The sequence below is a fragment of the Anabrus simplex genome, chromosome 12 (assembly GCF_040414725.1).
Source record: "Anabrus simplex isolate iqAnaSimp1 chromosome 12, ASM4041472v1, whole genome shotgun sequence".
NCBI lineage: Eukaryota > Metazoa > Arthropoda > Insecta > Orthoptera > Tettigoniidae > Anabrus > Anabrus simplex.
Genome location: NC_090276.1, coordinates 19,185,451 through 19,257,539, shown reverse-complemented (window position 1 = coordinate 19,257,539; position 72,089 = coordinate 19,185,451). Strand labels below are relative to the sequence as shown.

General features: G+C 39.6%; 1 protein-coding gene across 1 annotated transcript; it reads right to left on the bottom strand.

Annotated features, from left to right (window-relative positions):
• Nucleotides 1–13,523: 13,523 nt before the first annotated feature.
• Nucleotides 13,524–45,594, bottom strand: LOC136884371 (phosphoglycerate mutase 2). The gene is made up of 4 exons (XM_067156517.2): nt 45,363–45,594; nt 44,951–45,183; nt 39,401–39,665; nt 13,524–13,907 (listed from the first exon to the last, which is right to left on the bottom strand). The coding sequence occupies exons 1-4, from the start codon at nt 45,460–45,462 to the stop codon at nt 13,741–13,743; spliced, it is 765 nt and encodes a 254-aa protein (XP_067012618.2). The 5' UTR covers nt 45,463–45,594; the 3' UTR covers nt 13,524–13,740.
• Between the last annotated feature and the right edge of the window lie 26,495 nt (nt 45,595–72,089).

Sequence of the window (72,089 nt, the reverse complement as noted above, 5' to 3'; positions counted from 1 at the left end):
GGTGCTGCTTCTGCAACTACCTTGAGATGTTCTGCCCTTAGTTTAGTTTTCTCTGCGGCAGAATATTGTGCTCCTGTGTGGATCAACAGCTGCCATGTGAAACTTGTGGACACTCAACTCAACAACACAATGAGAATTATTTCAGGCGTAATAAGATCAACTCCTACCCACTGGCGGCTTGAGCAACATCATGCCTCCTTCATTCCGTAGAGCACAAGCACTGTTGAGAGAATACTCCGAGATAAACAAGAACCCTGACTTGCCCATCCACTCCAATATTCCTGACTTTCAGAGGAACCGGTTGAAATCTAGACATCCACCAGTTAAGTTCACTCAGAAGTTCACAGAAGACAATTTCAACCCCTATGCTCAGTGGAAGGAAGATTGGATCTCAAAAACAGGTGAACATCTCTGGCCTTTCTTCCCACCTAATTCAAGGTCTGATCTCCCAAGAACAACTTGGACCATCCTTAATAGGATTTGATGTGGTCATGGTGTCTGTGTTGCGTCCCTGTACAAATGGGGAAAGATACAATCCCCCGAGTGTGACTGTGGTGCTCCTTTTCAAACCATTGAACACAGTGTAAAGGAGTGTAGCAGAAGAGCCTACCCTGGAGATTGGTTTGATTTTCTAGAGGCCAATACAGAGGCTCTAGAATGGATAACATCTTTGGACATTAAAATATAATGTACTTGCTTTCTTGTTTCTGTATGTATATATATATACCATAAAATAAATAAATAAATAAATAAATAAATAAATAAATAAATAAATAAATAAATGCATTCATGTGTGTTGGAATTGCAACACTTGGAACATCAAGAAAAAGGAATGTAGAGAGTGTTGTTGAGCTCCATGAAGTAAGGACAATGTAAAGACAGGTCACTGCATTTAAAATATTACAAATGGTCCTCAGAGTTTAGCTCCTGTGGCATCAACAGTCACAAAGAAGAAACGATGGTACCTATGTGAAAACAGGCAAGGAAGAATGCAGAAAACTGCATGTAGCAAATGTGGCAGAAATATATGTGGTGAACATTCAGAATACACTACAAAGTGTGTACAATTCTTACTATAATGTCTAAAGGATTGTGTACCAGGTGTGCAGAAAAATCTATACAATTTTCTTAGGCCAGGAATTGTTCAATTACTGTAGGTAGGTTAGATCACATTTTCTCATTCTGGTAACGTATTTTAATATTGATAATGCTGAAATAGAATGAATTTGCATAAATTGTGTTTGTGAAGAAACCACTCTTCAGTTATACTACTGCTTTTACGGTAAAACTGGATTGTGAAATAGTTTTACGGTAAAAGTGAATTTTATCCACCTTGAAACAATACGAGTCCAAGAGACTCATCTTAGGAGTTAACTATTACTAAGATGCTTAGGTGTTCTATGGGTAATCTGCCTTGTCAATATTCAATATACTGAAATAAAATAAAAATAAAGTAGTAATTTGTTATTTAAATAAAATACGCCTTTACTAGTGAGACCTAGTGTTGACAGTGCACTATGTCTTATGGTATGGGTTTTTTATTTTTTTTTTATTTTAATGATATTTGTTTGTGGCGTTGACCTCTTTAGATCTTTTGCCACCACTATCACCATATGATAGGAACCTGCGTGTAGGTGTAATCGCGGAAGTGTAGTGTGTTGAATGCGAGGAAAGGAACGTTAAGGATGGCACAAACACCCAGTCCCCAGGCCAGGGAGATTAATCATTACAATTTATAAACCCCGACCCAGCCGAGAATTGAACCAGGGGCCGCCGGATGACAGGCGAATGCGTTGCCCCCTACACCACGGGGCCGGACATGGTATGGGTTAGAACAACTTCGTTACTTTCATTGGTCTGTCTGTCTTAGTCTTATCCTTGTCTTCGACAATATAAAAGTGACTGAGGTATGAGTGATGCAACCAGTCCCTCCTATTAATGGTGTGAAAATGTTGCTCACAGTGTCCATTGTTACATGCATTCCAGCAGGTCTGGCAGACTGATATGTAATAGCAATTTCTGGCTCAGTGAAGAAAGTAACGGGAAACTACCTCACTCCTCATTTTCCTAGTATGCCTCTTCAGTGATGCCTAGGCTATCTATGAGAGCTGATGGTGAAGCTGTTGAGGACCCAACCAGCCTTCGGGTTGAGGACTTAACATACATACAATCAAATCATTAGATTTTGGAAAATATATCGCTGAAGAAGAAAATTACATTCCTTGAAACGTATGATGTGAAATAAATATTATATTTATTACGTTAGCAAGGCATTTCATGGTCACACTTGTTCCGAGGTATGTTTTGACAAGTTTTGGTGGTGAGAAGCTTTACTTTGTGGTAAGTGGAAGAGCTAACGTAATCCACACATAAAAATCATCAAATGGTGTTCCACTCTTCACATCATTCACCAATGTTATTCTCATCCCTCCTTTTTACTTTTCTCTTCTTACTGTACCTTTGAGAGTTATTGTTAGGAGCACTTTCACTCTCATAACATAGCCTATCCAGTTGGCTGTTTTCTTTAAAACAGTTTGCAGGAGAGTTCTGTGTTCTTTTTAGAACTACTTTGTTTTCAAACTAACTCTCCACTTTATTCCTTCTATTCTCTGCTGAACCCACATTTCAAAAGCTTCTAATCTTACCTCCCTTGTTCAGGGTCCATGATTCACAACTGCATTTTTTTTTTTTAAACATTCTATACAAAACATTTCACAAGTCTTTTCCTGAGTTCAAACTCCATTCCACTTCCATTAATAGCCATAGCTATTGTTTTTATCTCTATTACTTGTCCAATTTTCATTTACCATATTCCCAAATATCAATACTGTGTAAGCTGTACAATTTTGTCTTCTGATGTCATCACTAGGAAGCAGATTTTTATGTGCTAAAAATGTGAAAAATATTTATTTTTATGTGCTGAAAAACTTTAAAATGTGTGATAAAAAATTGAAATTATTTTCCTTTAAATATCACATAACTACTCGCACTCAAGAAGTAAATAATTATGTTTTGTATTAGAATATGGTGCTACCAAATGTGCTCCTTAAGGCAAAATGATGTCTGTGTATGGAAACGTGCTGTATGGTATATTAATTTTTGATATTCCAGAGTAGATATTATGAATGGTTATTTTTTTTAAGGTAATGATTTGCTGAAATATGGCAAAAGCAACCATAATAATAATAATAATAATAATAATAATTTCGTGTGGCTATTTCTAACCGAGTGCAGCCCTTGTAAGGCAGACCCTCCGGTGAGGGTGGGCGGCATCTGCCATTTGTAGGTAACTGCCTATCATCTTTGAAAAAATAGTACCAGTTCGTACTCACCCATCACACGCTGGAATATTAGTTGCTAGAAGTAGTCTCAGAATTGCAGTGAACAACAAAGGTCATCTCCAAATTGTCCATCACAAATGCATGCCAATTATCTCTAAAGAACGCCTTATACTGCGAAAAAGATCACTCCACATCACAGGAAGTCAGACGAGCATAGTTAAAGAGAGGAATGTCACCAACAATAACGCCATCAATTTCGCCAACATGAGCCCTCTAATACATTAGAAATTTGGTACATTGTTTGAAATCCTCTGTTTTTCCTGAACAAATTTTGATATTTGACCTTTAACAGTCCCTGTACCTGCGAAGCCGGGAGTGATAGTTTTTCCTTAATGTGGATTCGTCTGGAGGCTCAAAATTAATGTACTTTGTTAGGAAACTTCTCAGTCCCGGATTATTTATTTTACTAAGAGGAATGTCGGCGCAAACAAATGCTCTGCACACATCTAAATAATACTGGGAATATTTAGATGGGCCTGCATCTGAAGTAGCTGGTTCAGCTGTTAGTAATTGTCGCGAACGCACACGCGAAGCAGCCGCAGTATGCTTATTTACAGACCAATGCTGGATTACTTGAGAATGTTGATCTGCACGTACTGTTTTACCACACGGTTGGCAAAATAATACTTTTCCATCGGTAGCGAAAATACTTTTAAATTCCACTACATATTGTTGAAGACGCGACCTTGTACTCGACTTCTCGTTTGGCATTATTTTGCAGGTTACGACACACGCACTTACAGTGAATCGCTTTTCAATAAAAAGAATAGCAGCGGACACTGAAGGAAATAGTTCTTATAAATCCATACAAAAATCACACGACCACGGGAATGATATGTGGACCCGAACAGCTAACCTTACTCTTAGGAGTGATGAAATTCCACTACCTAATGGTGGGGCAATATTCTTCCGAGTCTCCCATGTCGTAACGGAATTACATCACCTTATCTCTCCGTGATTGCCTTTCGCTGATATTCTACAAACAAAACCCGAGAGGGCTGACTCAAAGAGTTGGAATGACATCATGCAAGGAAACATCTTGTGTAACAAATCAAATTGCTGTCTAAATGTAACGATGTAGCCAGTGATCAGCAAATTTTAGAACTTATGGAGGGAAGTCCATAAATAGCCGAAACAGATACATTATGTTAAATACACTGTTAAAAACAATACCGTAATCGTAAAATGAAAATATGAGCATTGTTTTATAACACAGAAGCATTTTAAATTTTATTTATCAACAAATATTGGCGATTTATGTGCTTGTTATAGATTTTCTTAAAATATGTATTTACATAAAAAAATAGTGAAAATATGTGTTTTTATGTGAAATAAGATTCGGTTTTTACACTTGGGGATGCACAATAGGAATAATGAACTTAGTAACTTGCGTTAAAACGTACGCAAAAAAAATATGTAATTACATAAAAATCCGCTCCCTAGTCATCACCTCCGTACCTCCTAGATAATATATTCTCATGAGATTAGTTTATCATTTATTCATTTATTTTCATTCCATACCCTTCCATTCCTTCTTCAGGCTCTGAAGAGATAACATTTCATTGGCAAGTAATGCCATGCTATCTGGAAATATGATACAAGTTGTCTTCCTTGAGTGCTGGTTCTCTTAGGGCATAATCATTATCACACTCTTCTTCTAATCACGCCCAGAACTGTCACTTTCACCACTTCCATACAAACGACTAGAAACTTTAGCATGCATTAAGGGCATGGCATGGTCATTGAAAATTCTTGGGATTCCCTTTATAAGATCAGGAACTTACCCATACTACAGTAAATGGGAGTAGCCGACTATGGTGTATTTTTATATTTAGAGTATCAGAAGGAAAATCATCTTGATTTGGGGTAGGATAAAATACCTGCCCCCAACAATGAACACTTAGGGAGATGCTGGCAAAAGCTCTAAAATGTTCGATGCCAGACTATCTTACAAATTCAGCACCAAGGCTAACCCCCCACCAGTAGGCGATGTGTGTGGACAGGGCCTGATCAGTGTGAAAAGTATGCAGACATGTTAACCGCAGAATAAAGGATCGTGCAGTCCAAGGTGGACCTGGTTTCAGGGAAACAAACTATTATGGCCAACAAATTCTCAATTATACAAATCATACTTGTTTCTCCCATTTTCCTGTGCATTTCCATGTTGCTGATTTGCTGCCCTGGTAACATATCATTGCATGTCGATAGTTAACCCTTTTAGAGCCAGAGTCGCTGTGAGCAATCCTAAAAAATATTAACAAAACTTACCAGTGTCAGTCCGAGAGATGCAAGCCGCTTTACGTCGCACCGACACAGATGGGTCTTATGGCGACGATGGGACAGGAAAGGGCTCGGAGTGGAAAGGAAGCAGCCGTGGCCTTAATTAAGGTACAGCCAAAGCATTTGCCTGGTGTGAAAATGGGAAACCACGGAAAACCATCTTCAGGGCTGCCGACAGTGGGGTTCGAACTCTGAGAGATGCTTCGCTTCATTATTCTTTGAGAGGATTTTAGACCGAAAATGGCACCTAATCTTGGCACGACCATTAAAGACAGTTCAAGCTACCATGTTCTGACAACATTCATGTGTTTTCTATCATGTGGAGCGTGGCATTGTATGGAAGTGAAACATGGTGATAACTAGCTCAGAAAGAAAGAGAATAAAAGCTTTTGAAATGTGGTGTTACAGAAGAATGCTGAAGGTGAGATGGATATATCAGATTACGAATGAAGAGATACTGAATCGAATTGGCGAGAGATCGATTTGGCTAAATTTGATGAGAAGAAGAGATAGAATGATAGGACACATCTTAAGATACCCAGGACTTGTTCAGTTGTTGTTTTTTTGCATCACACCGACACAGATAGGGCTGCCGAGAGTGGGATTCGAACCTACTATCTCCCGAATACTAGATACTGGCCGCACTTAAGCGACTGCAGCTATAGAGCTCGGTTTGAGCATTGTTTAAAGATTCTTGACTTGTTTATGCACGACTCATAAAAGCCTGGCGTCCAAGTGTAAGAGAGGAGAAAATTAGGGAACTAATGAGACCAAGAACTGTTGTGGATCCTGTGCAGGATTGTCCTGTCAACATTCCTTTCTTCCCAGTCACTATTAGCATCAACATCATCACTATCACTTGCTTGGTTATGTTCAGTCACATTCTACGTGGGTAATTAATTGCCTGCGTTGAAATCGGCACTTGATTCGTCACCAAGATCGGAATCACAGTCCACGAAGTCCGAGATGTCTCCAATTTACTCGCCAGTCATCAGCTATATGGCTGTTTATTTTCACTGTCGTCATTTAACAATCTTTATTTGTGTGATTGCCATTGTTAGTGTATTCGTCAAAACGCTAGATTTTAGCATTTTGGTTTTTTGACACCCCTGCAGGTAGTTTTAGAACAAATAAAATATGTATCTTGGTTCTTGTATTATGTATGTATGCCCTCCAGTGTTCATTTTTACTCCATTTGTAAGCATGTGGTAATACAAATTACCAAATTTTCCAACTTTTATTTTCTTTAATAAACTATTTTAAGTAATTAATAACATGAGCAATAAATTTCATCATGATCTGAAAGTTATCCTGAATTTATATGACTACGTTTTGCACTACCTGATTAAGTTTCGCCTTCATATCTTGAAAAATAGTGGAGTTTCATTCATTTTTCCAAAAGCCTACATTTTCCATTAAAACAGCCTCTCACGTTTAGACCTCATCTTTATATTTTCGCCTGGTACTAAAAGGGTTAATGATTATGAGCGTGTCTTTTTCGTATCAGGTGACAAGACTGGTCGAGTCTTGAGAATATTCGTATAATCTTTTGTGTCAGTTTGTTTTTGTGGGTTTTTTGTTATCCTACATGCTTACTATTAATGTTATGAACACCTGGTTCAAAAAACATGACTCACATTTAATTACATACTACATTGGCACAAAGGCAATGCAGACTAAGTACATCACCGTCAGATATCAAGACATGAAAGACATATTTGTGCCATACGAAACTTTTTCTTTTCCTGTTAAAAATGGAAGCCATGCTTCCCAGTGTCGACTCAGTTAATGTACCTTCAATGCTTTTCAGTCTGTTGAACCGGGCGAGTTGGCCGTGCGCGTAGAGGCGCGCGGCTGTGAGCTTGCATCCGGGAGATAGTAGGTTCGAATCCCACTGTCGGCAGCCCTGAAGATGGTTTTCCGTGGTTTCCCATTTTCACACCAGGCAAATGCTGGGGCTGTACCTTAATTAAGGCCACGGCCGCTTCCTTCGAACTCCTAGGCCTTTCCTATCCCATCGTCGCCATAAGACCTATCTGTGTCGGTGCGACGTAAAGCCCCTAGCAAAAAAAAAAAAAAAGTCTGTTGAACACTAATTACAACACTGTAACACTTGTTAAAAACACTATTAAGCAAAAAAAAATATTTTTTAATTTTTTTTCCCTACAATTTGCCTTACATTGCACCGACATAGGTCTTACGGCTATGATGGGATAGGAAAGGCCTGGGAGCGGGAAGGTATCGGCCATGGTCATAATTAAGGTACAGCCCCAGCATTTGTCTGGTATGAAAATGGGAAACCGCGAAAACCCATTTTCAGGGCAAGTGTTTTGTTCTTGAAAGAACATCAGATTCTATCAAATCACATTTTAAAAAAATTTATTTTATTATAAATTGACAAAAATTGTTTAGAAATTTAGAAATATTTGTGTTTAAATTTTGTTTGTACCCTTCAATACATGAGAGTTATGTTATATCTTAGTGAAGTGCTCAGTGGTGCATCCTATCACCTTGTTAGACGCTGAAGGAGGTTGCTCACGATATTGTATGCCCCGTTCATGGAACAACAAAGCCAAGACAGCAATGAATGTTAAGACAGGTAAGGAGAGAGAATGCAAGGATGCACCACCGAGCACTTCACTAAGGTACGTGAAGTAACTCAAGTATTAAAGGATGTAAACAAAATTTAAACATAAATGTTTTGTAAATTTCTAAACAATTTTCATCAATTTATAATAAAATTAAAAAGAAAAGTGTGATTTGATAGAATCTGATGATATTCATTCAAGAACGAAATATGTCACTCTTTGTTTAATAGTGCTTTTAACAAATATGTTATAGTGTTGTAGGTGTTGTATTTTTTTTTTTTTTTTTTTTTTTTTTGCTAGGCGCTTTACGTCGCACCGACACAGATAGGTCTTATGGCAACGATGGGATAGGAAAGGCCTAGAAGTTGGAAGGAAGCGGCCGTGGCCTTAATTAAGGTACAGCCCCGGCATTTGCCTGGTGTGAAAATGGGAAACCACGGAAAACCATTTTCAGGGCTGCCGATAGTGGGATTCGAACCTACTATCTCCCGGATGCAAGCTCACAGCCGTGCGTCTCTACACGCATGGCCAACTCGCCCGGTATAGGTGTTGTAATTAGTGTTCGAGAGACTGAAAAGCAATAAAGTTACACCATATTGTGACACATCACCAACCAGTCAGCTGCAAGTTACGTATCAAATCGCCAAATTCCAAATACGTCCTTTGAATAGGATCAGCAAGAATCAAAAAATGGTGGCATTTCAAAGAGAAAGAGGCTGATTAGTCACGTATAGCTTGGAAAAGACTACATTGAGACAAGAAAACTCAAAACTCTAAGCTGCAGAAATGAAGTTCCTACACACTATGATACAGAAAACCAGGAAGGACAAGATCAGGAATGACAGTCCGACAGAAGGTGGGATTAGGAAACTCCCTACTACAGAGGATCCAGAAAGCAAGACTGAAGTGATTTGGTCATGTTAGAGGGATGAATGCAAGCAGGGCTGCAAGAAGAGAATATGAAAGAGAAGTAAAAGGAAAAAGACCAGTGGGCAGACTCAGAGGAAAATGTACCGACCGATCTGGTGAAGCAAGATGTCGAGGAGAGAGGGCAAGATTACGAGAGAACAGTGGTTCATGGATAGACAAAGACAGAGGGGATTTGTACACCACACCCGGCCAAATGGAGATGGTAAATGATGATGATGAAGAATAAAACTAAAGCAGGATGCTCATGATACTGCATGCACCATTCATGGAACAACAAAGCCAGGACAACAACGAGCTGACCAATGTGGAAGTCAGAAAAGAGATAGGGATAGAAAATCTGAGTGAAAGGATGGAAAAGAACAAATTGAGATGGTTTGGACACGTTATGAGGATGGAGGGAAGGATGCCAAAACAAATGTTGAAGGTTGACAAAGGGGCATTCCCTACTCGTCACCACCAATTTCACTCAAATTTATAGAACACGCAGGTCTTGGCTAGAAATGAACGTACCAAGTGGGAACTCCAGATGGCCAAGCGCATAGAAAATAAACATTAAAATAAAAATGTTGACGCGGCTCTCGCACCGTATAAGCCACTTACGTTAGTGCACGCGCCAAGCTGTTGTTGGCGTAGCGGTAAGAGCTTGGGCTAATAATTTGATGGCCGAGGGTTCGACTCCCCGAGTAGAGAATATTTTTCTCAATTTTTATATTATTCATTTTATTTATTTATATTTATTTATAGGCATACAGAAGTCAATTTTTTAAAGAGTGCACAATTGTAGAAAATTTGGAGTTGCGAACTTTCCCGACGTGTTCAAACAGAAATTCTTTTTTCTCCTTTATTGGCTATCACCCCTCCTTGGGGAATGTGCCATAAACGTGAAGCCGTTTCGCTGTAAGATTCATTTTCATCTGACAAGTGAAGGTTGCTCCTGGTGGCTGTACACAAACAATAGATTCTTGGCGCAGGTAGAAAAAAAGTCTGACGATGAAATCCCAAATTTTTACCTTTTCTATGCCTTTTGCAGATAAATAAATAAAATGAATTATTCACCTCTTTGCGTAATTGGAAAATGAATAATATAAAAGTTGACAGAAAAAAACCAGTCTCCACACGGGGAGTCGAACCCACGACCATCGAATTATTAGCCCAAGCTCTTACCGCTAGGCCAACAACTGCTTGGCGTGCGTGCTAACGTAAGTGGCTTATACGGTGCGAGAGCCGCGTCAACATTTGTATTTATTTTTCTATACGCTTGGCCATCTGGAGTTCCCACTTCGGTTACTTTCATTTCTAGTCAAGCCCTGCATATTCTATAAATTTGAGCGAAATCGGTGGTGACGGGTAGGCATACCTGCCAACTTTTAGAACCCAAAAATAGGAAGATTTTTTAATTCTTGGATTTCATCACGCATATTTCACCACAGTCTACGTGAAAATAGCTCAGGATAAAAGGCATACATACCTACAGTTACAATGCGAATTGATCATTAAATTTAAAATCTTAAACTAAGAAAACATAAAAATGGTTACAAGAAAATGTACCTAATCACTCTCATTTATGACACATACGAATAATAATATTTATGTCACACCGACACACACAACAAAATCCATAATACCATATTTTCTCGCGTAATTAACGCCCTTTTTTGACGAAAAATACAGGCGAAAACTACGGATGCGTAAATTATTCACAGAATTCAGATCTTTACAAATTATTTATAATTCATTTACGTTTAAAAGATACATCAAATATAATATAAAGACAATTGGTTCAACTCATTTGCGATTATCGTCATACAGCGTAAAATTCCTGCGTGAGATTTTTTCTGAAAAGTCAAATAGGGTACATCAGGTAAGTTAGACACGTGGGTTTCAAGTACCGACACTAGAAAATATTCTTCTCATTACGAGCTGAAAATACGACCTGAATGGCATACCGAAAAAAAAAAAAGAAAAAAGAAAACTATCCAACACGAGAAGGGACGGGCATCGAAGAAGGGACCCTGCTACATTACCCCAAACCGTTCATATCTAATCTTGTACGAGTGACGTGTCCATCCATCCTTTCTGTTGAATACGAACGTGGATCACTCGCGGAAATTTTGCTTTAGGCATTGTTTTTCGTTTTAGAGCAATGTAAAGTGTAACCTTTCTGCCATCAGCAAGCATTGCAGTACATCGTTGTTGTTTTTGGCTTTCGATAGCGCGTACGATAACACTATATGTTCCTTTCTCATCGATTCTTCGACTTTGTGGCGTACGGAAACTGATTGGCGTCTGACGTGCGGTTCCTATAAAGGGAGATCAAATATTCCTTCATTTCACGCTTCTCAATCACAAAGTGATGACAATGGTTGAAATCATTCATCATTTTTTGGCATAATGTTGTTCTTCGTCGAAGAGAAAGTTCATTTCTCTTCAGAAAATTAATCAAGCCTCGGCTAACCTTCAAATCCGAGACACTGATTCCATGTGCCGCGGCTATTTCTCATTCTTTAAAATACAGCATTTCGTGAGAAACGGCTTATCCAACATTGCCCGACAAAATCATATATTTAAGCAGATAATCCTCTACTAGCAGAAACTTGCCGCTTTTTGGTCCGCGAAATGCTTTGGGAGACTTGTTGGCCGCTTGAAGTGCACCTCTGTTACCGCGGTAGCGTACGTTTCATTTGGACACTGAATACTTGCTGCCTGCTGCTCTATTCCCGTATGTTTCGACGTAAATGATCACCGTGAGTTTGTATGATGCAGTATTACTGGAATACTGTGCACTGACAAACAATTTTGAGATCACAGAAGGTCCCGTACCCGAAACACTCGTAAAACTAGTGCAGTGGGATTTCCTGACGGCTAATAACAGCAAGTTATGTGTGGAATGCCTGCTTCGTGATAGGAAGCCTGCTACTTGAGTAGTTGGCATCTTTATTTCGAAACGCATCCGGAGCTGAGTGATGGATGTTCGAAGTTGTGGGTGCGTCAAATACGTGAACATTTCTTTTTCTCCACTTTGGACCCAAAATTATTGGGATGCATAAATTATGCAAGGGCGTTAATTACGCAAAAAATACGGTAGTTTCCCTTAGACGGTAAAATGAACGGAAATTTATAGGTATCTCTGAACACTTGGAGATAACGCTTGTTATATTTTTTGGCCATAACAAGAAAAGAAAATGCCAGAAACTGTCACCAACAAGAACCCCCTTAAAAACATTAAATTCATTAAAATTATGCACTTAAATACGCGAAACTACCTCATGCAAAACAATTCAATATGTCCCATACATTATTAACAAACGACTTTGACAGAGGGGGGAAAAACACGTGGCCTACCACTCCGACGAAACTGTGCACGGAAAAGATGTCAACCGCGCGCGAACAGCACAATAAACTCGTTCTTTCGTCCCGATTAACTGAGTCGCTAGCGCGCGCTGACCTCTTGCTTGCGGGACGATTGTCGCCCCGAATCCCCAGCTGCATAAAGCGCGTACGCTGTTGTGGTGCGCGTGAAACACGATACACGGAGGCGACGGACGAAACACTCACGAAATAAAGCAACAAATAAATACGCTTGAAAATAAGGTTTCGTAAATTACACAAGTACGTAAGAATTTATCCTTCATCGAAGGGGAAGAGTATTGGCGGTACTAGAGGTTATATTAGTCAAAAATCGGAAGAAGTAAAAATAAATCGGAAAATCGGAAGACGAGTTAAAAACCGGAAAGTTTCCGGGTAAATCGGAAGGGTTGGCAGGTATGGGTAGGGAATGCCCCCTTGTGAGTTAGAAAGAAAGAGGGCAAGAGAGGCCCAGAGCAAGATGGATGGCCTATGTCAAGAACAGTATAAGATAAAGGAGGACTAGACTGGAATACAATTACTGAAGAGGACTGGTGGAAGGAAAGGCAACAGTGGAAAAGTCCCTTCACCACCCTGATGTGGCAGAAGCTGGATAAGGGGAAATGAAACTGAATGAACATAGCTTTGGAGTTACAAGCATGCAAATGTGGTAGAAAGAAGAAGCGGCAGCCATACCATGAGTTTCTTGCCAAAAAGATACTGTTTTATTAGAAGAGACACATCATTTTTTAAATCACATTTCATTATGCTTCTTGGGTAAAAAACGAATCCGCTTAATTTCGTCATTTTGCTTATGGTAAATAATTTTGCATTTCGAAGAAAATTTGTAAAATTTTTTTAAAATTTGCAATTTTGCAGTTTGTGAAAAACAGGTCCCTCTAGGCACAAGTGTTGAAACAGTACACTGCACCAAACATACACTGTATGTCGAACCATCTACGCAGTGAGTTGGCACTCCACATATTTCAAACCAGGTCAAAGAGTTAAGATATACAAGCTGGAAAACAAGAAACGGATATCCTATAACATAGTTTATTCACATAATTATGCCACATGCATACCAGGACACCTGATTTGATCTACAATGGTCAACAGGGTAGCACTAAAACATCTTTGTTACATGACAATAAAGTGTACCTATATAAATCTTTTAGCAATAACACTTTACACAATTTTGATAGAAATAAATAAATACATTCATTCTTCCTCAGCCTATTTTACCAACAAGGTGCCTTTCACTTGGCTTTCCCCTGAGCAGCTACAGCTTCCATGGCCTTCTTCACAGTTTCCTCGTCACCCAAGAATTTCATGGACACTACTGGCTTCAAATCTGCATCTAACTCGTACACAAATGGTATGCCAGTAGGCAAATTCAGGTTCATTATAGCATCGTCAGACATATCTGTAATAATGCAGAGAAAAAGAAGGATGAAGATTCATCTCTAAAAGATGTGAACTAATTATGAAATAAAATCAAGGTATTATGCACGTTTTAATGTCATATCAACTTGGTTAGGTCTCTTTGCAACGACAGGATACGAAAGACCTGGGTCCGGAAAGGAATTGGCCATGGCCTTAAGATATTTGCCTGCATGTCAAAATAGGAAACCACAAAAAAAAAAAAAAACCTATAGGGCTGCCGACAGTGGGGCTCGAACCCACCATTTCCTGAATGCAAGCTAACAGCTACGACCTAAATCACCTGGTACCATGGGGTTATATAAGTAGAACAATATACCGTAACATGCAAATTGGTCCAAATAAAAGGAATGCATTGTTGGTATTTGGCAGCAATGTTGTTAACATTATTGAACATCAACATGTTCATCCCAATGTGCACCAACGGTAGTACATGATTTTTAAAAAGTACCTTTTAAAAACTGCCTTGTATTCAGCATTGCATTCGTTAACCCGATGAGTGCTACGCCCGCCTATAGACAGGCTGACATGGCCGGTCCACCACTGCTATGCCCGTCTATAGACGGTGCGCGAGAATTTTAATTTTTATGAGTTTCCTGGTTCACTTTCGAGTGCGAATTTGATCTCTGACATGTTCTGCCATCTGTTGGGCATTACGTAGAACTAATTGATCAGAGATTATAGCTTCAGGAAGTAACTTACAAAGCTTTTTATAGACGTCTCTGGAGTTCATATGTGATGTAAACAAACATGGCGGAACAACAGTCTAGTTTCTCTTGCAGCGATGTTATTTCGGATCACAGAATCTTTCAGTTATTAACCACAGCGGAAAGTGATGATGGAGATGATCATTTTAATGAACTGTTAAGCAATTTGGAAAGTGAGAGTGATAGAGGGAATGCCGAAAATATTGTATGTGAGAGAAACAGAGCCTCCTTCTAAACGAAAGAAGAAAAACACGGTGAGTACAAAACTATTTTATCACTATTTTTGTGGTGGACAGATTACTTTTTTTCACCAGAGTTTCAAGTAATTGTGACAGGCTCTGATGGCCAAATAGTGTTTGATGAAAACCCGAAAATCATCGATGTTTTTAGAAACATCTGTGCCAGTGGAGTTGGTGCAGATAGTTGAACAAATCGGCATCACCAAAAACCAGTACAAAACATTAACTATCACCACATTCCAGGTTTGGAAAGTATTTTAAAATATCAACTTATATACTTGTAAGAAGTTACATGTGTTAGTTGCCTACAGATTTTAGGAAATAATATTATTTTGGGCTCTTTACTTTGCATAAAGATAATGCACGCATGGGCACATAAGTGTAATTTTGTTTTCTCTCAAAATAATATTGAACATAAGTGTAGGATTTTCCATTTGCATTAGATTTATAAACAACCAACATTTATAAACATTTTAAGCTAATCACCCCACTCATAAGTTAAAAATTGAGGCTTCTACAAAAAAATTTACATACGAATGAAAGAACTCAGCACTGAGGTACCAGTCAACTGGTAACTCAGCACTTAAAAGGTTAACAAGATGACATTGAGTTTCATTTAAAGATAAGAATTTCATAATGTTCCGTATTGAACTGAGTTCACAATTAAATTGAAATAATAGTGGTTCAACCTTTCCAATACAAGTAGAATTAGAAACGCAATGTTTTCAACTACTGTTCCGGGCCATCATCAGCCGATCACTTAAAATATTAAAAACAATGCAAATCTTTCACTAGCTGCAGTTCATGAAGCACTGTAACACTTTAGGAATTAGCACTGCATGTTGAAAGTTCCCAAAAACCTGAAGACGTCGAGGATCGGTCACATAAATGAAGCCAGAAGAAGGTTTTGGGGAACTTTCAACATGCAGTGCTAATTCCTCAAGTGTTACAGTGCTTCATGAACTGCAACTGGTGAAAGATTTGCATTGTTTTAATATTTTAAGTGATCTGCTGATGATGACCCAGAACAGTGGTCAAAACCGGTACCGCTTGTAATCAACTAGGAATGTAACATTACATTTCTAATTCTACTTGTATTGAAAAGGTTGAACCACTATCTATCTTATTCCAATTTAATTGAGTTTTTACAAAAAACAACATTGTTATTCACATGAAACCCCTTGATTAATGCTCAGTTTGTGTATTGTAACAGTTTTAAAGACATTTTACGAACCTTTTTGTGTACCACCAGTGGTGCATGACAGCATTTGGTAATGACGTGGCAATCTCATGCCATCGTGCGCCACCAGTACTACAAGCAATTTCATGACGGTTCAATTAGATTCTGAAGCTTTGTTATTTCCAAAACTGCTTGTACGAGTACAGCACCTCCCATAAGCAATCAGCAGAATGCTCTTTCGGTGTATCTGTAAACGTCTCACGTTCGAAAAATACTGAAACAATTTACAGTTCGTTGTTTACGGTTTGCGTAATTTTTGTAGGCCTATAGCAAAAAAAGTACGTTTTTCTGGTGCTGTTTTGGAAACAGTAAAACTACATTCCTATTTTGGGCATTTGTCCTCTTCCCCAAAGAAAAATATACTGGTCTAACAATCCTATGTATCGGAATGAGATTATAAAGAGAGCTCTGAGAAGCGACTGCTTTGTTTTCTTAAACATTTTATTTTTGTCAAACCTGTGCAATCTTACTCTATGAAATTCAATTTGCATTGGAATTTAATAAACCAACCTTATTTTTATAACTACAGTATACACAATTTTGTAATCTTAAAACATGTTTAAGTAGATAAATTACTATGTTTTTGTAATTAACGGAGGTTTATGAATGACAGTTATTTATAAGACTTTTGTGCACCAATTTTTGTTATATCATGTACCACATTGTATACAATCCTAATAAAGCCAAAGCATTACTCTATTTCCTTGTAAAAAACACCAACTGCAATATAAAGCAACATATATCTTGAACCACATTGTGCACCGCTGGCGACGCACATTGAGTTTTATAAAAGGACAGCGTGCGCCACCGGTGGTGGACATCGGAAGTTTGGGAACTCGATGGTTGTTCACCGTCAGGCTGAATGCGTTAAGTAATATACAGAAAGATTATTGCTGTTTGCATCATCAGTCCATAGACCGGTTTGATTCAGCTCTCCATGCCACCCTATCCTGTGCTAACCTTTTCATTTCAAATTAACTACTACATTCTACACCTACTCTAATCTGTCATATCCACACCTTAGGCCGCTATTAGCCGTGGGCGACTAGTGGCGCAACTAGTTGCCAGCCGTCATCTGAGCCGGCAACTGCCCTGGCGAATTTTAGTTGCTTAACTGCGTGACGGGGCATTGCAGTAAATGTAGCCTATTAGCCGTGGGCGACTAGTGGCGCAACTAGTTGCCCGATGTACCTCCCCGTGCATACGGAAGCATCGCTCTAGTTCGTGTTCTCACACCAGCTTGACGTAATGCGGACGATGGAACGCAATTGAGTCAGCGATCCACCTAACCATTATCTTTCTTAATTACCTTGTTTGGTCTCGTGCTGTGGTAGAGTGAATATTTTACTTACTGTGATAGTTTATTTATTGAACATGGAGCAAATGAAGGAGATGGCAAAATTATTTGAAAGTCGAATAAATACTGAGGACCATTTTTGAGGTAGAATGAAAACCGATCACTTGGGATTCCAGAACTGAAGCTTATTCCAGAATTCAAAACAAAACCCATAGGCGAGAAGAATACTAGAAGAATGCTAGTGACTTTACGTTGCACCGTGACAGATAGGTCTTATGGCGACTATGGGATAGGAAAGGCCTAGGAGTTCGAAGGAAGCGGCCTTGGCCTTAATTAAGGTACAGCCCCAGCATTTGCCTGGTGTGAAAATGGGAAATAACGGGAAACCATCTTCAGGGCTGCCAATAATGGGATGCAAGCTCACAGCCACGTGCCTCTAACTGCACAGCAAACTCGCCCGGTGCTATTTACAGTTTACAATTCACAAGTTTCTTAAAACATATAGGTATGCAATAACTGACTAGTTTCATAAATTTGTATACATGGTGGCATATCTTTCCTACTGTTTTTTTACATTTTGTGGTAATCTGTTTCAGTGTATAAAACAATACCTACTGCTATTACTACCATGTTTAATTTTTCAGAAGGCTAGTCGCCAGTATGATAACTAAGACTCAGAAGTTCATGCCCTAAAAAACTAAGAAATATGCATGCAAATATGCTCTTAAAAAATATGCTCTTAAATACTTGAAAATATGCCAATAAATAAATAACTAAATGAAAAAAATGGCAGTAGATAAGTCAGGTTGGTATTGCTACTAATAAATTTGCATTTTTTTCCTTGGAGGTTGAAGCAAAAAAGGTCCCACTGTCAATGCTGAATGATGAATTGCAGTTCACAACCATCACTTTGCACAAATTTTCAACTGAAAAACATTGTTTTCTTGCAAAACACTTTTGTAATGTGAAAAACTTGTTTTCACATCACAAAATGTAATTGAGGCATATTTAAATGATGATAAATACTCCACATAAAGAGGCAAGTCTCTTGGTGTGACAGACGGTTGCTTCCGGCCGAATTTCACTCGAACTTTGATACGGCAACTTTAGCCATTGACTTTCTTGTTATTATGTGGTTAAGGCCTAGTTTGTCTAATTTATAAAATCATTTTAAAATTACTAGTGTAATATCATACCAACTTCAACTTTTTCTTTGCAAATATTTTAAATGAAGTTTTAATTGTAAAATTATTATTTAAGAACTCATAATTTCTCACATTGTATAATTTCACTCTAATCTTATATTCTCATTTTATATTTTTTACCATGACAATCAGGATCCTGATTTTTATCTTTGAGTATGAGTGTAAAAAGGCTGATGATGCCCTTTTAAAGGGCAAAACATGTCTCTTCAAATTTTAGTTTAATAGGATGTAAGTCCTAACTTTGTAAATTCTATTGTATTGAATAGGTTGAACCCAATAAATTTTCGTGATATCTTAAATTAATGTCTCAAACATCGTACAACTGTTTATAAACAGAATTTTTTGAAGTTACATAATTTATTTTTTCTTTCAATTTTTGTCCTATACTACCAGGAACAGAATTTAGATTGGACATAGTTTTTTTCAAAAACAGTAAGTATTTCCTTTTCGAGGACAAAGATTTACAGATTATCAACAAAGGACCCAAACATAATTGGTCTAATCCATACAACCAAAAGCAAAACATAACAACAATTGCTGAAGTAGAACAAGTCATAGCTCAGCTTCCAATAGATCAACAACTTGAAACTAAATTCGAAGTCAAAAGGAAACTTCAAGAATTAAAGATCAGAAAGTTAACACACCCCATTTACCTTCTACAAGACATCAAAGGCTTAAAACAAAAAATAAAAGATAATGACCTTATAATCACAAAGGCGGATAAAGGTAATGTGTCAGTTATTATGCACAAAAAAGAATACATAGAAAAAACCGAAGCATTCTTCTCAGATAATACTTTCACTAAAGTTAAAAAAGACCCGACTAACTCTGTCCAAAGAAAACTAAAACAATTACTTAAAAACATTAATTTCATCCTGAACGAGAATGAAATATCAAGCCTAATCAATATGAATCCAAGACTATCAACAGCAAGAGCTTTGCCTAAGATAAACAAACCTGACATACCCATAAGACCAATCATTAACTTCAAAACCAGTCCCACCTACAAAACCTCTAAATTTATCAATAGCTTTCTAAAAAAGTACTATACTTTTCAAAGCAGAACCACAATCAGTAATTCAATAGAATTTTGTAAAATTATTAAGAATACTAAATTAAAACCATCCTTCACCTTGAACTCATTCGGCGTTACTAATATGTATTCTACGATCCCCACGAAAGAAACTCTAAATATAATTAAGAACAACCAAAGGATACACAGGAAACTTAGTAACCATGAAATAGAAGAATTTATGTTACTCCTCGAATTTACACTTAACAATAATTACTTTTCCTTCAGTAACACAGTATATCAACAAAGTGGTCTCCCTATGGGATCTTCAGCGTCAGGTATTCTTGCTGAAATACACATGGATCACTTAGAAAAACATAAAATTTTAAATGACGAAAAAGGTATCATCTGGCTAAGGTATGTTGATGACATCTTTGCAATTATAGATGAACAAATCAATAGTAGCACTAATTTATTAGACCAAATCAACAGTTTAGACCCTTTCATAAAATTTACGTTAGAAACCGAGAACAATAAAAAACTGAATTTCCTTGATTTAACAGTCGAAAGGAAAGAAGAAAAGTTGTCCTTTACAATCTTTAGAAAACCGACTCAAACTACCATAAGACAAGATTCGTACCATCCCGAGGTACACAAAAGGAGTTCCTTTTTAAGCATGTTAAATAAAGCCTTTAACATTCCCTTGTCCAAAAACGATCTCCAAAAATAAATTAATCTCATTTACAAAAGAGCGATAAGCAATGGATACACAAAACACTACATAGATAAATTAATGAATAAAATGAAGAACAAACCTCAAACGCGCCTGGTAAAAGAACATAAAAAGAAAAACTTCGCCACTTTTATTTATTATAATGGGAATATTTACCAGATTACTAATATTTTTAAGAAACTCAATTTTAAAATTGCTTTTCACACCAATAACAGCAATCATTTAATTTTCAATCATCAAAGCATTGCAAGTAATAAATATTTAAATTAGGGGATATATAGGCTTAAATGCTCAAATTATGCCAATTCTTATATCAGACAAACAGGCCGTAATTTCTTAGTAAGATATCAAGAACATATTAATGCTGAAAAACATAGGAAGTATTCGGCCATGAGTCTTCATATGATAAACACAGTTTTACATCGATAGAAAGGGACTTGACCATTCTACAAACGTTAAACAAAGGCAAATTAATGAATATTCTTGAAAATGTCTATATTGAGAATGATCAGAAACGAAATCCCAGCCAGAATATTAACGAAAACACGGAAAATATCAATATATTATTAGAAGAGACTACTAAATTAGACTCATCTAAAAAAACCATCAAAAAGGATCCCAAAAAACAAATAACACACCTCCTTCCGATTAGCTCCACCCTACACAATATTCCCCCTACTTTTCCTTCCGTTTCCTCTAACCTATCACAGCGCCACTCCTCATTTAGCTCCACCCTACACAACATTTCACCCGCTTTCCTCACTTCACCTACCTCTCCTTCCGATATTCCCCGCCCACCACAAGTGCCTCACATACGTACACAGAACTCAGTCAGTTAACGACACGGTGTAAGGGAGGACTTCAAGTACGACACGATTGACTATAAGGTAGGCCTAATCAACTCCATTATCCTTTATTCTCACGAACATACATTTTTACAAGGTTTTCTCCTTAAAATATCCTCCTTTCTACTCATTCTTTTCTCGTTTCAGACTCATTTTAATAGTCCAACCGCAACTCAACTTCAACTACGGTTGTTTTATCAAGAGTTCCCCCGATAACTATACGTTTAGAAAATCTTGTATATCTCTAATTTTATCTTCAAGATTAACAAATATACATGTCCCCAACAAAGAAGAACCTCATCGCCGATTTTACTTCGTCACTTGGACACTGACTTGAAATTTTTAACCAACATGAATGAACATTTTATTTTATCATCATAACTATCATATGTGTTTTAATTTTCGTACCATTTTGACTAATCTTTTAGCTATTGTATCATAACTATCAATGTGTTTTAATTGTCTTGCCATTTTGTCAAATCTTTTATCTGAAGATGTTCCATAATCGGAACGAAACATATCCTAGAGATTAAGCTGGTTTATATTATGTAATTAATAAAACTATTGTATAGAAACTGATAAGTATTGGAAGGTGGGAACCTACTTATAACTTAACCTTAGTTGTGTTGAGCCAATATGGGATAAAATATGAGATTTGTAAGCTTTAAGGGCATTTATAAAAACAAGATTTTCTTCTAACTCAATGCCTGACAGAATATTTTTCCCTGTTTACACTGATGCAGCTACATTTGAGTCTACTGAATTAACAATCTCTTTGAATACTACTATGCACTGAGCATAATACAAAGCTGCATCCAGCCATGTTCCCCATCGTGTTAACACTGGCGCAGGAGGAAGTGAAATATTGGGTGCTGTTGATCCAAACAACTTGACTCTTGAAGGAGATTAAACAAGAATTTTCTCTGAACAGGCCACCAATCGATCTACCAATGGGAAGGAATTGCGTATTGTCTCAGCAAAGATGAGATCTCTATTAGGTTCAACCTATTCAATACTAATTACGTGTTGATGTTACTAATAACTTTTATTTAACTTGGGACCGATTTTGACATTTAAAATTTCATCATCAGCCATAAAATAAATCACAAATATATAAGCAACGACATAATAATCAAAACTATTGTGGATGCACATTGAAATAATGTTCATTAAAAGTCTTTAACCATCCATTCACATCATGTGTTAAGATAAAACGCCATAACAGAAGAGCAACGGCATAATAATTAAATCTGGCGCAGTGACACATTGAAGTATGCATATAGTTTCTCACTATTCAAAGAATTTTTTTTTTTTGCTAGTAGCTTTGCGTCGTACCAACACAGATAGGTCTTATGGCAACGATGGGATAGGAAAGGCCTAGGAGTTGCAAGGAAGCGGCCGTGGCCTTAATTAAGGTACAGCCCCAGCATTTGCCTGGTATGAAAATGGGAAACCACGGAAAACCATCTTCAGGGCTGCCGACAGTGGGATTCAAACCCACTGTCTCCCGGATGCAAGCTCATTGCCACGCGCCTCTGTTCGCACGGCAAACTCGCCCAGTATTCAAAGAATAAAAGAAGGTTCTTCGATATGTAGTCTTTGTGCATCCTTTCAATAGAAGGCTCCGACAGGCTTCCAAAGTAAAAAGTCAACATCGAGAACTTATTGGAATCACTTGGTATGTAATTTATACCTGATAAAATTTTAACACTGATGAATATGAAATCAGTCAGTGGTAAAAGACGTTAGTTTTGTGAGAAGGAGATATAAAATGTTATATGTGGTAGGTCCAGAGGGGAGAAGGCGGATGGAAAAGAAGAAGATCTTGTTAGGTGAGTAGTAGGTTTAAGGTGGGTCTTGTGAACATCGTGGTGGGGGTTTGTAACGTGATAGGGTACTGTGTATCGTGCTAAATATTGACCTCCTATTCGGAAGATTAAAATACTTAAATTAAAAAATCAAACAGAATGTTAGTTTTTTCTGAGATTTCGTTCAGATTCGAATTGGAGTTGAAGAACTGGTCTAAGTGAATGAAGCAATTTTCTGCGACGTCAAGAATAGGGCCTTTGTCCATATTCATGAGCACCTCTATATCTTGTTGTATGTTACTGAAGCTATGCTTTGAATCGTGAATGTGCTGGCCAACTGCCAAATATCTATTATATTTTGTAGCATTAACATGCTCCATGCATCTGATTTTGAAGTTCCTTCCTGTTTAGTTTTCTAAACTGGATTATTATTCAACCTTCACGTTCAACAAAGATATTTACGTTGTTACAAATATTCTGAAGAAACACAACACCAAAATCACATATCGAACTAACAATAGAAATATGGATATCACATATAATACCAGCTCAATTAACAAGACCAACATTTACCAAAAATTGGGAGTCTACAGATTCCACTGTCAAAACTGTCAATCCTCGTACATTGGTCAAACAGGGAGGAACTTCAAAATCAGATACATGGAGCATGTTAATGCTACAAAATATAATAGATACTCAGCAGTTGGCCAGCACATTCAATATTCAAAGCAGTTGGCCAACACATTCAAAATTCAAAGCATGGCTTCAGTAACATACAAGATATAGAGGTGCTCATGAATATGGACAAAGGCCCTATTCTTGACGTCGCAGAAAATTGCTTCATTCACTTAGACCAGTTCTTCAACTCCAATTTGAATCTGAACGAAATCTCAGAAAAAACTAACATTCTGTTTGATTTTTTAATTTAAGTATTTAAGCATTTTAATCTTCCGAATAGGAGGTCAATATTTAGCGTGATTCACAGTACCATATCACGTTACAAACCCCCACCACAATGTTCACAAGACCCACCTTAAACTTACTACTGCCCTTACAAGATCTTTTTCTTCCCCATCCACCTTCTCCCCTCTAGACCTACCACATATAACATTTTATATTTCCTTCTCACAAAACTATCATCTTTTACCACTGACTGATTTCATATTCATCAGTGTTAAAATTTTATCAGGTATAAATTACATACCAAGTGATTCCAATAAGTTCTCGATGTTCTGGTTGATGCATAGCATGTGTGAGTGTTTTAAATGACTCTTTACTTTGGAAGCCTGTCGGAGCCTTCTCTTGAATGGATGCACAAAGACTACATATCGAAGAACCTTCTTTTATTCTTTGAATTGTAAGAGACTATATGCACACTTCAATGTGTCACTGCACCAGATTTAATTATTATGCCGTTGCTATTCTGTTATGGCGATTTATCTTAACACATGGTCTGAATGGACGGTTAAAGACTTTTAATGAACATATTTCAATGTGTATCCACAATAGTTTTAATTAATATGTCGTTGCTTATATATTTGTGATTTATTTTATGGCTGATGACATTTTAAATGTCGAAACCGGTCCCAAGTCAAACAAAAGTTATTAGTAACATCAACACGTAATTAGTATTGAATAGGTTGAACCTAATAGATATCTCATCTCTGTGAACTCAGTTCAATACGGAAACATAAATGAAGCTCCTATCTTTGAATAAATTGTATCAGCAATGCGATTAAGAGCATGTGCCAAATAAGTTATATGAATAAAGTTAGGAAAAATACCTTTCAGTGTTTGTCCTGATTTTACCGTATAAGTACCTGCATCGATAACAAATAAAAGTAGCCAGTCATATTTGATTCCAGATTGCCATAATAATTTCAATGAGTCCATCAGACACTGTGTTACAGTTACATTGTCAGTGGCCAGAAATTCACAAACATTAAGAAGATATGGTATCGTCTTTTGTTCCTTATTTAAGGCGCCCTCAATTACATTGGCAATAAACTGGCCCTCAGAATCGGAGGTTTCATCAATAGACAACCACACAAACTGATCCGCTAATTCAATTTGTAAATCTGAAAATACATTATTGTAACAACGTCCTATGTAAGTCTTACGCAATGTACTTGCTTCAGGCACATGTTGTTGAGTGTATTTGGCAAGAAAATGTTTTAATGTGGGGTTATTAATTTTATACAACGGAATATCAGTAGTTAAAAATGCTTGGCACAAGTCGTAAGAAAATTCACTAATCCTACTTCCGAAACACTCTAATAGTTGTTTTTGAACAGGCTCTTTATTTGAGACTTTGCTAGTTAAATTCTCCTTATGTTTTGCTGTGTTTATGTGTTGAACTATTTGAAATCTTTTCTCACTCCCTATAGTTTTCTCACATGCTCCACAGAACAGTACCCTATTATCTGTAGATATTACGTCACCTGAAAACTCCTCCTGTAAATTAGTTACTCTACAACTCGAAGTTACTCTTATTTTCGGCATTTAAAGAACTTTTTAACGGACACTTTATACGTGAAACATAGTTTGGTCACAACCAGTTCACAACACCGTTACATGACTCAATGGACAGCCAGTCGACAGCTGAGCACAAAACATGAGGGTAGAAGATGAAACGGGATTCACTCCCCACCACATGACGAGTTGCATCATCATGCGCAACATTACTGCCAACATCAACCAGATGAAAAAAGCTGATAAATAATACTGAAAAAACATTAAACTGATTAAAATGTGCCACATAGGCACCAAATAAGTATGCTTGAAAATGAGGTTGGGCAAATTACACAAGCACATAAGAATTCATCCTCTATCCTAGGGAAAGAGCATTGATTGTACTGGAGGTTATATTGGTAAAAAATAGGAAGAATTAAAAATAAATCGGATAATCAGAAGACGAGTTAAAAAAGGGAAGTTTTCGGGTAAATCGGAAGGGTTGGCAGGTATGTCAGTCCCAGGCAAGCTCATTCCTGCTTGAGCACGGTCTTCAACACCCACTGAAGAGTTGCCTCGACAGATTTCCGATCTTGAAGGGGAATGCGTAGGGCAGGAAGAAAGCTGGACAAACATAGGAGAAGGGAAGAGAGAGAAAGAGAAAATTTTATAGAGATTTAACCCACCTGATAGCCACTCTGATTAAGGAGTCAAAACGATGGGACTCCTAATCAGTTCATATGAATATTTCTTCATCTCTTGTTTAGATGTTTTGTTTTTTTACAAGTTGCTTCACTTTTTACAAAACTTCAGTTTATTACCCAACTAATCAATACAGTTTACTCTCAAACAGTACTAGTTTCGACCGCACATTACAGTCATCTAAAGATAAAAATTTCATAATGTTCCATATTGAAAAGTATCACAATGAAATTGAAATAATAAATAAGGTAGTTCAACCTATTCAATACAAAGAAATATGAAATGTAGTATTACATTCCTATTTAATTAAAAGCGGAAGCGGTACCGGTTTCGACCCTAATCTGGGTCATCATCAGCCGAATAAAATGCAAAAAACAATACATAGGTAAATAAGAAATTAAAGAGTGGGTCTTTCACAAAAACAGTTGAAGAGGCAAAATACGTTGCGCTGATCTTCAGCAGCTAGCAATTCGCTTCAATCAAGCGACTCGTCTTAGACTTCTAAACAAATTTTGGGACTTCATATTCATTAATTATATTGCGACATCGTGCCTCATTCGCTGGCTCATTTAACTTTTCACCTCTTCTTGTAAACATTATGAGACAGTGCTGAAATTTGCGTGTGTTGTGCTACTATTCAGAAGATTGCACCTTACTTCTTATAAGTGACTGAGTTTCTTCTACTTCTAGATTTTACGATTTAAAATTGCACAGTGCCAATCCCCATTAACATATTTTGCCTCTTCAACTGTTTTTGTGAAAGACTCACTCTTTAATTTCTTATTTACCTATGCATTGTTTTTTGCATTTTATTCGGCTGACGACGACCCAGATTAGGGTCGAAACCGGTACCGCTTCCGCTTTTAATTAAATAGGAATGTAATACTACATTTCATATTTATTTGCATTGAATAGGTTGAACTACCTTATTTATTATTTCAATTTCATTGTCATAACAGTCATCCTCAGCTATTAATCATAAAATTAGTATTAGGACATAGTGACGTCAAACAAAAGGGGGGGATTACTGTTTTAAGAGGAAGTACAACTGGGCAATCATCCTCTATAGAACAAATCAGAGAGAAAACATGCAAAGAGACTGACACTTCAAAAAATGAAGTTATCGGCCAAAGGAAGACAAGGGCCACGAAGGGTGTGAAAATGAAAGACTCCCTACGCCTCCATACGTAATACCGCCAGGGTCGGAAAAGAACAAGAGTTGACCAGGTGTGGTCAGATAGGATAGATGAAAGTGAGGAGCCTAGCACAAATAAGTGGAAGCAATGCCAGGACTCAGCTAAGGGCCCTGTGGTTGTCAACCCATGCTCCAAAGTCCAGAGCCCTGGAGACCCTTTTAGTCGCCTCTTATGACAGGCAGGGGATACCGTGGGTGTTATTCTACTGCCCCCACCCACAGGGGGTGGGGGGAGGAACCTCCTGAGTTAAGGCCACAAATGCAGAGACATACAATACACTAGTGTACACATTAAACATTTGATAAATGGTCAAGTGTATTTGAATAAGAATTAGGTCACAAGCTTAATGACACTTAAAATGATTTCAAAATCTGCACTAATGTCAAAGAAAAGATGTAAAAAAAGCCTTTGTGATAGTGCACAATGTACATAATTGTGAAACTCTGCAGTGTGTAAGCTGTGGAACTGGGGTAACTCTGTTAGTGTGAGGTCGGCAGCAAGTGCAGAAAAGGTAGTCTATACGATGTATGGAGGTCGGCATCAAGGGGTTAAACAGTGCAATACCTTCGGTTACAATAAGAACCCTATACACTCCAGTACACTGAATGTGATCGAACTTCCGAATTGATTTCCTGCTACGTGCACTAGAGAGCTTTATCACTGATATTTCAAGGTACTGCAGAGGTCTATTAGTAATACCCATGGACTAGTGAACACAAACCTTCAAGTTTGAAACAAAAGTGGAGAACATGTTTTCCTAATCAATGCGTAAATAAAATGGCTGAGAGCAGTTGTTAACTCGACAGAAATAAAGGCTGAAGTAAAACGATCGGTTAAGTTTAATGCTATCATAGGTAGTGAAATTGAGCAAGAATGTAGGCTAATACTTCAAGATGGAGTGGGGTGCATCACTGATTTCAGTGGTTACTTTATAGATTCTCACATCAGGTTACATTTCAGAAAACCGAGCAAATTGGGCATGCAGCTGTGAGCTTGCATTCGGGACATAGTGGGTTTGAACCTTACTGTTGGCAGCCCTGACGATGGTTTTCTGTAGTTTCCCATTTTCACACCAGGCAAATGCTGGGGCTGTGCCTTAATTAAGGCCATCACCGCTTTCTTCCCATTCCTAGCCCTTTCCCATCACTGTCGCCATGAGACCTGTGTCACTGTGACCTAAATAACCTGTAAAAACCATTTCAGAAAGACTATTGCCAAGTAAATGAACAGTGAAAAGGTTAACATTCCCCTACTGGAGCTTGAAATGTGTTTTCATGATGCATGAACAGTTGAGAAAGGTTTGACTAATAAAACTGGCACTATGACAATTTCTTGTTAAAGCTATTTTAAATTTGCTTTATGCTATTGCGCACTGATTAGGAGGATAACTTTATCAATAAAATGTTGTCATAGTAATTAGCTGTCAATATAGAAATATGAAAATATATATCTTACGGTGATAAAACAGAAACGTTAACTCCCTCTGTGAATCAGTGGTAGTGTCTTGACCTCCGAATTTAAAAGACCTATGGCGACACATTTGGTGCTTACCCAACAAAATTCATTAACGCTTTGAACACTGGTGTATTTGTGACATGTTCTCTGCTGTATACTGAGGATTTTAGCCATATTTTGAGGCTTTATAATTTCAACACTTTTTGAGATACATGAATTACGTTTCTGTTGTATCCCAAACAAAGCGTTGAAATTGTTAACAGTTGACGTAGGGAGTGAATTAATCCAGAATACAAGGCTGGGCATGGAGACTGGCAAGAGGGTGCAACAGGGCAATGCATTCCACCAGAGTGTAAGAAACCTTGTCTAGAATAAGGAAGTACCAAAGAAGTGTAAAGAGATAATATCCGTTTGACTTCCAGGGTTGACTTTTGCTTCAGACTCAGCAAGGGATCCCACCTCTACCGCCTCAAGGATAGTGTTCTGAAGCACGAGACTTTGGATCGGGGTTACAGCTGGGGAGAAGGACCAGTACCTCACCCAGGTGGCCTCATCTGCTGTGCTGAACAGGGGCCTTGTGGGGGGATGGGAAGATTAACACATTGGAGACCGAGCCCAAGTGTGTATCGGGGTGGGGTAACAGCTCAGACTGACCACGCCCGAGGCTAACTCGGGTCCGCTTATTTGTTATATTGTCAACACGGCTAGGACGAGAATCGCTCAGAAAGTATACATACCACTTTAAAGAACTTTTATAACAGCTATACTATGCGTTCGTGTCCTCGGTTGTTATTTTCTCGAACTTATAGCAGCTTATTTTTGCTCGAATTTGCTTCTACACTCCATACTTCCAACCTTGCTTCCAGCTGCTCAAGGCGCGCGCTTTCAGAGTTTTGTTTACATCGTGCAAAGTGTTTAGACTGTGTTTTGTTTCTGCTATAATGATTGGATCATTGCATGAAGGTGGAATTGTAGACATTTTAGAAGAGATTTTTGATGACAGTGGTTCAGAAGAAGAGGTAGATGATTCAGATTTCGATCCTGATTTTGAACTTCATGTTAGTGATGAAGGTATTTATAACCTATCCTATCATATTCCACCCAGGTGTGATTTTGCACTTCGTAGTCTATTTAGCTAATGTTTCACAATCTTCATATGACTGGATTTTCATTAAGAACGAAGTGACGCAAGCGATAATTCAAAGGCAGGGACTGATTCACATTCGCCGGGTACTTTTGGTGATTTGGATGCACATGCAACGCCCGTGCAGATAAAGGAAAAGCGGAAAATGGGAAAGTAACGAGGAAAGAGACATACTGGTGGTATCCAATGTGTTCTGTAGCACTTTGTGTCCCTGAATGCTTCAAACTATTCTGCACTCAAGCTCATTATTTGTAAGACTTTGTTGTCAGACTTTTTTTGTTATTGTTGCAAAAGGCATACCGTTGGAAAATGTGTAATATGAAAAGCATTCAACAGATCTTAATTCAACTTTTTAATCTGTAGAATAGACACTTTTAACTTTTTGATGATATATACGTGTTGCAATTGCGATCTACCTACTATTTTCTACAATGTTTTAATAACTTTCAAAATATGGCGGTCTGCCTGCCCACATGCCACCTTAAGACACGGTCTTCAATGTGTTAATAGGGATAAGGAAGGAAACAGCCATGGCCTTCGTTTGTAGATACCATCCCAGCATCTGGTTGGAGGAGAAATGGGAAACCTCAGCAAACCACTTTGAGGATGGCTGAGGAGGGAATTTAAAAACTTCTAGTCAGTTGACCTCCCGAGCCCGTCATTCATGTTTACCAAAGCACAGACGGATGTATTTCCAGCATATGATGATTTATTAGTTAACCCTTCTGAGCGGGAGCATTTACAAATCTAGCCTTCACTGGATGCAGGAGGAGCTTTCACTGGGCATTTAAAGGCTAGCATACCTGTGCACCAAACTGTTTTACAATACCACATCTTTGTTAATTTCCAACCAATTTTGATTATATTGGAAATAGCTTTTCGGTCCACCATGTACGATGTGTTAGACTCTCACTGTATTTGAAGTGAGGTAATTTGCTTAAGGATTCAATTTGTCTAATGATATGAATCAAAGAGGGGCTTGAAAATGAAACAATTTTTTGAGAAGCAAGACCTAAAATTTAGTTTCTGTACTATTCACATCAACATGAAGAAGGCTAAGGTAACATACATCTCATTTTTCATTGACTGGAATGAATTACCTTAACCTAGATCGAAATGGAAATATGTAGTGACTTGTTTCTGTTACACTCAGCTGGACAAGTTAAAGTGAAAAAGAAACATTTAAAAGACTTTACTGGTTGCGCGACATTTATAGCTAAACCTTGGGGTGAAAAGAACTTACAAAATGTTTATTTCTTACGTATTTATTTATGTCAACCCAGCAAAAGTACACTACCACATCTAGCACGAATAGGGATGGAAACGACAGTCTCTTCTATATCATTTCAGCCTCATCACGGTCTAATTCGGTAATATCAACATCCCCGCCATCAGAATCATCACTAAAATTATAACGACTATCCTCATAATTACAAAAACACTCGTTTAACACGCGTTGTATACTATCGCTAGAAAAATTATCCCTGTTTACTGACGCCACTAACATACTTGAAGGGAAAGTGATGGGAAAGAAAGGGAGAGGAAGACCTAGGATGAAGTATTTGGACGACATCAAGAAGAGGTTAGGTTGTAACAATTACATGGAACTGAAACTAACAGCTAATGAAAGAAGAGAGTGGTTGCATTGACAAGGCATTAGCCTTTAGAATATTGATTGAATGACGCCATTGTGAGAAAAGTACACGAGCGAAGTCGAATTTTAACATCGATAACTTGGCAAAAAATCATTAAAATGGATCGATAGAAACATGAAACAAAAGAATGAAGCTTTATCTAGATGGCTGTGAAGAGACCTCGGATATAGTTCAAAGGAAACTCACGAGATGGAACGATAATGCAGATGCAGCGCAATGCGTGTCAGACACATTACTCCACAGCAGCAGACCGCTACTGCATGACATGTGCTACACGACCCTCCATGCTGTCGAGTTAAGAAAAGCAAGCTCCTGTCAGGCACTGTATATGACACTCGCGCACAGTGTTCAATGTGTAAAAACTCAATAGATGCCTAAGAAAAATTCACTTTACTCTGTCATCTAGTAGCTTACAGCAAAATGAAAGTCAAACTGACGATCAGACAGCCAGATGGCGTCAAATTAAAATGTCTGCATATGGTAGCCGAGGCCATACGATATTACTACTACTACTGGAATGTTTGCCAGAGAAGCCTCTGGAGTGATGCTACATTATAACAATTTTTAAGAATGAAATTGAACTTGCACGTTCATGCAATATCAGAATTAGAAAAATAACCAGTAAGCTGCAGTGAGAAAATCATCTGCAAAAATGTAAGTTTCGAACAAACTGATTGCCATTTCATACTGATTTTAATGTTTTCATACCATACCATACCAATTTTAATCCTCCTCTGCGAACCATGTGACCTTGCCGCGGTGGGGAGGCTTGCGTGTCCCAATGATGCAGATAGCCGAGCCACAGGTGCAACCATATCGGATGGGTATCTGTTGAGAGACCAGACTAACGAATGGTTCATCGAAAGGGGGGTAGCAGCCTTTCGGTAGTTGCAAGGGCGGTAGTCTAGATGATTGACTGATACGGCCTTGTAATAATACTCAACATGGCTTAGCTGTGTTGATACTGCTACACGGCTGAAAGCAACGGGAAACTACAGCCGTAACCACCTCCCGAGGACATGCAGCTCTCTCTGTATGAATGATGTACTGATGATGGCTTCCTCCCGGGTAAAATATTCCGGAGGTAAACTAGTCCCCCATTCGGATCTCCGGGTGGAGACTACACGAGAGGGGGCGATCATCAGGAAGATGGATACTGACATTCTGCGAGTCGGAGCGTGGAATGTTAGAAGTTTGAATCGTTGTGGTAGGTTAGAGAATCTGAAAAGGGAGATGGATAGGCTAAAGTTAGATGTAGTTGGTATAAGTGAAGTACGTTGGCAGGAAGAACAGGATTTTTGGTCAGGTGACTACCGAATTATCAACACGGAATCAAACAGGGGTAATGCAGGAGTTGGTTTAATAATGAATAAGAAAATAGGGCAGCGGATAAGCAACGACCAGCATACTGAAAGAATTATTGTCGCCAAGATAGACACCAAACCAATGCCCACCACAATAGTGCAGGTATATATGCCTACTAGTTCAGCGGATGATGAAGAAATTGTAAGAATATATGAGGAGATAGAAGATTTAATACAATATGTCAAAGGTGACGAGAATCTAATTGTGATGGGAGACTGGAACGCAGTGGTAGGCCAAGGAAGAGAAGGTAGCACAGTAGGAGAATTTGGATTGGGACAAAGGAACGAAAGAGGAAGTCGGCTGGTTGAATTCTGCACTGACCATAATTTAGTCCTTGCCAATACTTGGTTCAAACACCACAAACGACGGCTGTATACGTGGACGAGACCTGGAGACACTGGAAGGTATCAAATAGACTTCATTATGATTAGGCAGAGATTCAGAAACCAGGTGTTGGATTGTAAAACTTTCCCAGGAGCAGACGTGGACTCTGACCACAACTTGTAGGTCATGAAATGCCATCTGAAGTTGAAGAAATTGAAGAAAGGAAAGAATGCAAAAAGATGGGATCTAGACAAGTTGAAAGAAAAGAGTGTGATGGATTGTTTCAAGGAACATGTTGCACAAGGACTAAATGAAAAGGCCGAAGGAAACACAGTAGAGGAAGAGTGGAGAGTCATGAAAAATGAAGTCAGTAGGGCTGCTGAAGAAATGCTAGGAAGGAAGAAAAGATCAACTAAGAATCAGTGGAGATACTAGACCTGATTGATGAACGACGAAAATACAAGAATGCTAGAAATGAAGAGGGCAGAAAAGAATACAGGCGATTAAAGAATGAAGTGGATAGAAAGTGCAAGGTAGCTAAGGAAGAATGGCTGAAGGAGAAGTGCAAGGATGTCGAAGGCTGTATGGTCCTGGGAAAGGTAGATGCTGCATACAGGAAAATCAAGGAAACGTTTGGAGAAAGGAAATCTAGGTGCATGAATATTAAGAGCTCAGATGGAAAGCCACTTCTAGGGAAAGAAGACAAAGCAGAAAGATGGCAAGAGCATATCCAACAGTTGTATCAAGGTAACGATGTAGATAATTTCTTTCTGGAACATGAAGAGGCTGTTGATGCTGATGAAATGGGAGACCCAATTTTGTCAGATTTTGACAGAGCTGTGAGTGACCTAAATAGGAACAAGGCACCTGGAATTGATGATATTCCCTCTGAATTACTGACTGCCTTAGGAGAAGCCAGCATGGTAAGGTTATTTCATTTAGTGTGCAAGATGTATGAGACAGGAGAAGTCCCATCCCATTTTCGGCAGAATCTTGTTATACCTATTCCCAAGAAAGCCGGTGCTGACAGCAGTGAAAACTACCGCACTATTAGTTTAGTATCTCATGCCTGCAAAATTTTAACACGTATTATTTACAGAAGAATGGAAAAACAAGTTGAAGCTGAGTTGGGGGAAGATCAATTTGGCTTCAGAAGAAATGTAGGAACACGTGAAGCAATCCTGACTTTACGTCTGATCTTAGAGGATCGAATCAAGAAGGACAAGCCCACGTACATGGCATTCGTAGATCTAGAAAAGGCATTCGATAATGTTGATTGGACCAGGCTATTTATGATTCTGAAGATGATAGGGATCAGATACCGAGAACGAAGAATTATCTACAACCTGTATAAAAATCAGTCTGCAGTGATAAGAATCGAGGGCTTTGAAAAAGAAGCAGCAATCCAGAAAGGAGAGAGGCAAGGCTGCAGTTTGTCCCCTCTCCTTTTCAATGTTTACATAGAACAGGCAGTAAAGGAAATCAAAGAGAAATTTGGAAAGGGAATCACAGTCCAAGGAGAGGAAATCAAAACCTTGAGATTTGCCGATGATATTGTTATTTTATCTGAGACTGCAGAAGATCTCGAGAAGTTGCTGAATGGTATGGATGAAGTCTTAGGTAAGGAGTACAAGATGAAAATAAATAAGTCCAAAACAAAAGTAATGGAGTGCAGTCGAACGAAGGCAGGTGATGTAGGAAATATTAGATTAGGAAACGTAGTCTTAAAGGAAGTAGATGAATATTGTTACTTGGGTAGTAAAATAACCAACGATGGCAGAAGTAAGGAGGACATAAAATGCAGACTAGCACAAGCAAGGAAGAGCTTTCTTAAGAAAAGAAATTTGCTCACTTCAAACATTGATATCGGAATTAGAAAGATGTTTTTGAAGACTTTTGTGTGGAGCGTGGCATTGTATGGAAGTGAAACATGGACGATAACTAGCTCAGAAAGAAAGAGAATAGAAGCTTTTGAAATGTGGTGTTACAGAAGAATGCTGAAGGTGAGATGGATAGATCGAATCACGAATGAAGAGATACTGAATCGAATTGGTGAGAGGAGATCGATTTGGCTACATTTGACGAGAAGAAGAGATAGAATGATAGGACACATCTTAAGACACCCAGGACTTGTTCAGTTGGTTTTTGAAGGAAGTGTAGGTGGCAAGAACGGGAGGGGTAGACCAAGGTATGAATATGACAAACAGATTAGAGCAGATGTAGGATGCAATAGTTACGTAGAAATGAAAAGGTTAGCACAGGATAGGGTGGCATGGAGAGCTGCATCAAACCAGTCTATGGACTGATGACTCAACAACACCACCAATTTTAATGTGGTTTTCTTTTTTTGTATCCTTTCTGACTTGAAAAATCAGATATAGCCTAACAACAATTCACTATAGCGAGTAAGTTTTTTGCACGTAAGTATTCTCACTATAATGCACTTCTTATGTATGTATGTATGTATGTATGTATGTTACACGCCAACATATTAATACAAAAGAAACCAATAGATTTTAATGTCGAGTCACTCTATCCATGCAAGCGCTAAGACCACAAATTAAAATGATATTCAGTATTGATTATGATGCTTGTTGTTTAAAGGGGCCTAACATCGAGGTCATCGGCCCCTAATGGTACGAAATGAAATAACAAAAAGTTCAAATTCATCCACTGACCAAAATAAAAAAAGGTCATGAAGAATGAATGGATGGACATGAATCCAACAAAAAACAAAAAGGAAAAAACAAAAACAAAAAAACCAGTGGATCAGACTCAAAAAAGATTGTAAATAATAGTATTACTGATCAAGGGACCACTTATAAAGCACAATGATGCTTGATGTCTAAAGGGGTGCAAAATCCATGTTTAAGGCCCCACAGAATGGTACATGTCGCGAGTAAAGTAGAACCATGGTATCTGTCATGTTGGGGTACTAATCTAAAGTAGCGAAGACTCACGGTGTTCCATACAAGAGGGTACTATTCACAAGTATTGTACTTCGTACAGAGAACGCAGACCTATGGTGTTTCTCACACAATGGCGCCACTCACAGCCAACACAAACCGATGAGGCTCACCTAGGTGTACTAATCACGGGCGCCGGTATTCCCGTGGTGTTTCTCACATAGTGGGCACCAATCACAGGCAACGCAGACCGACGGTGTCGCTCATATAGCGGTACAACACACAGGCTACGCCCAGACCCGCGGTGTTGCTCACATGGGTACGATGCACGGGTACTGGAAACCGCCAGGCCAGCCTGTTTAACTGCTACTAATCACAAACCTATTTCGTACCTAATTTAGTGGTACTACTCGCAAGTACAGGCAACCCGTGGTGTTCCCCGCATGATGGTACGAAACAAAAGTAGTTTCATGGTTCTAATTCAATCATCCCTTGGTCGCCCCTTTTAGTAGCTTCTCACGACAGGCAGGGGATACCGTGGGTGTATTATACATCTGCGTCCCCCACCCACAAGGGGTAAAGAGAGAGAAAAAAGAAGAAAGAAGGGATCCATCACTTCGAAAAATGAAGTAACAGACGAAGAAAGGCAAGGGCCACGAAGGGCGTGAAAATGAAAGACTCCCTAGGCCTCAAATGCTCTAATACCATCGGGGTCAGAAGAGAACAAGAGTCGACCAAGGGAGGACGGATAGGATAGGCGAAAGTGAGGAGCCTGGCACAAGTAAGTGGAAGCAATGCCAAGACTCAGCTAAGGGCCCCGTGATCGCCAATCCACACTCCCAAGTTGAGAGCCCCTTGGGCCCCTTTTAGTCGCCTCTTACGACAAGCAGGGGATACCGCGATGTGTGTTCTACATGTGCGTCCCCCACCCGCAGGGGGTAGTGTGTTTGGTCCGCGAAAGGTATTTATTTTTCAAGGTTATAAATTTCATAGTTGGTTCCGTATTGAGTTAAGGTTACACATAAAATAAATACAAAATTTTTTAATCCACCTTCTCAATACTTGACAATCATGCGATGTTTACAAAAACATTACAATGTGCTATTACAAGGTACTAGTTTCGGTCCTATAAGGACCATCATCAGCCTAGCCAAGATACATAAGTGTATACCATAGTCCTAAAACATAGTTGTGCGGTGAGATGAGAGATGAAAGAATGGACTGGGGATGTGGTGGAATGATATACATATAAAATGGTGAAAATATGAACTGTTGTAGTTGTAGCAAAGTTATGCTGAACAGTGACAAATATAATCTTTTGGTATATGTCTTGTAAAATTACAATATTAAATAACAATTATCTCAAAACTGAATAAAATAATCTCTAGTTGACGAATAGTCCAAGGTTGCACATTTAAAAATTGGTTTATGTCGGATTTTAAACAATGTCCAATGTTTCTATCAAGTTCTAGAAGATATGAAGTTCAACATTATTTTATTTCCCTCAAATCCGCCGGCAAGCCAGTTACGACCCCCCATTCCGCCACCTGGGACGCGCCACGTGGGAGTATCACCTCTCCCCCTGCTACACCAGCGTAGTAGGTTCGTGGGATATTCAGTATTACAAGAGTACCGGTATTAATTAAAATATTTCTGAAATCACAAAAATTGTACCATTATTAAAGAATAAATGCTATGTACTGATGGAAAAGCACTCTCTCTTTTCCCTAGAATATGAGGTGAAACTTGAGGACACTACAGATCTGTTTACCACCCATCAGTATCCTTCTTGTCTCTACCAAGACGTTGTAGAGATAAGGAACTGTTTCTACAGGAAAGAAGAGGTCCTAAAGATTAGCAGAGTTTAATAATAATAATAATAATAATAATAATAATAATAATAATAATAATAATAATAATAATAATAATAATAATATTTGTTTTACATCCCACTAACTACTTTTTAAGGTCTTCGGAGACGCACCTTCAAATACCACCAGACTGAGCCAGGATCGAACCTGCCAAGTTGGGGTTAGAAGGCCAGCGCCTTAACCGTATGAGCCACTCAGCCCGGCATAAGCAGAGTTTGAAGTTCACCAAAAACTAAGCAAAAATTGGGAGAAATAATAGAACAAACGGGAGGCACTAAAAACCATCTAAAATCGGGAGTCTCCCGCCTAAATTGGGAAAGTTGGCAGGTATGCATTCACAATAAGAAAACAATGCACTAATAGAATATAACAAAAAAAAAGTAGTATAAGGTCATAAGAGAAAGTATCTACATGATAAAAAGGTATGGTATCTTGTTGTGCATAGTGGGTCAACTGACAGCTGTTGCGGCAAACTGAAGTCAAATCCCAAGATCTCCTTAAACAAATGAACAGCATATTTTGCATCACCAGAGACACTTTTTTTTCCAAATTTGCTTTACGTCACACCACCACAGTTAGGTCTTATGGCGACAATGGGATAGGAAAGACCTAGGAGTGAGAAGGAAGCGGCAGTGGCCTTAAGGTACAGTCCCAGCATTTGCCTGGTGTAAAAATGGGAAACCACGGAAAACCATCTTCACGGCTGCTGACAGTGGGGTTTGAAACCAACCATCTCCCGGATACAAGCTCACGGCTGCGCACCACTAAGCGCATGGCCAACTCACTCGTTCCATTGAGATTTAAATGTTAAGTAAATTGTTCTACAGTCAATCACAAGACAGTAAGTCCAATTTCAAATGACAGCACCTCGAACAGTTGTAATGTGGAACTAAAACGATGAGTGCGTAGCGACGAACCATTTTGTCAACAGCACTACCACGTGGTACCACGCATGACAAATTGTTTTGCAATAGCACTCTGAATGTTAATGTGGATATGTAGCAATCATAAGACGTAATTTTTTTTTCAGTGGATAGTAAATAATTAGTAAAATTATACCAGGGATTTTCACTTACACTATTTGGATAGTGAGAATTTCTTTAAATGCTTGGGTTATTTTGTCAGACAATACCATATTAGTTATATGAGAAGTCTGCCAAGTAAAGGGTTAAGAAAGTAGAAAAGAGTTATTTAGGGTGTGCCGTTCACAAGGCCAGCTCTCAACCATCTCAGCCACTAGTTCGGTCCTCTTGTGAGTTTCATAGGAACCAATGCTCATCTTACATTATCCATTCCCCACCATTATACATGCCATACTTACTGTCCAAATGTTTGACAATCCCTCGCAAACTATTTCCATGAGCAGCAATCAATATCTTTTTGCCAGATTTCAACTCTGGAACTATCACATCGTTCCAATATGGCAGTGTACGCTCGATGGTGAGTTTGAGAGACTCAAACATAGGGAATTCCTCTTTCTTGGGTTCTTTAGCATATCTGGGATCTTCGACAATTTCCTTATAGTACTTGTGGTCTTTCTCCATGGGAGGAGGAGGAATATCGAAGCTTCGTCTCCATATCTGTACCTGTAAACACAAAGAAATGTAAAGAAACAAGCCTCAAGGATAGAACAGTATCCAACAAAGTGATATGGCAGATGATCTTGCAGCAACATGACAGTGAAGTATCCTGGTATGAGACTCCATGCCCAGTAACCAGCAGCATGTCTCCCTCAGAAGATGAAGATATTCTGGCACTAGTAAATTTAATTAATGTTAGTAACAAACAATATGGTAAAAGGTAGTTTGAATGGACTTTACTGGCGAAGTAACTTACATAAACAAGGTACCTTCAACATGTTTAAAGTCTGCTGCTTACTTACTGTTTAAAGGGGCCTAACATCTAGATTATCAGCCCTTTAAAAACTTTCAATATATATCCTGAAAGGTTTCCACAGTTTTGGAGAAGAAAGGAGATGGATATTTTTCTACAAAAGAAACGAGCTTTATATTATAAAGTCCTGACATACCGTATTTGCTCACATACTTAGTCTATTCAATGTCACTGCCTTCAAACTCCAAGCTATTCTCACATGCATCATTCCGGTCACCATCCCCTACCGCATCCTTCTGACTTCCATCCAATGCATTTGCGATGCCTGTCTTCAAGAAAATTTTCACAACAACATCTGTCGGCACCATAACCCATGCCCGCATAACCCAATCAAACGCGAGTTCAACTGACAATCTGTATTTTGCCTGCTGGAGTCAGCTAATGCTTCCCTCCTGCCCCCCATTTGGCATACAATTTATGTACGTTGTCCTTGAAGGGCTTGTTGACAGAAACACCTAAGGGCTGTAGACAATGTGAGAGTCTACCAGGAATTAGGTCAGTTTTTATTTCCGGAAGACATTTCTTCATGTCTTCCACCAAGTGTCCACGGAAACTGTACCACACTAGCATTGCTGGGCATCAAAGCAGTGACCCTGGCTGTGCTCAACACACCGTACAGATCCAGTCCAAGACAAGAGCTGTATCCATCCATCCTTTCTCTTGAACCCATACATGAATGCCTTTGGGAAACTTCGCTTTAGGCACTGTTTTTCTTTTGAAAACACAATTCCTTTCGTGTCATGAATCTACGGATCCAACCCCAGATCACTTTCAAATCTGAACAGCGGATTCCTTCTTTAATTGAAACTGTGCAACATAATGAAGCAATTCATCTTATAGATCAGGAAACTTACCAGTTTTCGGCCCTCTGAATGCCTTACATGTTCGGCTGGTGGTTTCTAGCGCAGCTTTAGCCTTCTGTTTACGCTAGTAGTGAACATTAAACTCGGTCACACTGAATTCTCAACCAGCAGCTCTGTTACATTGTTCTTCAGCATATTTTATCATTTTGAGTTAAACCCAGCCATGCAACTCCCACGTTTCTCCATAACTTAGAGATCTACCTACTCAAGAAAACTTAACTGAGAAACAACGAAACATGAAGATAGAATACTGGTACTTGTCGACAATACAACAGATGGATGATATCTAATACCGTGATCATCTGACTGCCTGGACAGGGGAACACTCCCAGTTCACATGATCAGCTCTGTCGAACAGGTAGCGATAAGCATATTGACAAAGACGGAAGAGTGAGAGAGATGGCTGAGGGTGACCGATTGGCTAGGAATGCGGCCTTGGGCCGGAGGTTTGCGAGTTAGATATTTTTGTTACAACAGCTAGCCTCAACCATTCTGCAGGTAGAAAGAAATGCAGCTTTTTCTTGTACTGTTACGTACTGAGTACCATAACAGCAATTTGTACAGTCCCGTATTTAATGCAGGCACATCCATGGAATACCCAAAGTTTATTTCATGTACGTACCATATGTCTTTATGACATCAAAAATTAATGCGAGTTATGTGTGGGAATATTTCTCCTGCCATTTCAAATGTTAAAAATGGAGTGTGAGAGATATGCAATGGCGAGTTATATGCAGGCATATACAGTATATATTTTGCTACTGGTTTTATATTACACCTAATGAGACAGGTCTTATAGCCACTGGTTTCACCCACAACATAACCTGCCAACCTGGGCTCACAAGGCCACAATTCTACTGTGTGAGCCACTCACTCTGGTCCTCTTATGAGTTACTAGCAAATGTACCCATGCTTCACTCCAGTATTCTACATTGTATATTTTTTCTACGTAAATTACTGTAAATGCACTAAGAGTTTTGTCTCTTAGTATTTACCCAAGACACACCATGGACAGGTCCCAATACATTGTTTCTCATGTACAGTGCAAGTTAGGGAGTTTTGAACATAATGGCAAGCCCCCTTTAGACACATTCCAGTAGAGGAGTTTCCATTATAATGGCAGGCCCCTCTCTCCTAATGCCAGCCACAACAGAGTTGAGGAATTTTGATTAAAATGGCAGGCCACCTTGCTTAGAGCCAGTCACAATCGAGTTGGGGAGCTTTCATTATAACAGCAGGCACCCTTGTGCACTGCCAGTCACAACTGAATCAAGGTGTCTTCATTATAATGAGAGGCATTCTTTCCTACTGCTAATCACACCAAGCTGCGGATTTCTCATTATAACGCCACATCTTTCCTAGTGCCAATCACAGGAGATTTGGAGAGTTTCGATTATAATAGCAGGCCCCTTTGCCTACTGCCAATTACAATCTAATTGGACAATTTTGACTAAAATGGCAGGTTCCCTTGCCTACTGCCAGTGAAATACAATCATTACAGTCATTACAATGGCAGGCCCCCATACTTATTGCCGGTCAGTTAAATTGAGGTTTCCATTATAATGGCAGGTCCCCTTTCCTAGTGCCAGACACAGTTGATTTAGGGAGTTTTCATTATAATTGCAGGCCCCCTCTCCTACTGAGTCACTATCAATTTGAGGAGTTTTAATTATGGCAGCCTCCACCTTTCTAAAGCGCTACAAATAGACTTCCATTTATCTATACGTTAGTATGTTCATGTTTACAATTGCAAACCTTCATTTCGAGATTTACTGCTGCTAACTGCTACATAATATCAACAAACAGATTGTGCCAACAGATGTCTTTCTTAGTGGCCTGCGAGCATGTGACCACTGGCCATGCCAATGTGCATGCTGAATTTGATTATTCTATCTTTCCTATAAGTGTGTCAAACTATAAAATATATATGTAAAATGTACAAAATCTACCTAAAATCGAGAAGTGCAGCTCTATCTAACGTTTAAGGAATTGAGATATGACAAAGTCATAGGATCAAAGTTGTAGATCTCTCCAAATTAGGTTTCAATTCTGCTATCAGTTTTGTGATACAACTTATCGTTTAGCCACTAAATACTTCAAAATGAAGGTCTGCAACGTCATTAAAATTGCCTCCATATTTCAATATTTTCGGGCCGGTAATAAGTTATAAACATAAACATTTTCCAATGAACATTGAATTTTCACGACCGTATTGTAATCGAAACCGACTTTCAACCTATTAGGTCGTGTTACGTACATTTAGTACGTGTTGAAGAGATGTTAAGTACAGAACAAAAATGGCCAACCAGACACCAGTGGTAGAGCAACCGAAGCGAAATCGGGAGGTTGTGGGTTCGGATCCCATTGGCCATTTTTGTTCTGTACTTAACATCTCTTCAACACGTACTAAATGTACGTAACACGACCTAATAGGTTGAAAGTCGGTTTCGATAAACATTTTCCGTCGCTTGCAGGCCAAATTTCTTTTTTTTTTAGCTCGTTTGGCAGACTGTGTCCGCCATCTTGATTTCGGGAGGAGGAGTTTAAAGTGGGACTTTCAGGAAACTTTTAAGCCCACGAAAACTATGCCATCACTTTGGAAAAATATATCCCACTGGGTGAAAGAAATGCTTACACTTTCATTCTTATGCCGAGTCCTAATTCTGAAAAAACCCTCCTCAGGGAATTATGGGAATGTTTTATTTTTTCTAGGTTCTCAAATTCATCAGCTTCTCTAGCAGTGAGTTTTGAGTTTCAAAGATGCCTGGAAGTGCCTCATAAACTCAAGTCTACTTTCAATTTTTTACCTTTATAGATCACGCCAAACTGACTTCCATTTATATATCATATGTATACACACCAGAACAAATAGTTTCGTTACAAATGTTATAAAAATACTAACTTAAGATGTGTTAACGTGGGGGAGCTGTATGAAACAAGTCTACGGACTGATAACCCAAACTCACGCGGAACACTATCTGATAAATTAAGAATAGAGGCTACTCATGTGGCACGAAGTCAAAACAATATATCACACAAGACACATCAGAACAGCTAAACGATGATCAGAAAACTGTTAATTTGAAAGGAGGTTTTGGGTCAGACAAAACAAGTGTTGAAAAGGGAGGGGCAGGGAGGAGAAATTCAAAACGTCAGGTCCATGCACTAGTAAGGTGACAATTTTATTATTAGAATGTACCCCAGCTGACCTGAGTCAGCTTGCAAAACATAACCAAGCTATACCTGTACTTAGTGTTTCATCTAATTTCTGTTTAATATAGTATTGCATTTTCAACCTATTCTTCTGTTTTCAGATTTGTTTACTTTCTGCAGTAAAAACCCCATCGCCAGAAGCAAATGGAATGTTTAAAGGGTAACATAAGGACACATTCTAACAGTGAAAAATGCATGTCTAGATTTCCCCTAAAATGAATAATCACCACCACCTCTATCTGCTGATAGTTACATAACTTATACCGTATTACTGGATTTCAACTTGCACTGTTTTCAGTCAAATTTCTATTCAGATATTGAGCTAAGCATTCAAATAAATTCATATACAAGATACCTAAACGTGAAAATTCTGCTCTGTCCTAAGGGATGCTAGGGCTTACTGGCTGCTTCACAGCCCTAACCTTTGCTTGCCCCCAGCCCAGCCCAGCGGTCTTGTCACTAGCCATCATCATGGTCTTGTTACGTCGTGTTAGCTGTGATGTAAACCTCACTTCTACAAACCAGTTATCAATATTTTACCCGATCTTGATTTGCTACGCTTGATCTGTCATATTTGTACATAGTGTCAAAGAGCCAAACAATAGCAGGTTGCCAATATCCTTTCAAATTATCCGCCATTACTGTAAATCTCAACCTTCCAATAAAGTCGCCCACGAAATCACACAAACACACGGCTCACAATCACAGAGCCCGTACTAGCAGATCCTGGGCTTGTATATACATATTTTGTGGTACAACCTGCAACATTTGCATTGAATAACTGAGATTTTATTTCATGAAAATGATACTGTCTGAAACCAATAGCATCAATCCACGAAAAGTACGGATAATAATGACTTCTCTCATTATCTACATACGATTGTATGCTTCAGTGTACCTACCTGCTCTTCTCCATACTTTTTAGCTGTTTCAGCTTTATTTAGCCCAGTCAAGCCCCCATAGTGCCTCTCATTTAACCTCCAAGTCCTATGAACAGGTAAATTAGCCTGACCTATTTCCTTCAGAATAGCTTCCAGAGTTTTAATGGCACGAGTTAAAACCGACGTATGAGCCGCATCGAAATGAAGACCAGCTGCTTTTATTGCTTTTCCGGCAGCTACAGCCTCCTGTTTACCTGCAGGTGAAAAGAGAGGAAAGATACTAAGTTACAATATCGTACCCAAGATCACGCACAGTTCCCTTTAAAATACATTCTTACGTTCACATAAACGCCAAACTATTGCCTAAAATCAGGTATAAAAACTGAAATTACCTCTTCCGAACCGGCTAATACATGTGAATAAGGAAACTTACCTCGTTCACTCAAATTGGCATCATACCATCCACAGAATAAATTCTTTTGGTTCCATTCACTCTCTCCGTGTCTAACCATAACAATCTTGTACTTAGACATACTGAGAATTTCTTTTTAAAACGATCACTAAAATTTTTTATACAAAGCTGTCCTTAACCACCCAAAGAGTAACCACCTTTCAACCTTATGACCTGGTCTTTCTCTCACATATTCCAAGTACACTTTAAGGTCAGTCAAGGAATAGCAAAAAGAAAGAAGAGTACGTCTTCCTTGAAGTTATTTCCAGTCCTGCCATATCTCTCAATTCGATTTCTCAAAGTAGAGTTCAAATATGAGCCAAAATAATGCACTAACAGCGAAGTAATAACCACACACGCAAAGTATGAATGAATTTTATGAATGAACAAGGGCGTAACGCAAATACACTATAGACAAATACTGGACACTTCCGTATTCTCCCGTACTAAACTGAGAGATATATTGACAGTAGCGTGCCTGGCGGCCCGACCTTAAACATCAGGAGTCAAGAAGAAACTATAAAAGTTAGATGTTAAAATTGACAGAATTAATGAAACTAAGTTAAATAGTTATTTTGCTTTGTTCTACTATGAAAGTTGAATGTTTATACTGGCAGAAATAATGAAATGAAATGTCGTATGACTTTTAGTGCCGGGAGTGACCGAGGACATGTTCGGCTTGCCAGATGCAGGTCTTTTGATTTGACACCCGCAGGCGACCTGCTTGTCGTAATGAGGATGAAATGATGTTGAAGACGACACACACACACCCAGCTCCCGTGCCAGGAAAATTAACCAATTATGGTTAAAATTCCCGACCCTGCCGGGAATCGAACCCGCGACCCGTGTGACCAAAGGCCAACACGCTAACCATTTAGCGGTGGAGCCGGACATAGCAATAATAAAACTCAATAATGACTTCGTTTTGTCCGAATCCTTGACTGAATCGTCAGTGTTGAGGCCTTCTGTTCAAAGGTCCCGCATTCGATTCCCGGCAGGTTCGGAGATTTTGATCACGTCTACTTAATTATTCTGTTTCGGGGACTTAGTATTTGTGTTTGTTAGAGTACTTTTCTCTTCATATCAGACAACAAACTACACTTCCAACCCCCACGGAAACATGCAATAGTAATTGCTAGACCTCTGATTTTTAAGTGTTAAATGTTATTTAGCTGCCTAAAATAGACTCTCAAATAGGTTCTAAAATATTTTTAGTTAGCTTCAAGTTTACGTATTTCAATAGGCATCAATTAAAATACCAATCCTATTTCGCTAAATTGATTATAACTTGTTAGGGGGAATACAAAATAAGTTTCACTCACTATGCTGCAAACGTCACAGAATAAAATGTTAACGTCCCAAGGTTAGTATATAACAGGTTGCACAGAACATGTGTTTCTGCATTCGGAAGGATTCATCTACGCTCGGTTATGACGTCAGCCAGTTACTCATCGTCAAGGTTAGTAACCTGTGGAAGCTCTGGTTACGAATGACAGCCACGACATTAGAGCGTGCCACAAAATCGACGTCAGTCATCTAAACTGTAGGGGCACAGGAAGGATGAACGTACGAAAAGCTGAAGAAATAATGTCACACCGTGTAGCTACAGCATTACGCCATTTCAAATTATGATATGATGCAACTTTTGCTGAAAGCACGCGTGAATTCATTGAAACTCTTAATAATTGGTACAATCTCATGAATTCCTGCAGTCCGGCAATTTCTAAAGTACCTAGCAAAAATGCAGTATGGTCTTCGATTAAAACAACAAGACGAAATTTTAGATAAAATGTGTGGCCTTATTAACAGTATGACCGGCAAAGGTAAAAAGTTTAGCAAGTGTTCAAGAAAGCTATCCTTGCGACTATCTCCTCCTTGAAATATCTGTTCTCAGAAGCTCAGAATCTAGGAATTAAGTACATTTTAACCCACCGACTGAACCAAGATTCACTCGAGAATTTGTTTTCCCAGAAACATTCTCGAAGAGGAGTATACGACCACCCTAGACCGTTTATAAAATTATAAATACATGACATGTGTAAATAAAACTTCATTTTAAGTTATCACTCCAAGAACAAAATAATACTTTCCCTAAAATCAGAGGTCTAGTGATTACATTCCTGCGTATAGAGTTTGCATCAGGATGGACATCCGGCCGTAAAGGAGGGCAGTAGAGGAAGAAGACTTGATTGTTGTATGTATTTTGTTTTAATTTTCTTTATATAATTAATATAAGATAAGAATACTTGTTGACAACTAAATGTTAAACGTAATGTGATGTGTACACTAATATTTTACAATATTGGATGTGTTACGAATTAGGAGTGTAGAAGGGATCCAAGACCAACTACAACCTATCAGACCTTAATGCAGAATCCAACATGGCGGAAACATTGGGCTCACTGTCTGCTGTGGGAAGCAGCTAGGCATTAATTCCTAACTAATATAATTAACGCCGATAACGTTCATAATTCATAATCGTAAAGAAGAATTAGTACATGAAATATAAATCATGTTTCCATAGTTATAAAACACGAAACGGTTTAAAATAATATACCAAAATCGAAATAAGTATTCAACTTACATAACCCTACAATGACAAAATGTAAGTACCGCAATTAATATTTGTTGGTAAAACAACCACGCACAACACATTACAAAAACTTCATAAGAGTGAAATGACACACTGTGCTTAGTAAATAAGATATTTAGCAACCAGGTCAACTTTAAATATCACACGACTCAGTAACATAACCCTGCAACACTTGAAATTGACAACATTTTATAAATATTTGTTGGTAAAACACAACAGTGCACACGCAACACATTACAAGAGAAAAAACTCATAGCACTGAAATAGTATACCGTACTCAGAAAATAAGAAAATCAGCAACCATCAGATTTCAGTATAAATCTAAAATGCTCTGTCGGCAAACACACATTTTTGTAAAACACTTGAACTGTAAAAGAACTGGAAACCTTAAAGCTCACTGAAATGAATGGAACGTTAGTAAATGACTCATCATCCACCTTCACAAACAACACGTAATCTTCCTTCACTATTGCAGTGAATGGTTTAACACATTTTTTCTCGACTTCACAGATGAATGTGTTAAAATCAGTAATTTTGTCATTCTCGCACCACTTATTAAAATTCTCCTCATCTCTCCTAATAAGCTCTTGGGCCCTGTCTTCGGGATTTGTCCTTTGTTTTGAAACACTAACAGTGTGATAAGAGGGCTGATTAGGAAATATAGTGGGGTATGCATCAGAAGTCAGTTTTGGTATTTTTCTGGGCACTCTAATGGGATCACCGTTGAGCACAGGAAAAACATCTTCACTTATCATAAACTTAGGGTCAAAATGTTTAATGCATACCGAAGTATTATCAGTAACCTCAAAATGGTCACGATGAATATTCCTAACCCATTTGTCTCGTAAAACTTTGTCCTTAGGAAACCTAAAAGTTGTAGTATTGGAAGATCCATAATTTGATCGACAACCAGGCACAGAACATTTACGACCCATTGTACTTATCTAACACATTTATACACTCCACCAGACCAAACTCACCGAAGCAGCAGCAAATAATATACGGCACTAATAACCTCTAAAATACTAAAACTAATTCCACTCCACCAGATCAAACTCACTGAATCACCAACACATTACATACGGCCGTAATAACCTCTGAATACAACTAAAAACATACCTAGTACTTTAAAAAATAACTAGATAACAAATAAAAGGACACTGAAACATTACTTAACACACAAACATATTCGGTGGATAATTAATTTGTGAATTCCAGTAGCAAGATAACCTCAACGAACTAGGCACGTGCTGAGCTTACACCAAACTGAATGTAAACATGGCCCTACATGCCGGATACGCGTAGCCCAATGCGGCGGCCATTTTGTGACGTATCGATATGTGCCTTCAGGTCTGATAATATTGTAGTTGGTCTTGAGGGATCAAACTTGTTTCGATATACAGCAATTCGTAGAGAACAAGCAATGACGTAGCGTTGCCTACGAGATATACAAGGCCGGGAAGTGTGCGCTAGTTCTGAGCATAAAAACCGTCCCCAACCAGGTTCGTAGTACCGCCACCAGATGTCTCGACATCGTGCTATAGTTTTCATGTGCTGTGGTGTATTAACATATGGAGAAACGTGCTTTTAATACGTTTACTTATAGATTTCACTTACTGTTAGTGTTCAAATGAACTCGAAGTAAATTTCATATACTCTATAAAATATGGTATATCGTACCGTAAGTCCAATTCGTAAAAATAAAAAAATAAAATAAATAAATAAAAGAGAACAATAGGAGTTTTCAATCATTTCCAGCCGATCCAGTTTTAAAGGAGAAGTGGATAATTGCTACATCCGGACGGTGGGGGGAGGGGGGACAAATTAAAATTAGTTTCGCTTTGATCGCCTGGGACGTCATCCAGAGTCTGTAATTTACATTTTAAATACTGAGACTTCAGATTATGATTATGGGTTACAGATTCATTAGATCACTTCACTGCCTCCGACTACCGCATCAAAAGACACGAATTACGCCTATGTTGACTTTTCGAATCGAAAAAACTAGAATAACACCCCTCATTAAAGATCCCCCTGTGGGTGGGGGCGGTAGAATAGCACCCACGGTATCCCCCGCCTATCGTAAGAGGCGACTAAAAGGGGCCCCAGGGGCTCTGAACTTTGGAGCATGGGTGAGCGACTACGGGACCCTTAGCTGAGTCCTGGCATTGCTTCCAGTTACTTGTGCTAGGCTCATCACTTTCATCTATCCTATCAGACTCGTCTTGGTCAACTTTTGTTTTTTCCGACCCCCACGGTATTAGGTTCCCTAGGCCTAGGGATTCTTTCATTTTCACCTGGTCCTTGTCTTCCTTTGGCCGATATCTTCATTTTTGAAGTGTCGGGTCCGTTCATTTTCCCCTCAGATTAGTGTTATATAGAGGACGGTTGCCTAGTTGTATTTCCCCTTAAAACAATAATCACCACCACCACCTCATTAAAGAAAACCTCCATTACGAAGCCATGAATTTGACATGCGTGGAGGAAACATTAGATGAAATGGCTATCAAGCCCAGAGTACACTACAATCGTAATCCTAATCAGCAACAATTCTGGAAATAGGCCTACTTGATGAGACGCTCGAAGGTAAGCTAACTAATCAATTCGCGATTGTTCTATTTTCTTTCAGATGTACTATTTTCAATAGGCCTAAAATATCTGGAAGTTTTTTGCTATTGGTTTTACGTCGCACCGACACAGATAAGTCTTATGGCGACGATGGGATAGGAAAGGGCTAGCCGTGGGAAGGAAGCGGCCGTGGCCTCAATTAAAGTACAGCCCCAGCATTTGCCTGGCGTGAAAATGGAAAACCACGGAAAACCATCTTCAGGACTGCCGACAGTAGAATTCGAACCCACTATCTCCTGGATGCAAGCTCACATCTGCGCGCTCCTAACCGCACGGCCAACTCGCCCGGTAGTTTTATATTATCTTAGATGCTATTGATATTAAAAATGACACCATGCCTTTTCAGCAAAAACCTGTCACTCTGGAGTTGTCTTCCTTGGCCATGATATGGGGTTATCATGTTCGAGTTGCGGAAGAAAATTCCAACTGTGAATCATACTTGCGACAGATGTCCTCGGCCACTACTGACAGTCCATTGTTGTGCCTCATTAGGATGAAAGATCGTGGAGCATTACGCTACCCCTCAAAAGAATTTGTTTACTTCCTGCAAAATATGTTGAATTTTACGCGTCACTCATTACGTTATCTGGGAAATACGAATTTAGTTTAAAAAATTCACGTCTTTGTTGTTCCAAAGTTCATTGAGGCATTCAAATGTGACGAGTGTGATCATGGAGCACTGACTGTAACTCTCATTACAAAACTTTTAAAACCAATACTCCTCGACAACGAAACTCATACAATTACAGATGCTCATGACTTGGAAAAGAACTTCAGGACAAAGCCTTTAAGTTGGAAGATCTTAAAAATGTGAGTGATACGAGCAGTGATCATGGTAAGTCATTTTTAATGTATTACTTTTATTAATTATCGCACTTGACTTCGCCTAAAATAATTCCAAATACCACTTAAATGTGCTTTACTTTACATCCAATCACTCGAAATCACATTTAGGTGGTCTTAACTTCATTATTTGTAGATTTTTACGTCTTTAGAAACCAACATGTACTATTAATTGAATGTATTTCGCGCGAGCAGCATAGCAAGATGTCGAGACCTCTGGCGGACTTTCGTAAAACTACTTGCGACCCGCATTTCTATCGGTCCACTTCCCGGCCTTGTATATCTCGTAGGCAACGGACGTAGTCATTGATAAAGATTCATTGACAGGCCATCCAAAGAGAAAAAGGCTGGGACCATTGGGAGGTCAGTGGAAGGAATAAGAAGAACAATGATAAAGCTTAATCAAAACAGTGTATTCTTTCTACTAGAAAATTAACCTCAAAACACAACTTAGAATTTCGTAATCTGATACATAAATGAAACGATCATCGTGGATAATGTATATCACAAGAAAATCCCTAGACCATTTACAAACTATAATGTGAGGCAAATCAAACGGACATGGTAAACTACAACCCTCGGAGAAAATTGACACAGTTTTCAAAAAAGATGAACAAAAGGAGAAGGAAGGCACTGGGAAGGGGCAAGGACGGTATCACAACAGTGGGAGTCGCCTGAGCACTATGAGTTGCGGAGTGCAAGAACAGTTCATTTTAAAAGTTGTTGAGTCCAGGCCACGTGTTCAATCATTCACAAATTCTTGAAATTACGATTAATTCAAGTTCATATATTGAGGTGAAATAACACTCAAGTCAAACTAAGAAGAAACCGGCCATAGCAACGAAGGTAAGCTCAAAATCCATTAGATAAAGAATGATGGTGGTGATAATAAATAAAGTACCCTGTTGCTCACCCAATGTAGCAGAAAAGAAGTGAAGCTTCCCAGCAGAATACTGGGAACTCCTTAGACGACCCTCCAACCTCACTCGGTATCAGCCCTGGACTGAAGACCGATTTTGTTTTTACGGGGAGGCCCGTAGCCCGCTCTCTCGGCGTGGCAATCGACACAATCTGCGTTGCCTCCGACATGCTATTAGTTTCTGAGTATAAAAGAGATAGCAGGGAGAGTGGGAAGTGATACAAGGAGTATCTGCCGGTTTCCGAGTTAGACTCGCTACCACGGCAAGAGTTGTATTGGTTAGGTGGTGTGGTGTTGAGGTATGGTATTGAAAGGTCAGGGGAAAACCACATAGGCAGAAAGAAGAAAGAGCCTACATGTAAAACCTGACATCTTTTGATAGCACATGCAAGGATGTGGACTGGAAAAAGACCAGAGGTTGTGTTAGTTAGGAATAAATGTCATGCAATCATAACCATTTCCTTGCCATTTTCTGTTATTATGGGGATCAGTCCTTGTCACTGCTGGGTCGGCTCGGGTCTGCTGGCGTCTGGGCTTTGGGCCACAGGTTCGTCCCATTGTCCAGCAGCCAGCTGGTGCCAAGTCTCCTTTTGGAGAGGGGGAATTAGAGCCAAGCCTTGCATGCAAGGGACTATCCTCTTCCGCCTGTCGATGTCCCTCTATGCGGTGTTGTTGGAACACACATGTCACTGCAGATCTAAAACTAAGGTATTAATAACATATGTATATTCAGGTTCTCATTGGAGTGCCGGCTGTTTGCCTGCTCTGATGTCCAGCGTTCTACGTAAATTGAAGTGAAATAACTCATTAAACAGATAGATATTAGGGCGCGGGCTGGTGTTCCGCTCCCATGTCTCTGCCGGGGGCGGGGGTGGATTGATACGTCCTTGGTCGTCTGGCTGCGTTGCCGTCGTCTTCTTAAGTTGTACTTCTTATCAATATTCCTCGCCTGGTCCTTGGGTCTAGGACAGCTGAAACATATTTACATAGGTGTCTGCAGTGTGTGGGTTTATGTGGTATATAGGTGCCAGTTTCGGGGGAGGGGGTTGGCTATCGGCCCCTCGCCCACCCAACCCTGTGGCTTAACAGAATGTACTTCGGTGTGGGATACTTTGTGTAAAGATCGACGTCGTACCGTCCGATCCCGCTTACTAACGGGTTGATGACTTTCTGTACATTTTAGTGTCTGTTTACGTATGTGGTGCCTTATTGAGCTAACTTTCGCAATACCGCGTAGTTGGCGTATTGGCGTGTCGTAAGGGAGGCTGGCCGCTGCTCGTATGCATTTATTTTGTATTAATTCCAACTTATCCAGGTTCGTCATTGCAGTGAACCCCCACGCTGGGGCTGCGTACATGATTATTGGTCTAATTAGGGCCTTATACATGTTTATGGCTACTTCCGTGTTTATACTGTACTTTTTGTTCAGTATAGGATATAGCTGGCTAAGTCGTATTGTACCGGGAACAGCCGGAAACTAAGTCCCCGTAATTAAATTTTAAACTTCGCGTTACACGCCGGCCCAGCAGTGGAAGACAGACTGGAACAGCGAGAAACAGCTGTGTGTGACATAGAGCAGAGTGACGTTACAGCCTGCCTCACCGCAACACAGAGTGAGCCTAGACTAGTATGGAATGTTCCTTGAGTTTCTTCGGATAATAACTTTCCCTAAGATAATGACTAGACAAAATCAACCACATCATCGTGTAGCCTAGTATCTTATCTGCATTCCTGCCAGGTTTGATTAAAATCCGACACGAGACGACGAAGTTGTGGAGCGAGATGTGAAGGCATGGTTTGGGCGTGAATCGGGTATAAATGGAGCGCTGCTTCGCTTAGCAGACCAGTGTGTTTCGCAGTGGAGTTCACGCTGCTAACAGCGAGCGGTCGGCTCGCGAACACTGCGATACGACGTGTAGTGATTGTCATATTTCGTCGAGTCCTGGACTTTAACTCCGTAGCGTCTAGTGTGGACTTATACAAGTTTCTTTAAATCGTGAGTGATAGAATTCTACTCCAACGGAGTGATAGAAATTGTGCTTCATCAAACTCTTGATATTATCAAGTGATTGTTTATTCTGAATTAATGTTTAAGACTTGCGATTATTTTTCCAAGTGTTCACAATTCAAAGTTAATGTTGAGGACAGTGATAGGGTTTGGAACAGTCTTTGCTCCTTACAGAGTGATTGAATATTTCGAGAATTTTCACTAACATGACTGTGCTTTAACTTAGAATTCTTCAAGTGGCAAACATTAACAAGTGATTGAGTACAGATTTAACTTGAACTTAGTGACTATGTCACCAACTTACAATTTCGTGTGTAGATAATTCTATAAACTGTGTATTTGAACTGTGCATATTTAATTCTATGAACATTCGAACTAAGAACTGTGCAGTTTCAATTCTGCGAACATCCGAACTAAGGACTGCTGGTGAATTATCAATTTCGCTTTATTTTTTTTAACATGCGTGAACAAGATTAACTTCACGAGTGAAAGATTCTTATTTGATTTCAATCCAATTGATTTCATTGAACAGTGTTCAGACTCAGAAATATGTCGTGTGGAATAACTTCAGATTATACCAAGTATCACAAACTGTAGGTGGCTATTTATTACTTTATTGACACTTTATTGACATTCGACAACTAGTTTCAAGTGGTTATTCATTTTATGAGTTTAATTTCCGAGTGTTAAACTTATGTGCTTATTCGAGCTTAGTGACACTTTGCCACATGGAATTCATTTCAAATGATTAATGACATAACAGGGATAGATTTCAGTGACATTTTACCGTGTGATAATTCTTCAATTATACAGTTCTTACGTGCTATGAACCTTGTTAAAACCATTGCTATATATTTTTCTCATCTGTGCAGAAGTCTCTTTTTGCATTAACACGTCAATGGCTTAACAGTGTTCGTTCACGTTTATCATTTACGTGGCCTGTTTCAACGCCCTTACTTCTACACCGCATGGATCTTCTAGACATCGCATGGATCTTCTAGAAATTCGAGACCTTCAAGAACTTCCATCGAGGGAGGAAGGGTGGTTCAATGGTGCAAAGAGGAGCGGAGCAGCCGGAATTCTGGGACATCGCCAGCCCTAGGACGAGGAAAGAACACTTCTCACTCTTTCTTCTGTACAGAGGTGATATGATTTTGAACTTATTAATAAATTCAGAAAAAAAACTTAGAAATTTCTTTCAAAGAAAAACCCTCTCCCTCTGTATGCACTTCAATCAGAACGGTACACGCCCTGCGTTTCTCGTGCTCATCAAAGTACCATATTTACTGTTACAGTATGTGTGCTTTTCTTTGGATATCTTTGATGTGGTGTAGCATGGTGAGCTTTCTGTCTATGACTACTCCTAGGTATTTGGCTTTGTTATGCCATACTATATCTTGGTTGAAAAGATTTAGCGGTTTTATGTTGACTGGTCTGCGTGTGAGTCTGTTCTTCTTAGTGAACAGCACGGCTTGGCACTTGTCAACATTGACCTTGATGCGCTATTTCGTTAGCCATGGCTCGAGAGTTCTTAGCGCTACTTGAAGCCTCTTTCGTGCGCACGCTAACTGTGGATGTTGAACTGTGATAGCTGTGTCATCAGCGTAGACGTGTGTGGTAGTGTGTTTTGCATTAGGCATGTCGTTTGTATACAGGACGAAGAGGATTGGGCCGATAAGGGACCCTGGGGCTACACCCGCTCTAATCCTACGCGTACCTGACAGTGTGTTGTGTACGTGTACTTTGAACTCTCGGCCCTCCAGATAAGATTTTATAAGTCTTATATAGCCGGGGTGTAATTCGTGGTCTATTAGTTTCGCTAGTAGGCCTTCGTGCCAGACTTTGTCAAATGCTTTCTGGATATCAAGGAAAACCGAACCTGTGTCTCTTCGTTTATTGAGACCTATGGTGGCTTGTTCTATGAATCGTGTGAGCATTTGTGGGGCAGAATGTCAATTCCTAAATCCAAACTGCTCGATGCGAATTATACCTTTTCCCTTGATATGCCCTATTAACATTTTCAGTAGTATTTTCTCGAATACTTTACTGAGGGCGTCCAGAAGGCTGATGGGCCTGTAGTTGTTAGGGTCTGACTTGTCTTTGCCTGGTTTTCCAAATACGAGGATCCTAGCCCTTTTCCATTGTTCATGGTAATATTCGAGTCTGAACATTGCATTGAAGATGCTGGTAAGTAGTGTTAGGGCTTTGTGAGTTAATTTCTTAATTATAATATTCTGGATCTCGTCTGGGCCAGGCGCCTTCTTGGGGTTAAGATGACCTATACGCCACTTAATTTCGTGTATATTTGTCCTCTTAACCTCCGGCTTAGGTGCGTTTTCAAGGAATTCTGCTACCTTTGCCTCAGTTTGCCTGATGAAGGCGGGGTCGGATTGTATTTCGTTCGGAGTGAAAGCTACCTCTATCGAATCCGCTATGATTTCTGCTTTATCACGGTTCTCGTTTACCGGGCCGTTAGGTCCCTTAATGATAGGGATGCTGTGTGTTTCTCGCGTGAAGTGTCTCGCTAGGTTCCACACTGGCCTGGTGTTTGTGTCAAAAAGTCTGAGGTGGTTGTTCCACTTTTCCGACCTGCATTCCAGTAATTGAGTTTGTATTTCCGTGTTTAGTTCGTTTTTCATCTCGCGATCTTCTTCTCAGTGATGTCGAGCCCAGCTAGGCCTGTGGCTGTTGCGCCTGCGTATTAACTCTTTTATGTGAGCTGGAATCTCGAAAAGAGGGGATTATTTGTGTTTGCTTAGTGGTATGCTCGCAGTTGTGGCTGTTTGAATTGCTTCTACTAGGGTTTTGACTGCTTCGTCAATTTGGGCTGTGCTGTCTAATAGCATGCCTTCGCTTCCCTGTAGGAGTTTGTCTAGCTTGCGTTCGAATTTGCCCCAGTTGGCTGCTTTATAGTTGAGTCGGCGTTTGGGGTTTTTCTCATATTCCTACGGGTTCGCATCTAGTGTAAATATCACTGGTTGGTGCCTCGACCCTAGGTCGTTCACTACCGTTATGCTATGCCCTTGAGGAATATGTCGCAATAGGGCTATGTCTAGTATGTCGGATACGTGATCGTTCGGTGCTAGGAACGTGGGCTCGCTGGGGGCTGTTACCACATAGTCCTGGGATAACATGTGGTTATACAGCCTTGTGCCTGCTGGGTTTGGTTACTGAAGACCGATTTTTTTTTTTTCTACTTCGGGGGGGCCCCCGAAGCCCGCTCCCCCCGCGTGACCAACGACTCAATCTACATGGCCTCCGACATGCTATTATTTCTAAGAAGAAGAAAGAGATAGCAGGGAGGAGTGGGAAGTGATACAAGGAGTATCTGCCGGTTTCCGAGTCAGACTCGCTACCACGGCAAAGTTTGTATTGGTTGGATAGTGTTAAGGTATGGTATTGAAGGGTCAGGGAAAAACCACATAGGCAGAAAGAAGAAAGAGCCTACATGTAAAACCTGACATCTTTTGATAGCACATGCAAGGATGTGGGCTGGAGAAAGACCAGAGGTTGTGTTAGTTAGGAACAGGTAACATGCACAAAACATAAACCAATTCCTCGCCATTCCATCGCCTGGGGATCAGTCCGTCTGGGCACTGCTGGGACTAGCGCGGTCCTTGCCGGCTGCGGAGCCATGCGTCAAGTACCACTAGGGCCTGTCGCACGGCTCCACCTCCTTGGGGTACCTCGTACCCAGTCTCCGATCCCGGAGAATGAGGCCAAGCCCGCCGAGGCGGGGGCCTCCTGGAATGGGGTGGGTCATGGCGCCGGGCCTCCCTCCTCTCTGCCCGCGCCATGGCCCTGTAGACTGGGCAACTGCGGTGGGAGGCCGGGTGGCCCCCCGCGCAGTTGGCGCACACCGGCGCCTCCTTAAGTGTTGCGCAGGCCGTGTAGTGGTGATCACCACCACAGCGGTTGCACTTCACTTGGAGTCCACAGCTAGCTTGACGGTGGCCCCACCTCAGACAGCGGAAACACTGCAAGAGCTGCTGAGGGGGACGTTTTACTCTTACCTGACTGCCGCTACCCGCTGAGGTCCTCTCCTGATTGGCTCCTCGGTTGACTGCTGTCCTGGGAGCAGTCTTGAGTTGCGGCTGGGCGGCCTTCTCCTGGTGGGCCGGCGTCGCCTTCTGCTTCGACTGAAGACCGAGTGAGTGGGGCAAGTATTTATACCACCACAGAAAGTTCGAGAAAGAAAGCACACAAAACATCGAGATGCATCAGACAGTGACGCAGTGGGTGACGTAATCCAGAGGTGAACAAATATGCAGTGAGCTGTTCAGGAGGACGGACGCAAGTCGAGGCGACAGCGAAAGTCCAAGGGCGGTTAGATGAGCGTTAATAGCGGTGAGTAGAGGAAGAAAAGTGAATTTCCAGTTGACGGCAGCCGTAATTAGGTGAGTGACCGTTACAGATGTTAGTTACACTATTTTGTTTCGAGGAAAGCCGAAGAAAGATTTCGATAGCTGAAAAAGTTCAAAGTTATATCAGCCAAAACGAGCACAAACCTTACCAAACTTGGTTCAATGGTTGTATGATTGTAATTCCGAAAACTTTTGTCACCGGATAAATTATATTTTCACGAAAATATTCTTCTTAATGCAAATCCAAGAACAAAATTTCACAGTACATCAGCTGATCGGTATTACTACTGCACTTAGTTTTAAGGCCATTCTGCTAGGTACGTTGGCAAGCAATGTCTTGCGATATCTCACAAATTGTCACGTATTCTCCTATAGTGTATTTGCGTAACGTTAGGGCGTTCAGAGCCTGCAATGTAGGTGGGGCCAGGTCTTTAGAGTTTTGTAAAATCGGTCGAAGTAATTAGTTTTTAAATGGAATTGCCATTTGATTGCATCTAGCAGCAGTCATTATAATTGTGTTGAGTGAAACATGACACAGCTTGCCGTCTCCCTCAACACCACAACATGCTCTTCACAGAAGGCCTGCACCAAATTATTTGAAAATCATTATAGTAATTCAAATTGATACCGAAATATCACATTTTAGATCGAAAATGATACTTTCTTGAAGTGCAGTGCACAAGAGATCGTACTGTGTACAAATTTTGTTGAACATTTAAGTTTTGTCACACAGTGTATAATTACAATAAGAAGTTGGTGTAGTAACCATCAGCCTACTCATTTCCGAACGAGATCCCTCTGCACGAAGTTAATAACAGACTAGGCTTATCAGTTGTGCGATTTGATATTTTTCAAATTTTATTTGAAAAGTTTTGATCTAATTTTGCTCGTTTTTCTTTTTTAATTGAATATGTTTTGTTGCTGAGACTTCCATATCGGCTACAGGGCCTAGTTCTGCAGTAACTGAAAAACTGGAGATTTACAATAATGAATAACAAATTTGTCTGTATAACATGACAATATATCGCATTACTCCTACCTGTTGTAATTAAATGCATATTATTTATTTGTAGGTTTTGCATTTTGTATCAGGGGACCCGAATTTTAATTTTGGTAGGCAGGCTCGTATAATATACGTTACGCCCCTGCGAATGAATAAGCCTGTAGTGTCCCATGACGGTTCTGGATCCCGCTGTCCTGATCCAGTGTGGTCTTAGTAGCTGCCTGAAGTCTTCCGCCCATCTTCTTCTTGGCCTGCCGCGGCTTCTCTTGCCTATGTAGGGATCCTACATGGTTGTAGCCTGTGCTCCTCTGTCTTGGTGTAGTCTCGCTACGTACTCTGCCCGTTTCCACTTTGCTCTTGCGGCCTGTTGCGCGACGTTCTCTCAAGACGTAATTTCTTGGAGTCTCTTGTTTGGAACTCTCTCTTTCAGTGATATACCCATTATTTTTCTTTCCATTTGCCTTTGACACACTTCTGTTGCTCTCTTTTGCTTAACTGTTAAGTACCAAAGCTGACAGGCTTAAAGCGATACGGGAATGATGCATGTGTTGAGTGTCCCTAGCCTAATTTTTCTGTTTAAACATTTATACTATTTCAGTCCCCGATAGGCCTTCCAAGCCTGAGTTATTCTTCTCTTTACTTCTTTGTCTTTTCTTTGTGTTAGCGAAATCAGGTAGTCTAGTTAAACGTATTCGTCAACGTACCGTCAATAGCAATTCTGATTGCCTATTGGACATTATATTTGTTTTGTTGTAGTTCGTTGCAAGTCCATCTGTTTTACTGGTTGTACATGGTTCGATAAGCATTTTTTGCAGCTTATGACCAGCGTGATGTCGTCAGAAAATCTCAGGTTTGTCAATCTCTTCCCGTTTATCTTTATGCCAAACTTGTTCTCCCATTTTATTCTTTTGAATATATTTTCCGGCACGCAGTTGATTAGGTTGTGGGAGGTGGGACCGTCCTACCGTACTCCTCTGTCTAGACGGAAGGATTTTCCCTCTTCCCGGTCTTCACCTTGGCGGAGCTCTGTCTGAAGACATTTTCCAGAATGTTGATATATTTAGAATCTATTCTTTGGTTGCTTAGGAGTACCCTTGAATGTTCCACTGAGTCGAATGCCTTTCTCTAATAAACGAAGGCTATGCACAGTGGTAGATTGAATTCCTCCGTCTTCTCTATGATTTGGTTGAGGCTGTGAGTGTGGTCTGCAGCACTAAATCCAGAGCAGAAACCTGCTCGTTCACAGAGTTCGTTCTCATACAGTTGATTTGTCAGGCTTCGACAACTGTTTATACAAACTGACCATAAGGTCTTTTGGTCTGTAATTGTTTGGATCGTCTTTTGATCCTAGTAGGATGATTGTGCTTGATTTCGATTGCTCTGGAATGATTTCTGTTACCAGGATCTTACTGAAAACTGCCGTGTTTTTTTGTACTATAAGTTTCGCTCCCTCCTATACGAACTCATTCCACATGCCATCTTTACCGGGAGTTTTGCCGTTCTCAATTGCCAGAGAGCAGCACAGGACTAAATGTGAGACCAGGGGCGTCGGGTGCTTAAAATCTTTGAGTGTTTATACAGAGCTGACAGCAGATTTTACAAAATCAGATGTATAGGCCTAAGTTGCTCCTCAAACGGTCAACACGGTAACAGGAGTTCAGTTATCCTATATTGTGCTGCCTCTTTGGTTCGTTAAATATTTTTACGTTACACTTGCGACTGTTAACAGCGCAATGCGGTTAGTCAATTAACCATTCCAGGGTAACAGCTCTGTACATTAATCACTGCCATGGACTACGTGATACGTGCTGCCACCTTTGGGTTCAAATCAAAATCTCTTTATTTGCAAATGAGGTGTCTACCTCGGTGGTAAATGCTACACTAAAACACATTATTGTCAAGCACTAAATATTAAATTAACAAGAGAAGAAAATTTTCCTATAATACAATATTATACAATTTACGCTAACAATTTTTCTATTAAACACACAGCTCATCCTTAATAAATTTATATTGTTTACAAAATTATACTTATAATATCTCCTGTACTACTTACAAATATAATCAACTGATATACAGTATGTGGAATTACTTCAAATGATACTATACAATTGGTATAAGATTAAACTTTACATTGCATTTATTTACTTTTTTTTTACCCATTCTGGAACCTAAGTAGCAGTTTTGAAAATAACTTGTAGAGGAGGCAATGGAAGCTGGTCAGTGGTCCGTAATCCACTGACTGCTCGATATGCATCCGATAGCTGCTTCATATCGAGCAGGCAGTGCCGTGATCACACAGTAAACTGTGATCATATTCGCCAGACCCAGAACATTACGCTTTTATGCTCTAGCTATGCAATACGTCGAAGTTCGCAGTTCAAAACGAGGTTGTGATCGGTTGGCGTTGTGCGTGATTCAAATGGAAAAGGAAAATGAATCGGCACTTACCACTTCGTAAATACGTTCTCATCATACAATATCATGAAAATATCAAGCGTTTGGGGATTACCAGGTTGTTCACATGCTCGTGTGATCCTTAAGACGGACGCCCCTTTGCGAGACCAAGACGACTACAATATTTCCGATTTTGGCCGTACATAACGCTTGCGTTTGTTGTTATTCTGCATTGGCTTTGTACTTAGGACAGTCCATAAAGTAACCACACGTATTGCACTCATATGCCGAATTAGCATTAAAAAGTGAATTATTTCAATCGATATTTGAGAATATGAGACAGCCACTGTGGTAGATATTTCGGCAGGCGGCATGGCGAGTCTAATAAAAATTGGCGATAGAGTCGAGCCCTGTCACCATGCTTAAGACACGTTCTAGGGTGCAGCCAAAGATAATTGCACTCCCTGCTACCCTCAAATAAAACTTTAAGCCGACAGCTAAGTGCTCGGGTCAGCGCTTTCTCACGGTGCCAGGGCGCTACCGTCATGAAACTACACCCAGTAACTGAACAAAGGCGGCAGAAAGAGGATGAGACCACATGTTCTGTGCGAGTGAGATGGAGTGATGGCAGACCTTCCTCGGACAGAGGCGGTTCGTTCCATACAGAAGAAAGTCATGTACCGCTAGGCAAAATTCAGCCAATCAGGGAGCTCAGAATTATTCATTTCAAAAAGGCGCCTATGAAAATTTAGTTGATTCGGGACATCGGAACAGTATTGAGGCAGATTTTTGGTGGTCCTGACAATAGGTGAAAATAGTATATTTTCAGTGTGATTTTATTTATTAATGGTATGTGACATGAGTTTAAATGTGAAAGTGCGTCCTTGCGACATAAATCCCGCGTTGCCAACCACGTGCTGACATTTTTCATCCACATACAATGCTTCACCCACGTTTCTGATTCATATGTCAAAATTGGCCCAAAATAAGTCTTTTAGATATTTCCTTTACATCTCTGTGGTACATCCCTGTTCCATATCAATCCTTCCACACTCTTAAAGAATCCATTTGCACACATTCCTCTTTCATTGGTTTCCATCCTGTTTCCTCCATCTTCTTCAATTATTACACTTCCCGGGTATTTAAAGCTTTCAGCTCTTTTCAACTGCTCCCCTCTTAATGTCATGCCAGTGTACGCTCGGTTCTTGTTTCGTGTTGTTACCAGCACTTCCTCTTTTCGGCTGAGAACTTCATATAAATGTGAGATGAGCAATTCGCATAAGGTAAGTTCTTTAAAAAATGCAGAAAAGAAGCCTACGGATGTGTTTGATATAATGCAAACTGAAAGATGAAAGTATGCCGTGCACGAGGGTACCAATAATTCAGATTTATCAAACTGCCACTCTCTCATTCACTGCCTCAATTACAAATTACTTTTGAAACTATTAATCAGTAAAATGACAATTAAAATTGCTTCACAAAACAACAGGCTTAAGGAAATCACTGACATTTCTTTCTAGATGGAGCTGGAATGATAAAGTTTGCAACGTCGAAAATATTAATGTTTTTATTCAAAGTGCCATTAAGTGGTTATCACTCCTCACACAGAGAGACTAAACATCTTGGAATAATCAAATTGATTTTTACTAATAACTTTTATTTTTGTTTGTGACTTTTCGGTTTTAAATAATTTGCCGTTTAAAAAAATTATTGATTCTTAGAATTCTTATCGCTAGGCGTCGATCTCTTCGAGAAGTGTGCCTCTTTGCATTTGCTGAAAAGAGTGTCTACAGGGACACTAATTTAAAAAAAACATCCCCTGCAGTAATGTGTATACAGAGTGTATCAGAAGTATACAGACAAAAATATGTATCACGGATGATCTTCGTGTTATGTCAAGGACGATGGTGCAATCGGATTGGCGGAGATTTTTTTTTTTTTTTTTGAGAAAATGAGGTTACGTTTTACTTCCTGGATCGCGATTCAAATTGGCGAACTCGCCTTATTTGCTATGCCAGAACAAAAGCCACTGCCGTGCTTCAGGGAAGGGAAAGAGACCGAGGGAAAGTGGGGTGTATGATGGAGACAGAGATAATGCACAAGTTTCCTCGTTGGACTCGCTCAGGATTGTCTTTGTCTCTTACAGGCAACATCCACAGTTCGTTTCTTAAACAGCCGTAACTACACACACTGAAATTAAGATACATTTGTCAGTCAAGGAATGCACCAGATCGTTTCTCCTCTCGTCTGGTGGTCACAGTAACGTTCTTTATTATTTATCACGCTCGAAGACGCAACACTGCCGCCCCACGATTGTGTATTCCTTCACTCACAATATTGTAAACGAAGGAAACGATACGCCCAATAGCTTGATTACAGTAGATGTTCAATATTATCCCCTCCTACTTCGATGCAGTGTTCTTAACGGTGCAGTAGTGACCTTTGGGCCCTTTTCAGGATGTGTGGTGTGTCCCGAACAACCTGGAAATCTGGCTTTGTTATCGGAACAAAATCATCTACTTTTTCTACAGGGTTATCATACTAGTTAATTTGTGCAGAACAAACTACGCACTGCCTACTGCGGGGTGGGAAGCAACTATGAGAAACGAACGAGAAACTTATGCATTCACACCGAGCATTACCTCTGTCTCCCACTTTCCACTTCCCCTCCCTTCCCTCCCCTGACGCACAGCAAATGGCAGTGTCTGGCTCTCTGACATAGCAAATACTGCAAATTCGTCAATCTGAATCGCACTCCCGGAAGTCACAAAGTTACCCTATTATCTCGAAAATGAAAATGTTCTCCGCCAGTCCGACTCCACCATCGTTCTTAACATAACTCGAAGAGCATCCCTGATTTTTGGGTGATATAGTTCTGATACACTCTGTATGTTTGATACCGGGTGAGTTGGCCGTGCGGTTAAGGCCGCGTATCCGTGAGCTTGCATCCGGGAGACAGTGGGTTCGAACCCCACTGTCGGCAGCCCTGAAGATGGTTTTCCGTGGTTTCCCATTTTTATACCGGGCAAATGCTGGGGATGTAACTTAATTAAGGCCACGACCACTTCCTTCCCACTCCTAGATCTTTTCTATCCCATCGCCGCCACAACACCTATCTGTGTCGGTGCGACGTAAAGCCAATTGTAAAAAAAAAATGTATGTTTGATGTCTTTGGAAATATTGAAAAGTTAAGAAAGAGCCTCAGCCAGCATTGCTTACCTTCATCATCAGTTAATTTCTTTCCGTATCTGCTTCCGTGCGTTGTACAGTACATCAATATTACTATAACATAGGTAATGACTACCAGATTGCAACGATTACAATTTATTTCAAGAAGTTAATTACGTGTAAAAAATACTCATTTTGTAACAATATTACCATTTTCTTTAAGTTACACCGATACAGATAGGTCTTATGGCGACGATGAGATAGGAAAGGGCTAGGGGTGGGAAGGAAGTGGCTGTAGCCTTACTTAAGACAGAGCCCCAAGATCTGCATGTTGTTAAAATGCTAAACCACGAAAAACCATCTTCAGGTCTGCCAGCAATAAGGTTCGAAACCAATATCTCCCGAATGCAAGATCGGTTTTTGCAACAAGTAACAATTACATGTAAAACTTAATTAAAAAAAAATATTCGTAACAGGTAAATCAATTACTGTACTTTCACTCATTTACTACCCAACTCTCATTAACTCAAATATTAAAAATTAATTGACAATAGGGTCCAACTTTTCAATACAATACAGTATATCAAGTAAACAATATTACATCAGTCTTGGGACTACTTTCAGCCACTTAGTGGCCATCTTCAGCCAAAATAAAATTAAACATATTATGTGATAACTAAAACATATGTATACAAGACAAAGACAATGTTGTAGGAATAATTACAACATTAAATACATTTAAAAGAAAAATTATGGTTGTGATCTCCTTGTCATAATTTAAGTATTTATTTCTTATAATTGCTCTTCATCACGGAACAAAAATGAAATGTATAGCTTATAATTACCTGAAATATCTCACACTGTAACACGCTTACTAGACGTCACGCGAAGTTCTTGGCAAGAGATTTCGCCAACAAAGATGACAGTAGAAATGGTCAGTCCAATAACCAGAAGGACAAACGCTCCTTCTACGTGATCCAGAGTGAAAGTGACGAATTGTTCATCTTCATCTTTCCAAGTCCTTTCTCTCCCTATTACCTTTATCCTTTCGTCGCTCTGTATATCATGATACCATTTCCGCAGTAATCCGCTCTCTTCGACCCTGGAGAAGATGAGATTGAAACGCTCCCTGTAGGGACTACGTCTCAATAGGTACATTACGATGTAGAAGACGATACTCCCGTTCTTCAGCTTGACATACTTGTCCCTGCCAGTTTCTGCATACAAATGATCCAAGAAGTTTTCAGTGTTCATATTCGGGCCCAGGAAAGCATAGTCTTCCTCATTAATTATTCGATTCCTCCAGTGTTGCATTGAAGGGCTTCCCTCATACCTCACGAATAACTTCCCCTCTATTTCATGATTTGGGTTCAGAAAACGTTCACGAATCGTAGACAAGGAACCGATATGCAATTGAGAATCTATCAGCTCTTCAACGGTCGTGATTTGATGTTCAGTGCCTGGGTTAGTTAGCACTCCCGTAAGCATTGACTGATAGGCTGAAATTATTAATAGACAATAGAATAGCCAAAGAGACAAAAGTATTCTTTCCCTAGAAGTTGTTGGTGTACGAACTGCAGATACGGCCAGCATCAAAGACCAGGGAGTGAAAATTGATGTGATGCAGGAACGGCCCTTATTCTTCATCAGTCCATGAATTACATTTACCATCGACGACATCACACACGATAGAATAATGAGAATCCATATCTTATGGTTGAATATTATAAAGATAGACTTCCAGTGTGGTACTGGTTTCGCGACAGGGACATACCAGTCCTGATAATTCTGTAGGAATACATCGGTCATATCGAATATTTCTGCCCTTTCCTCGTTGGCGATGGTAGAAGCAAAAGCCACGTCTGCTTTTCGGTTGAAGACATCGCCTAGAATTCCCATGAAGGTGCCATTGTCCAGACGGCCACCCCAGCGACCAAGATTAGGATACTCTTGGGGAGGCTGAAGGAAACGCGGCCTGTAACCAGATGACTCTGCTACAGTCAGGAATAATTGCACCTCCAAACCCTTGCTGTAAAAATATTCTGTGGAGGTATCAATTCTCTCAAACACAAGCGGTGGGAATGGAAACGTTGACGCTGTAAGGTTGCAACCGTTCACCTTTTCTGGCAATTTATTAGGGAATATGTCAGTATTGTTCTCAAAGTGTCCGCCATGTTTCATGGTCCACGTGTCTAGGAGAACCACATTCTGTATATTTCTTCCACAGTTACTGGATGAACTGAAGGGAAACCACGTATACAGTTGTGCAGTGGGATACGAGTTAGAGATTGTTATCACAATAATGTTCAGTGCGGATCTCTTCCACAGTTCGGTTACAGCTTGACGGACAACTTCCAGCTGCAAATGTTTCTTCACAGAAGAAACGACGGCCACAACGATCTTGGCACCATTGTTCCACAGGAAGTTTTCCTCAATAAACTCAATTTGCTGAGCAATATCTGTGCTTAGAACTACTCTGTCAGTAATATATATAAAATTATTACCATATAGCTTCTTTTCCCATTTCCCCTTTCTTGACTGCCTGTCCAGGCGAGAAATGATCAACGATTGACGTAGCAGACCAAACAAATGGCTTTGAAGTTTGTCCAATGAACTATTTCTATAAATCAGTACAACGTCCTGGTGTTCGGGAAAGTGTCCTTGAGCTATTGCTGACAGACAACCAGAAAGCTGATGCTGAGGGAATTTCACAATGAAATGTCTTTGTAATGTCTGTATTGTTGTTAACAGCGAACCAGCTGTTGCAAAAAACAAATACAATCTGTACATTTTGCTCTGAATGTCATTTCTTCATCTGCCAGAGTTCTTTGATAACCAACGTGTCAATGAAGACGTGCCAACACTTTCTTCCGCAAACCTGCAAAGGTGAGTTTGATTAGTTAACAATAGATATCTCACAGTTTTCTAAGTACCGTACATATAAAGTTTGTCATTGACTTTGTAAGGCGCAGAACGGGTATATTATTGTCAACAAAGTAAACCTTTGACTCAATATCCAAAATAATTTACTACATACACAAATGTTAGTGAAAACATAGAACTGCAAAAATACGAAAATACTGTATTTTGTACAATTTTGTAAAATAATATTCTTACTCCGGCCACTACGGAGCGGCCGGAAATAGGAGACTAGAATTTCAGAGTAACAAAAAGCATTTTACTTAAGGAGAGTTGTTGTTGTTGTTGTTGTTGTTGTTGTTAAGTCATCAATGCATAGAAATGGTTTGATGCAGCTTTTCATGTCATCCTATTATGTGATAAACTTTTTCATTTCTACGTAACTACTGTATCTTACATCTGCTATAATCTGCTTGTTATATTCATACCTTGGTCTACCCCTACCATTCTTACCACCTACACTTCCCTCAAAAAACAACTGAACAAGTCGTAAGTGTCTTAATATATGTCCCATCATTCTGTATCTTCTTCTCGTCAAATTTAACCAAATCGATCTCCACTCGCCAATTCATTTCAGGTGCCAAACTGTAACAACAATTTTGATAACAGTAACACGTGATCAACTAATTCACCTTCTTGTTCTTTATTAAACACTGGATGTCTGCCTAGTGTTGAAGTTTCTGCAGACGTACTTTACAACCGATCATGCCGAGTCGATTCTGGAATATCAAAGGCTCGTCTTACTTCTCTTAGAGAACGCCCTGATTGGATCGCTTGAATCGCAGACTTCATTTGACCGCTCACTTCATAAACGGCAACAAAAAGAGTAGACTCGAGACAGGGTGAGGTATTATACCTGTGTTCTACATTTGAAAAACATTTGAATGGTCAAATACCTGTGTATGGACAACCAAGGTCGTTATTGATGTGCTAATGCTGGCTTGAATTGGTTAACCGATATGGCTTTACAAGTTCAAGTCTTATTTCATTCCAAGCGTGTTAGACTCGTGTTAGACTTTGTGACTGCCCTGTGAAATAGAAATCCCCCGTATGTTAACCTAATAACATAGTAACTTACCAAGCACAATCGAAATATGAACGATAATATGAGGAGTCTACTAGATTACTAAAAACCACGCTTACTAATACTGAGTCCTTTGAAGTCTTGAACTCATCCGCACAGCCCAAGCCACTCAGATTAATTCCACTGATATAAGGAAAATGCATATCTCAATTTATAATCACCGCGCAGAAATAATTAGCAAATTGGGAACAGAAATGAACACCATATTATTATCGAAGGGTGCGCGACAGCCAATTGACTCGTTTTTTGGGGTGGGGGTGGGGGATCTAATGGCTTGGAATTTTCATAACGGAAAGATAAATAGAACGTGTCTGTATTGCGGTCACGGTTGTACGTTTTGACATGCCGCATGATGGGTGTTGTCGAAACGGAAGCTGCGGCGGAATATTTTTCTCTGTGATCTACGCCACATCTTTTTCAAACCACAAACGACAACAAAGATATCCAAATTCATTATTGTAGAAGAAGCTCGTACGTGATCGTTAACACTTTAAGTCTGTATGGCCTAACATCGTGGTAAGCCGGTTCGAATACTGTTATTGGAAAAAATGTCAACATCCGAATGCCTTTCAGCGTTCAGTCTGCAAGCCTCTGTGAACTCACTAAACGCCGCCACAATTCTCTATCTGTAACTGGTGCTGTGGCCTCCTTTAGTTCTATACCTCTTATCTTTAAATCGTTGGAATCTGAGTCTAACCATCGTCGTCTTGGTCTCCCTCTACCCCTCTTACCCTCCATAAAAGAGACCATTATTTTCCTCGGTAACCTATCCTCCTCCATTCGCCTCACAAGACCCCACCACTGAAGCGGAACTTAGCCTTTATTTCCTCATTCCGAGTCCCCTTCCGCGATTTTTCCCACCTGCTTGTACGAGCAATCATTTTCATGTCTGTTACTTCTAGCTTATGAATAAGATATCCTGAGTCCACCCAGATTTCACTCCCAGCAAAACTGGTCTGAAAACAGACCGATGTAAAGAATGTTTCGTAAGAGAGCTTATTTCCTTCTCACAGAATACTGTTGATCGCAACTGTGAGCTCACTGTATTAGCTTTACTGCACTTTGATTCAATCTCACTTACTATATTGCCATCCTGGGAGAAGACACAGGCTAAATACTTGAAACTATCTACCTGTTCCAGCTTTGTATTGTTCCCAGTCTAACATTCAGTTCTCTTGGATTTCGTACCTACTGACACCAATTTAGTCTTCCAAAGGCTAATTTTCATACCATATTCATTCCACCTATTTTCAAGTTCAAGACTGCAGGCTTTCGGCCCAATCTACCATTAAGACCAAGTCGTCAGCATAGGCCAGATTGCTTACTACATTTTAACCTAGCTGAATCACTCCCTGCCACTTTAGGGGAGCAAGGGGAGCAGTGAGACATCGTAATTATCTCTATCTGTTATAGAGATGGCATGCTAGCGCTGTTGTGGTGTGATGCTGAACTAAGATCCTACCACTCGGTATTTTTTGATTTGAAGTTGAATTACAGTTGAAGGTCTTTGTTTTGGTGGCAAAAGTAATTTTGTGCAGTGAGACGTATGTGTCTCACTGTTCCCCAACAACATGCTATACAAAGCTTAAACTGCTAAAAGGAAACACTATGTTTCGTCTCCAGTTATTATCCGGTTGAGAAACGTCGGATCATTGTCAGCACTACTGATGAGTTCACCACAAATCGTCATGCAATCATGACGTTGGTCTTGCGACAGGATTCGTGGCACACTGTGCTGGGTAACACGAGGCATGTTGAGATCATCCGTCGGAATTTTGCAGCACGTACCATGGCTGACCCCTATTGCTGCTGCGAGATCGTCTACCGATTGGGAACGGTTAGTACGCACCAACGTTGCAACTTCTTGGATCTTGCGCTCCGTTCGAACTGTTTGTGGCCGACCAGTACGTACAACATCTTCCAAACCGTACCGTCCTTGTACAAAACTCTCTCTCCTATATAAACTCGCATTTTTCTCCGACTTTTATATCTGACAACAACACTGGGACTGTTGGGACTGTATCCCATCATCGCCATAAGACCTATCTGTATCGGTGCGACGTAAAACAAATATGTATCGTGTGTGTGTGTGTGTGTGTGTGTGTGTGTGTGTGTTTGTTTGTTTAGTTAGGAGCATAGCATTTTGTTTAATATTTAAAAATTGGTTCATTGTAAGAGAAGGTTTTATAGCCTTAACCTCGTCAAGTAACAGAAGACATTATAAATAAATAAATAAATAAATAAATAAATAAATAAATAAATAAATAAATAAATAAATAAATAAATCTATAGAAAATGTAATGTTCTGACTGATTGTCAATCAATGCCCAGACAAAACTACTTGACATAAAGAAATGAAACTTTGGGGATATATTTCTGATGCAGTGCAGACACGCGCTAAGGAAGGGTTTTAAAAAATTTCATCTCTAAGGGAATGAAACCCTAAAAGCCAAAATATTCATTATTCCAAAACCGTTCACCGGACAAAGGTGCAATAATTTCACTCAGTCAGTATTCCTTTATGCATTAGATGTTCAGTAAGACAAAGAAAGAAAGAAAGAAAGAAAGAAAGAAAGAAAGAAAGAAAGAAAGAAAGAAAGAAAGAAAGAAAGAAGCTTTCAGCCGAAGCATTAACAGAATTTTATTCCATAAATGCCAACAAACTCACACAGTGTGCCGAGCTGACCTAGCACTTCCCGTCCGTCTGACATATGAGGCTGAAATTTCACTTGATGTTTGCTCCTATATGGAACATATTTTAAATAAGGAGTGGTCTCAATACA

Coding starts and splice junctions, on each gene's coding strand:
- LOC136884371 (XM_067156517.2), bottom strand. CDS start 45,462: ATGTCTAAGTACAAGATTGTTATGGTTAGACACGGAGAGAGTGAATGG. Junction 45,184..45,362: donor TGCCAATTTGAGTGAACGAG/GTAAGTTTCCTT, acceptor TTTCACCTGCAG/GTAAACAGGAGGCTGTAGCT. Junction 39,666..44,950: donor AAAAGTATGGAGAAGAGCAG/GTAGGTACACTG, acceptor TTGTGTTTACAG/GTACAGATATGGAGACGAAG.